Here is a 60,948-nt window from a genome sequence, read left to right on the forward strand (position 1 = left end):
ATAGGAGGGAACTGGAGCAGAATGCTTCCTCTAGGCAGTGCCTTCCAGCAGCAGCCTCTCAGGATGCTGCCCTCCTTCTCAGGATCACCAGAGCAAGCTGTCATACACCCCCTGCCCCAGCACTTACCACAGAGCCCCCCTGCGTGGTCCCAGGCTTTGAAGCAGCCGGAGACACTGGCCGTGCAGAGTGAACACCAGGTGCCCTTCTTATACGGGACGATTGTCTTCCCGTCAACCTCCCAGTTGCCTCTGTGAGAGCAAGCACCAGAGGGCTGGAATGACCTGGCCTTGCTGCCTGCCCCACCGGCCCCTGCCGCTCCTTAAGGTCCAGCCAGGGAGTCAGGGAGCTGGGGGAGACTAAGAGATTTCCTAGGAAAGAAAAGACGCCCAAAGGAATACTGGACAAATTCCCTGAAAGCTGGTAGTGCTTCCAGGAAGGAGCATCTGAGAAGACGCCACATTTCACATGGCCAGAATTGTGGGTGCTGCCCACCTCTGCACCCTCTCCCTATCCCCCTTCTTCCCTCTCCCATCAAGGGTGCAGACAAAGAGGTCTTTTGGGTGGGTGGGTGGGTGGGTGTCACACCCTGGGTGAAAGCATCCCCCCCAACCCCTATAGCACAGCAGTGGTAGGAACTTACCCAGGAGAGTAGGCACAGACAAAGGCTTCCATCTCAGCCTGGCCCCCAGAGCAGCGATGTCGCCCACAGCCCAGCTGGCTTGAGGTGGCCCACACGAGCTGTGGGAGACACAGTGGCTCAGAAATCCTATTGGGCCGCCCCCATTCCCCATCTGGGGGCACAGCACAGGAAATGCTTGCCTGGGGAGGGAGGACATAGCTTGGCCCCAAACGAGGCAGGCAGGCAGCTCCCTTACCTCCCTAGGGTCTCAGGAGCAGCAGCTGTACTAGGCAGAGCTATGAGGGTGGGTGGGAATAGTTTAGGAAGGTTTTCTGGGTGGGAGGGTTGGTGGGGGAAGGGTCAGCAGGTACCTGAAGGGAGGGGAGATTGTGCATGGGTGGTGGAGAACAGCAAAAGAGAGACTTGACATGAAAGGCCTTGTGACAGATTGCAAAAATGGCCACACTTCTCTCTATAGCCTCCTTTTAAATGTGGCTTTGCAGTCATTTGCATCAATAGAAGGACTCTCTTTCCCACATCTTGAATCTGGCTGGCCCTGTGGCTTGCATTGGCCGACAGACTGCAGCAGAGGTGAAATTGAGCCAGTTTTGAACCCAGCAAGTTCTCTGGAGACCCTAGCAATTTCTACTCCCTCTCATAAAACCATACTCAAGCCACCGTATAAACAAGGCTGCTGAAGGTTGAAAGACCTTCTAGGGCAGAGATGAACCATTTAAGGCCACTCTGGAGAGCCAGCTTCCAGCCAACCCAGCAACTGATTGCAGTTGCTAAGCCCAGAAGAACCTCCCAGCTGATCCCAACCCAAATTGCTGACCTGCAGAATTGTAAGATGCTAAATTTGGGGGTAGTGTGTCTTGTAGCAAAAAGTAATGGATACAAGTCTTTAACAGTATTCAAAACTTAGATTTAGTGTTTTAGAATCAGTGACAACTTGAAATAGTCAAAACACAGGAAGAGCTAAGCAAACTCTGGTAGCCACTAAAAATGACGAGTATGAGGCAGGGAGAGATGAACATGTGGTCATATATATGTATCCAATAATTAAAGAATATGCATTCTTTTTAGGAATGCACGGAATGCTTGCAAATATCGGCCCCTCACTAAGCCACAAAGCAAGGTTCATCAAATATCAAAGAACCAGTATCCTACAGGCCACATTCTATAAATTCAATGTAATAAAATCTAGAGTAAGTAATTTAGAAGTAGGTGAAGAAGAAAGCTTAGTTTGGAAATTTAAATATACACTTCAAATTCAAAGACAATGTCATGATAGAAAATAGAAAACACTTAGACCTAAATGACAATGAAAACACTAAATATCAAAACTTATGGGATGCAGCTAACAAAGTTTAGAGGGAAATCTGTAGCTTTAAATGCATATAGCAAAAATGAAAAAAGACTTAAAAATTAATGAGCTAAGAACCCACATCAAGAATACAGAAAGAGGTTATCACTTTGTGAGGGGTCAACTCTCTATTGTATTGTTTTGCACACCTGAAACTAATAAATAAATAAAAAAGAATAACAGTAAAACAAATAAAATAGAAGAAAGAAAATAAAAATAAGAGCAGAAATTAATAAAAAGAAAAAAGAATGAAAACAAACAAAACAACTGATTTGTTAAAATAGACAAACCTCTGGGAAAATTGGTAAAGCATAAAAAAGAGAAGGCACAAATAAATTTGGGAATTTTAAAAGGACATTAACTATAGACACAGTAAATACTTTTAAGATCTCTGTTTAATTCTAGTTTTAAATCTCTGTTAAATAATGAATAATTTTGAAGTTTGACTTTAATTTTTCTCACTGTCACAATCTGTCTGCCATTTTATTGTATAGAATCAAGGAGCTTGTATTATATTTGAAACTAAATGTTAATGAAAAGTGAGCCACTGACTCATTTTTTTTTTCCATTACCAATTTATTTTTTTAGAATCTGAAAGACTAAGAGTTCTAAAAGTCAAGATAATGAATTGGACTATTTTATTTACAACTAACTCATAAACTAAACATTGAAACAAATTTTCGAAAAAGAACAATTATGACTAATAAATTAGAAAACATAAAATGGACAATTTCCTAGAAAATAGAATTTGGCTAAATTCTCTCAAGAAGAAACAGAAAATCTGAAATGATTTCAACCATTTCTAGAAGTTGAATCAGTAGTTAAAAATCCACGCGCACACACACACACACACACACACACACACACACACACACACAAAACAACCAAAAAATAGAACAAGATCCAAATAGCTTTACAGGACAGTTATAGCAAATATTATAGAAACTATTCCAGGAAATAGAAAATGAGGCAAAGCTTCCTAGTCGTCTTATGAGATCAAGATAGCATTGCTATAACCCAGGTAAGGGCAGCATGAGGAGGAAAATCAGAAGACAATTTTACTATCAAATATTTAGCAAACCAAATCCAGCAATGAATTAAAAACGAAACACAATGCGCGCGCACGCACACACACACACACACACACACACATACACACCCCATCACATTTTACAATACGTGCCAAGTAGGCAGATACTCAAATTACTTAATAACCGGCAAAGGTATTTGCCAATCAGAAGAGATGTTGGGCTTGAGCAAGATCCTAGAGACCCACTACTGTGCCTGGCATTCCCTGTTTGGCTCTAGATTATAGGAGAAATCCTAGGAGTCCCAGGGAAGAGGCTAGGCCAGGTGCGTTCTGGGAACTTGGGGTAGTGATTGTTCACAAATAAGTGTGTTAGCATTTGAGTAACTATTATAACATATGGTGCATAGATAAATTACAGCCCTGTAAGTAGGAAGGCAAGGAAGAGTTAACATTTAAAAATATTTAGATAATGGCCGGCCCCGGTGGCTCAGGCAGTTGGAGCGCTCCTAACTCCGAAGGCTGCCAGTTTGATTCCTCGAGTCCCAATTCCTTGAGTCCCTCAAGGGCTGGTGGGCTCCGCCCCCTGCAACTAAAATTGAACAGGGCACCTTGAGCTGAGCTGCCTCCCAGATGGCTCAGTTGTTGGTTGGAGTGTGGGCTCTCAACCACAGGTTGCCGGCCCGCAAGGGATGGTGGGCTCTGCCCCCTACAACTAGCAACCGCAACTGGACCTGGAGCTGAGCTGCACCCTCCACAACTAAGACTAAAAGGACAACAACTTGAAGCTGAACGGCACCCTCCACAACTAAGATTGAAATGACAACAACTTGACTTGGAAAAAAGTCCTGAAAGTAAACACTGTTCCCCAATAAAGTCTTCTTGCCCTTCCCCAATTAAAAAAAAAAAAACTCACTTAAAAAAATATTTAGATGAATGTTGGTATTGGTATTGTGATTGTTTTTCTTTAAAAAGAACCATCTTTTAGAGAGATCTACTTCTTTATGGATAAATACATGTGACGTCTGAAATTTGCTTAAAAATAATATAAGAGGAGAGGGAAATAGGTAAAGATATAAATGAAACAAGATGAGCCATGAAACCATGAGTTGATAATTGTTGAAGCTGGATGATGGTTACATGGGGGTTCATTATATTATTCTGACCACTTTGTATATGTTCAAAATTTTCTATAATAAAACTTAAAATATATGTGACCAGGGAGATGTAGTGTCATATACCAGCTTTGTACACACACACAAAAATTATTCATGTATTTCATCATTTTAATGGTTAAGGAAAAACCATATGATTATTTCAATACTTGCAGAAAAAGCATTTGATAAAATGCAAGACCTATTCATGATTTTTAAAATTGTTAACAAACTTAGATTAGAAAGAAATGTAACATGATAAAGGCTATTTATTAAATTTATAGAAAGAATCAGGAGCCAAGAATAGCCAAGAAGTTTTTGAATAATAATAATAATATGGGGGATTTTCCTGGCAAAACTTTTTATAAAGCTATAATTAAAACATAACGTATGCAGGATGAAAAAAAGACCAACAGAATAACACAGAGAACTCAACAACAGATGATCTGTGAGCTTAGTATATGACTGATGTGGCATTACAAGTCAGTGGGGGAAAGATTCAATATTCAGTAAAAGTTGTCCATGTAGAAAAAGATAAAATTAAATCCAATGTCAGACCATGCACAAAAAATTCCAGGTGGCTTAATGACTTCAATATGAAACAGAAAAACATTTAAACTTTGGATGAACTATAAAGCGAAAAACTGAGAAAATGGGTTACATTAATATTAAAATCTTCTATACATGAAAGGTAATATAAACAAAGGAAAAATACAGGCCATTTGCTAGAAAAGGTATTTGCAACCCTGATGACGAACAATATGTATTAAAAATATAGAAAGGATGCTTACAAATTAAGAAGGAAAAGAGGCAGCACATTATATAAATGGGCAAGGGTTATGAACAGGCAATTAACAGAACATAAATATGCTCGGTCTCCCAGGTAATCAGAGAAATGCAAATTAGAAATAGAGTGAGGTGGCGTTTCATAGCCTTGAGTTGGCCAAAATGAAGGAGCCTGACAATACCGAGTAAGCAGCAACTGGTTTGCAGGTGGGAGTACAGTTGGCATGATCACTTTGGCCATAGCTAGCAAGGTTATAGATGCATGCCCTCTATGACCCAGCAACTCCCCTTCCAAGCGTGTCCTAGTGAAACTCTGGGTACATACGTACAAGAAGATCCCAAACAAGATATGTGCATTGAGGTATGACTTTTAATAGTAAAAAAGTAAAAATAACCTAGATGCCTGTAAATTGTAGCTTGTTCATAGTGAATCACCCATTGATATCTGGATGGATGGAGGTAAATCTTATAAGTGTGGTCTGGAGCGAAAACACAAATGCAAAAGGAGACAAACAGAGCACTTATGTAGGATTTAACAACACACAACCCACCTGCACAGGGAGGAAGGGTATAAAAACACTTACACGTGTAGTAAAGGTATAAAAACATGCTTGGGATTTTGCCTGTGCTTTTCAGCGCTGTCCCCTAGCACCTAAACAATGCCAGGTATATAGGAAAAAAACAAAGGAAACGTGCTTGGGAGTGATCCACCTGCACTTCAGGAAGGTCACCTCTGGGGAGGGACATAGGAGAGGGCAGGAGTAGGGCTATGGTTTAATTGAGATGTTTTTTTAAAGAGATGAGCAACGAATACTGTTAACATTTTCTAAATCTAAGTCGTGAGTAAGAGGGAGTCCATTATTTGATTTATGTTTGAAATATTTCATATTTAAAGCTGAAAAAATTAAAACTATACAAATTGGAACAAAAGCAACCACTGATTTTAGGACAAACTGTAGCCCTTCTGAGCCGACCCTGGCAGCACAGGGGCGTCAGAGCTGGTACCCTAGCCTCACCTGAGTATAGTGGGTGCAGGTGGCGTTGTGGGCACACTCAGCTGCCGCATGGTTGTACCACTGGCCCTCTGCAAACCACAGGCCCACCACGTGGAGGAAGGATGCTGAGCCCGTGGGCAGCAGCTGCACATTCCAGCCCACTTGTGGAGTGGCCCGGCGGGTGGAAGCCAGGCTAGGGGCTGGGGCACCACAGAGGACCGCCCTGGCCTGAGCCTGTCGGGCCAGGCTCTCGCTCCAGTCCTGGGAGTAACACAAACAAACATCAGCAGGGGGCCCTCCATTGCCTGTCTCCCACACATCCCTGGGTGCCCAGTCCTGCAGGGAAAAGACACTGGCCCAGAGGTCCTGCGTGGCTGCCTGACTGCTCTGAGTGGGTTTTACCCACTTCACTGGGCCAGGGAAGATCAGACAGGTTCTGCCCAGAGCTCTCAGATGGACCCCTGACCCAGAGCCCACCTCCACCCAGGACTGTGAGTCTCCATCCTCCTGACTCCTGTGTGGGTACCCTCAGGCCCTGACCATGGCACCACCACTCTGTAAGGGACAGTGTTCCTGAGGGAGAGGTGCCAGCCCAGGAAATAGGATGGGCTTCTGCCGTCGTTTTCCCCGCCTGGCAATGTCAGCCCTAGGCAGTGCCCAAGCCTTGTACACTGGCTCTGTGTTTGCCGTTAGGCACACCTGCCTCTGGCCATTATCATGTCGGCTGCTCCCACTTGGTTTCCCTTCTGCGATGCCAAAAGCCCCAGCAGCCATGCCACTATGTCCTATTCTCCCACCCTGGCTTTGGAATGTGTAGGGCATCTACAGGGAAACAGGATCAGAGAGGGTGTTGGAGGTTTCCTGGGTCTCAATGCTTTGGTCCCAGCAAGCACAGTTCTCTGGAGCACATCTAATCTGCTCTTCCCACCCAGGCACCAGCTGACCTCCCCTTACCACCCCCAATCAACAGTCCCCCTCCTCTGAAATGAAGGGCACAGCAGTCGGGATAATGGTGTGTCACCCCATCTCCTGCCCTAGCCACTTCATTCTCGTTGTGTGAGCTCCAGCATTCCCCTAATCTCCACTACACTCAACTGTCCTCATCTGTAAAATGGGGACAATAAGGTGTTTATAGGCTAAAATTCTTGTGAGGATTAAATCGATAGGATTAAATGGATGCAGGGAGGAGAGTGCTCTGCTCAGGGCCTGACTCACAGTAGGGTGCGGGGTCGCAGTGATTTTGCTGCTAATGAGGGCTGAAGCTGAGAGCAGCTAGTCTGCTTGCAGCCCCACAAACCCCCAGGGCCTCAGCCTCCACTGGGTAAAAGCCTTCGAGGCCCACAGGGGTGCTTAGGGCCAAAGCCAGAGGTGAGGGAGACTGATTGGGGACTCCACTTGCACCTTTTATGAAATGCTGTTTTCTATGACTTTGCCAAAAGGGGCCATGAAAAGTGTAGAAACTGCTGACCAGTTGGTCAGGAGTACCCCCACACCAGGTGCTAGGCTTGGAGTGTGGGAAGTGGGGAGTGGGAGCCAGGACCTGGGCCTGGAGGAAGGGCAGAGCAAATACAGAGCAGGGGAGGGGGAAGAAGTGACCCCCTCCTGTCTGCCCGCCCCACCCCCACCTCCTGGGAAACTGACCCGGGAGCTCTCAAGGTCACTACTGCTCAGCCAGCCTAGGAGGAGTTTGTGGGAGGCAGCCATGGGGAACTCTGCCGGCTCCCATCCTGTGCTGCCGTCACTCCCTGGCCTGTTAACATGGGCTGTGGCAGCTGGGGTCCCACACTATGGGGGTGGCGTTTCTGGACCTCAGGAAGACACCTCCAACCTTGCAGCCCAATCAGGGGTGATGCCCCCGTTCAAGTGAATGAACGGGAACTTGGAGGGGTGGAACTTGGAGGGGCCCCTCCTAGTTCCCCCGGATAAACCCATGAAGAAGAACTGGGTCCTGGTCCCACACAACCCCCCCCACCCCCCCACCCCCCCGCAGAAGGATGCTTCTCCCTCCTGGTCCCCAGCCCCTCCATCCTGCTGGGACTCCTTTGTGAAGCTCCTCTTTCCTTCCCAGTTTCTTCCATGCCTCCTGGTCTCCAGGGCAACGGCATGGGCTGTGAGGAAAGACCAAAGGACTGCCTGCCCTTCTGGGGAGCAGAAAGCTGCAGAGCCGCCAGCAACCAGACCCAGTCCCAGCTGTGAGTAAGTTGACTGGCTGCCCCTTCTGCCCAGCCCAGGTGGAAGGGCCTCTGGTACTAGCATGGCCTCCTGAGCCCTCTTCAGGGCTGTCCTCCAGCTGCCCCTCCCGTGAGCCCAGGCTGGGGGCACTCACCATTCTCTGCATGTTGGCTGCAGGAGGCTTCACCCTGCTCCGCAGGCGGTTGTGCAGGGAGAGGAGCAGGAAACTCTCCTTCCTGCTCAGAGCTGGAAGACAAGGTCAGGCCCACCTGGGCAGAGGGACCTGGGCCTGTGCCCTGGGTGATGGGGTGGGGGTCACCATGGCAAGATGAGAATGCGACCCTGACCTTAGGAAATGAGACCTAAGTGGGCTGGAACTGGGCAAGACCCTAGGGTGGTCCAGGAGGATGGTGGGTGTGTGGGAGCAGAGAGACGGGGGAGACTAAGAGAGGTGGAGAAGAGTGGGGGGTGAGAGAGAGACTGAGGTGTAAAGGAGCCCTTGGGCTTAGAGCTGGAGGTGGGTGTCATGGCAGGGAATGGGGGCTGGGTTGGGTGTGAGGAGGAGGCCAGCCGGGCTTTCAGAAGCCCCCTGGCTGGGGCTCCTCTCAGCTACTGAGTCTCTCCTAGGGCCCCAGCTACAGGTTCCTGGTTCCTAGTATTCCTCCTTAACCCCCAAGCCTGGTCCGCTCCCCTTCATTCTTCTTCCTCCCCTGCCCAGCCTCCCCCATCCATCTCTGCCCTGGACTGTCCAAGGGTTACTCTTTAAACCACACCAGCATGCCCAGGGCTCAGGCCTCAAACTCACTCCAGAAGCCCCTTAGACCCTCTCTGCAGAGCTCATAACTCCTCCATCAGTTTCCTCACCCAGGGCCCCTTACCTCCGGGCATTGGAGCCTGCTCTTCCTGTAGCTGGAGCGGCTGCATCTCTGCCCAGGCCATGCCAAGGACAGCCAGGAGCACGGGCAGGAGGCCAGGCCTTTGGCCCCCCAGCCCAGAGGAGGGCTCCAGCCGGAGCATGGGCCTGTTGGGCGATCCAGAAGCAGCCTCGGGCAGCCGTCTAGCTCACTTCCCAGGCTGGATGAAGCTATTCACAATGTCAAGGAGTCAGGCTGGGCTGGCAGACAAAAGGGGGAGGCTGGTGAGTAATTGGTGTGTCCAAACAGCCTCCCATCTGGGCTGGCATGAAAAGAGACAGACAACTCCAATCCCAGCCACCCCTTCGACAACCGAGCTACCTACCGACCAAGTGGTGTGCACTGACCCCGTGGCCCCTGCTAATCATTGCAGGATTATTAGAGCCCTTCAGGAGCCCTTGGAGACCCTGCTGATTGGCCCGCAGACATTCCAGGGCTGTGGATTAACGAATGATGGCTATGCCCTGGCTGGAACTGTGTCTTTCAGGCCCATCAGCGGCTTCCACTCCCAGCCTCAGGCCTGAGCAGGAGGCTAGAGCCTCAGCTGTGTGCCCTGCGGGCGGGCTGGAACTGGGCAAGACCCCAGGGGAGTTCTTTAATTTCTTGGGAAGCTGGTCCCAACCCCCAGCCATGAATTAAACATGGGCAGGTGGTAACTGCACACCAGACAGGTGCCACCAGTGGATGGGGGTGCTAGGGTGGTGGGCTCCTAGGGGAGTGAGCTGGGGCTGTACCTGTGGTAGGAAACTGGTGCTGTAGGACAGTCTGCCTGGGCAGTGTGGGGGGCTGAGCCCCAGCCCTGGTAGCCCCCACCTTCAGCCACGTGACTGTGGACCAGGAAAGGGCCAGGCAAGCGGGAGGAGAGCACGTGATGCCTTGGCTGACTTGAGTCCTGCTGGGAACAAGTTGGCCTCTAGAGAAACTGGCGGTGTAGATGGGGGGCAATGAATTGTCATGATGCTCAGGGCCCGGCCATAGCCTGCACAATCCCACTAGAATAAGTTGAAGGAGATCTGTACCACAGCTCACATTTCTTAGAAAATAAAAGGCTATCCTGCAGGCCACAGCCAAATGCCTACATACCTCTCAGGGCAGATCAAATGTTATTCAGCTATGCCAAAGAACAGCCTTGCAAGCCAATTCCTTCCTCCTAGAGTCTGTGCGACTGCTGACCCCTAGGCTGGCATTTTGTCAGAGCCAGGTGTCAGCTCCCTGGGAGCTCTGCTGAGATGCAAGTGGGCTTTGTTTTCTGGGGGAAACACTGATAGAACATGGATATCATCTAGGACACTGGGGAGTGGAGACTGGGTCAGACATAACCCCTAAGCCGGCCTGGGGTTGCCAGTCTCCCCATAATACCCAGGGACTCAGGAGTTTCTTCTACCTCAAACGTATGACCAGACAACCTCAAACTTATCCCGTCTGCATCCCAGCAATGCTTAATAATAGTGAGCTTTTTCTGTAGAGCTTACAAAGCACGTTCACATATGTGAGTGCATTTAATTGTTGCAACAACCCTGTACAGTAGCAGATGTAGTACCCATTTTGTAGATGAGGAAGCGTGGCTCAGTGTGCCTAAGGGACTTACCCAAGCTCACCCAGTGAGCACATTGTTCATGCCAGCTAATCCAGGGTCTTCACATTCCCAGACACTGGTGCCTAACTGCGTTAAGTCGCATCATAGCCTTTTGAGTCCAATTTCCACAGCCCAGCTCTATTCTGTTAACAAAAGACCCATTTCCTGCTTCTGGGCTTCGAAGATAAACATGGCTAGTTTTTCCATATAGCACAGTGCCAGGTACTTGGGATAGGTGAGAGGAAAATACATTTGGGGGTTTGGGGTAGAACAACTTTTGAGGGGCCCTGGCTCACTGTAAGAGGAGATCAGAACAAGCCCAGCTTCAGGAGCCAGAAGAAGAGCAGCTGAGTAGATAAATCACAAACCAGATATCTGAGGGCTTAGGTTCTCACCCAAATGCTCTGTATTGTCCCTAGGACTGTAACTTCCATCCCTGGGCCTCAGTGTAAAGCAGGGATGACAACCTATGCTGGACTCCTTCACCAGGGCATTGCACCTTGGTTTACATGGTATTTCCTCCTGGTCCAGACGTTTTATGGGACCCTGCTGAGTGGTCGGAGTTGGTTTTGAGAATGGGTATCCCCTTTCTTGCAAGGCAAATTTCCCCAATAAGCGAACTCTATTCTGATTTCTGTCAGAATATTAGTTAGATATTAGTTTTATTTGTTTCAAATTTCATATAAATAGATTCATAGACTATGCACACTTTGGGGCCTGGATTCCTTTGCTTCACATAATGTTTGTGAGATTCATGCATGTTGTCTATATCAGTAGGTTATTTTTGTTGTTCCTGTTTTTCACTGCTGGTAATATTTCATTATATGTTCATTCTCCTATTGATGGACATTTGGGTTGTTTTAAGCTTTTGTGTATTATCAACAAAGTTGCTATAACCATGATTGTACAATTTAAAATTTTCTTTTAGGGTGGCCAGATGGCTCAGTTGGTTAGAGTGAGAGCTCTTAACAACAAGGTTACTGGTTTGATTCCTACATGGGATAGTGGGCTGTGCCCCTTGCAACTAAAGATTGAAAAATGTGATTGGACTTGGAGCTGAGCTGTGCCCTCCACAACTAGATTGAGGGACCATGACTTGGAGCTGATGGTGGGCCCTGGAGAAACACACTGTTCCCCAATATTCCCCAATAAAAAACAAACAAAACAATTTAAAAAACAAACACAAGCAAACATAGGAAACACGAACCAACTCATTTTATGAGTCCAGCAGTACACTGATACCAAAACCAAAGCTACTCTAAGTATTTAGGGTGAAATATACTGATGTCTACAATATGCTTTGAAATATACCAAAACCAAGATAGATTAATGAATGGATATAAGGATGAATAGATGAATAAAGATGTGATAAAGATGTTCAGTAAAATGGTAGAATCTAGCATTAGGTATTTGGGTGTTCACTGTAAAATTCTTGTAAGTTGGCAGTATATTGGAAATCTTTAAAAACAGGAAAAAGGAAATATGATTATAATGCATGACATGGCTCAACTGAGAATAGTTTTTATAAACTCAAACAATGTAAATAATAATGATTTAATCCAAAAAGTAAAATAAAAAGCAAGTTAAAAAAAGAGGGGGCAAGAGGGGGAAATGATATGTGTGGTGTGAGAACAAAACCATCTTCCAAGTCAGAAGAGAATGCGTGAACACTTGAATGCTGGCATTCAGCCCAGGCCAGGTCAGCTCCAAAGTCATGCTCTTGGCCAACTGTGACAAACCCTTTCCTCTCAGACTCTGAGGGGCTTCATCCAAATATGCCCCAGATCCAAGTGTCTGAGGGTCCCTAACTCCACAGAGCCTTTACACTTGGTACCATAGTGGGAGGGAAAGGGCACATCCCTCTTTTCAAGGTTGCACCAAAGGAGCCTCTTCTTAGACTGTTCTGTGCCACAGGGGCCACGCTGAGTTATCACCTCTCAAGGATAAATTTTATTGGTCTAATGTAGGTTTCTATTTAATCCTTTCATAGTGCACTCCTTATGAGGGGCCCTGTGCACCCAGTAACCTCAATTCATGTGCAACAGCGCCACCTATTGGTCAGTTAATATGACCAAAGGCAGTAAATGAATCACATCTGATCACCGAGATCACTACAGCATTAGCCCTATTTCACAGACGGGCAAATAGAGGTTTGCTCTCCATTTTCTCCAATTCATTTGATACCCTAAAAATAAAAAGGCCTTTCAAACTGAGAGGCCACAAGCGCTTATTTGATAACAATAAGAATTTGGGACACACTCATTCAGGCAGAACCTCAAATAGTGTTCCAATTAGGAGACAAAGGCAATGGGTGTTTATGAGAAGGGGAAGGGGAACAATTACATCAATAGAAGAAAGACATTTCTATTGGTGCAGATAACAACAGTGATGTTAACTCTAAACAATGTTTTAAATTTTCCAGTAGTTGTAATAATTGCTTTCTTATTATCTTTGCAAATAGTTCTTTGGGAAAACAGCGTTGCTTCAGGACCAGCGCAAAGGTTATTTCACCCAGTTTTAACATTCCAAAAGTTTGAGACATAAGACATGCAAGGCCGTTACTCTAGCATGGCAGGATGTCAAATTCAATGACAGCGATAGTAACTTCAGAAGGAGGTACGGAGGCTTTCTCTCTCCAGCCAGGCCACCCTGCATAATGCCTGTACATGCTTTATCTCAGTTTCAAAATTCTGTTTTACACTTGGCAGCACAGCAATAAACAGGTTTATGTAGCATGTTTGTCTTTTGTGATGGCAAATACATACACCGAGTTACACAAGTATTAAGAATATTTCACAAGCAGACCGGCAAGAGTAATTCAAATGTCTGTTTATTCATTGACAAAACTAGTAACATGAACAGAAAATCTGAATTGAAATCTGCCTTGATAGAAACACAGTGCACAATATTAATTCCGTGTTCATGGCGGGCAGAAAGGCTTTAGGCTGTGTCCCTAAAGCCAGCAGGGGTCTTGAGAAAAGATCCCATTTACCTCAGTGCCTGAACATCTTCAGAACCACATGCTAACTCAATACAGAAAAAGGCAGGGGCTGAACCGAACTGCATATTTACAAATGCAGATAATGAGTTACAATTACTGTGGCTCTACGATACACCTCAAGGGTTGGTCAGAGTAAAGTGGGAACTGTGCTGCTAGAAGCCCTTCATTGAAACGAGCTGTGGGAGCTTTCTACCCCACACCCATTTGTTCTGGGGAAGAAGGTATACGGTGTGATGGAACCCTCACACTGAAATGGAGTTACTTTTTCGTCCTTCCTCTCTCCACCCACCATGTGACATTCTGGAGTGTAAGGCACGAAACCTGGCGTGGAGAAAAGAGGTGCTCTGAGCTCCAGTGTGCAAAGGAATTCCTGGCTTACATCTTTTGAAACAGATGCTAAAAATATCTTGCCCACCTCTTGTAATTACTGTCCTTGAGAGACAGAAAAAGGAGATGGCAGAAGAAGGTTTGCAATAGGATAAAAATAGCTGCATCTAAATATCAGGAGAAAAATGGGCCATGAAAACTGTGTAATTTTTCAAAGGATGCTCTGAGAAATCTAGAATCTCACAAGGAATAACAGACATTTTATGGAAAAAAAAGTCAAATGCATAAGTATACTAAATCCTCTTAAAATAGTGCATTCGTCATTATGAGAACATACAAAGTACAAGTCAACATTGACAATGAAAGAAGCTTTAGTACTTAGCATTTTAAAGTGGATGCCAAAAATAGTGATGAGTGAGGAAGCAGGTAGAAATCTATACAGCTTGTTCATTACCTACTGTGTGTAAACAGAATGTAATTAATGTATTAAATATCACTTTATTTCATCCACCATCTCATACACACAACTAGGTTTCTCCCAAATTCATGCCTGGTAACGGTATGAGGCAGTTGGCTCATCAAAAAAATGTTGTGAAGGGAGACGCTCAGTGCCTCAGGTGTTTGGAGCTCCGTGCTCCTAACACCAAAGGCCGCTGGTTCGATTCCCACATAGGCCAGTGGGCTCTCAACCACAAGGTTGCTGGCTTGACTCACATAAGGGATTGTGGGCTGTGCCCCCTGCAACTAACAATGACAACTGGACCTGGAGATGAGCTGCTCCCTCCACAACTAAGATTGAAAGAACAACTTGACTTGGAAAAAATCCTGGAAGTACACACTGTTCCCCAATAAAGTCCTGTTCCCCTTCCCCGATAAAATCTTTAAAAAGAAACAGTGAAGTTTTTCTCCTGAAATTGCCACATCTGGGAAATAGCCGCATCAGGAAAAGTTTCCCCAAGAATATACCGCAGATGCATTTGTCTAGTCTTTCTTGTTTGGCAGGAAGGTGACCCCAGGCTTTAAGCCTTTAGCTAAAATATTACAGCATTTATCTAGGACAGAAACCCAGAATGGCTTGAACTTTCATGAAGCACAGTGGCAGGAGGCAGCGTTTTTGTTCTCAGGCAGCCAGACCTCATGGTCGGCTGCTCTGTGGAGTTAATTGGTGACTGTGTGGTATATAAAGTATGGCCTGGCATGGTGACAGGGATCCCTGGCGTTATACTGCCACTCCCTAAAGGCAGAAGGCCATTCTTTTGCACTGCTGAATGCCATCACCTAACAGAGAGCCCGGCCCCAAGAGGCCAGCAATGAAAAGAGATTGGCTTGTGGGGTGAGATGGGCTTCAATCCAAAGAATGGGAACAGGAGAGTGTGGCCCAACACGCAGGGGCGGCTGTACCATTAGATGGCTTTCCATTCAAAGAAAGATTTAGTGGACGCTGTGCCAGTGTCCTAAGTGCTGCGAATACAGCCCTACATTAGACTGAGGTTCGGCAGTGAGAGGGCAGGGCTCCAACCAGTGGGGAAGGCAATCAACAGGCAAACAGTCTGCATGGTGTGCGCTCTCTACAGGAAAGGAGACAGGGCGATGTGATGGAAAGGGAGCGGTGGATGTGCACGTGTCAGGTGAGGGATGAATGATTCCTCTTCCCCTGGTCCAGAAAAGCTAGAAAGGTGCAGAGTACGATCCGGTCGGGAACTCAGGTCCTCTAACCCCGCCTCCCAGGTGGAGGCAGGAGGAGAGCAGACCTGGGTCCAATCCGCTCTGCTAGAGCCTCGCCCACGAGGATCCCAGCGGTTTCCAAGAGACAAAGCGACTGTCAGTCCAAGAAGCCTTTTAACGCTCTGGACTAGAGTAGGTTTGGGCTGCGGACACAGGGGCCAGCCCTGGAGACGCGCCTCGTGGGTAGAGACGACCCCCGCGCCGCCCACATTTCGGCGGGGATGCCGCCCATCTCGGAAGACCCGTGTGCACTTGCAGAAATTAGCAGGGTCCGAAGGCCCGGGTTCGGGCCGAGCCTCCAAATCGCCCCCACCCTGGCGCAGGCAAAGGAGGGACAAAGCGGGAAGCCCCAAACAAGCCTCACGTGCAGGGGCGGGGCTGCAGCGTGACGTCACGGCGCGCGCCTGCGCGACGGGGACCAGCGGCCGACGTACGCTCGCTCGGTGGCCGTAAAGCGCGGAAGGTCGCGGTCCCCGCTTCCCCGGAAGTCTGTGCTCTGTCCGCCCCGCCCCCTGCCATTCCCTGGGGGCCCCCCTTCCGGCCCCCGGCAACCCTGGCAACTGTTGTGGCGGCTGCCGGGCTTGTACCCGCCGGTGCGGAGCGCGCAGCCGTGGGGGCCCATGAGGTAAGGCGACAGCTGCGGGGCGCTCTGGCCTGCGGTCCGCGCGGGCCTTAGCGCCTCGGACCCGCAGCTTGCCCTCTTTGCACTGCGGTGTCGCTCAGGGCTGGGCCCGGCAGTCCGTGGTTCCCGTCGGTTCTGCCTGGTTCCCGCGGGAGGGCGCGTCCTGGCGCCGGGACTCCGGCCGCCCGGGCCGAGCGGTCCGCTTGGTCTCCCTCGGCCCCTGCGGCTGTGCCCTGTCCGGCGGAGGTTGTCCGGGCCTCGGGACTCCTCGTGCCGGGCTGCCGCGCGCCGCGCCGGGTCTTCCAGGCGTCCGCCGCTCGGCTCGGACGCCCAGGCGGCCGGTGACCTCGCTGCTGGCTCCCACGTCGGCTGGCACTGCCCCGCGGTACGGTGAGGCTGGGCTAGCCCGGTCCTCTGCAGGTGCACTTGTTTTCCCGCGTTGAAACGTGCTTTTCCAACGAGTCAGGTTGCTGCAGAGTGAAGTGTCCTGGACAGCTGTAGGCTGGGGCAGCGAGCTTCCTCCTTACTGTTTGTCCCGGTGGGTCTGATGTGAACGACACTCAGATTTGATTCAGGAATCTTCAAGTCCGTTTTGGACTCGCGTGTAAGCGTGACATGCGGCGATGCTTTTGTGTGTGTTGGGGGGGCGGGGGAGTCAGGCCCAAGGGCACACTTTTCCAGTGCTAGGGATTTGCAATAATTTTTTAACTTGCCTGATCACCTGGTGCGCTTGTTGAAAAATACAGCAGGATCAGAATCTCCAGAAAGGGAGCCTGGAATGTTGCATTTCAAGGGATGTGTCCCAGGAGGGTCTTACGCCCCGGCAGGTGCGGGAAGTGTTCTCTTAATCCATCTGTACTCGCCTGACTTCCTCGGGTCCAGCAGCCCTTTGCACACAACGCTGTACGATGCAGAGGAACAACTGGCAGTGTGTTAGCGCTGCCCTGGCGGTGGTGGTGTGAGCAGATCTGAGCATAACCCGCCGAGTACTGAGCTTGTTCAGCAGAACTTACTCTTCTTAGGTAGCAGAAAATATCATACAATCGTCTTACTTTTTAGAAATATAATTTATTTTGAACCACGTTATGTGTGGTCTTTGTTTTTGAAATCTTCAGTTTCTTCTCTACTGGCTTGGTTTTGCTGCCGAAGCTACTAGAATAGACCCTGGTTCTTTCCTTCAGTGTTTGTCTCCACTTTGAATCTTTTTGTTTGTTTGGGTTTTTTCCCCCTCATTCTTCACTGCCTGTTTGAAGGTCATGATGAACCAAGGTCAAAAATCCTCTTGGTTCTTCACACCGCAGGCATTTAACATTGTTTATTCCATCTTGAAATTCACCTCTTGAAATTCACTATGTTTCTTCTGTCACCTTTGCAATTCCCTTCTGCTAGGGGATGTACCTTGTGGTTCTGTCCTCAAAGTTACCCTGTGTGTACTCATCTGGTTTACTTTTAGTTAAAAAATTTTTCAGCGGCCGTTATGGAAGGCAGTGTGGAGGTTCCTCAAGAAATTACGAATAGAATTACCATATGACCCAGCAATCGCTCTGCTGGGTATCTACCCAAAAAATCTGAAAGCATTCCTCTATAGAGACACGTGTACTCCAATGTTCATTGCAGCTTTGTTTACGGTGGCCAAGACATGGAAACAACCAAAATGTCCTTCGATAGATGAATGGATAAAGAAGTTGTGGTACATATACACAATGGAATACTATTCGGCGTTAAGGAAAGATGATATAGGAGCATTTGTGACAACATGGATGGGTCTTGAGAGTATAATGCTAAGTGAAATAAGTCAGACAGACAAAGCAGAGCACCCTATGATTTCACTGATATGTGGTATATAAACCAAAAAGAACAAGACAAACAAATGAGAAAGAAAAACTCATAGACACAGACAATAGTTTAGTGGTTACCAGAGGGTAAAGGGGTGGGGGGGGGGAGATGAGGGTAAGGGGGATCAAATATATGGTGATGGAAGGAGAACTGACTCTGGGTGGTGAACACACAATGGGATTTATAGACGATGTAATACAGAATTGTACACCTGAAATCTATGTAAATTTACTAACAATTGTCACCCCAATAAATTTAAAAAAAAATTTTTTTTTTTCAGTTACAGTTGACATTATCGTATTAGTTTCAGGTGCACAACAGAGTGATTATAGACATTTATATAACTTATGAATAAGTCTAGTACCCATCTGACACAATACATAGTTATTATAATATTATTGACTACATCCCCATGCTGTACTTTACATCTCTGTGACTGTTTTTGTTTGTTTTTATATTTTTTATTGGGGAACAGTGTGTTTCTCCAGGGCCCATGAGCTCCAAGTTGTTGTCCTTCAATCTAGTTGTGGAGGGCGCAGCTCAGCTCCAAGTCCAGTCACCGTTTTCAATCTTTAGTTGCAGTGGTCGAAGCCCACCATCCCATGCGGGAATTGAACTGGCAACCTTGTTGTTGAGAGCTCCTGCTCTAACCAACTGAGCCATGTGGCCACCCCTCTGCAGCTTATTGTCTTCAATCTGGTTGTGGATGGTGCAGCTCCCTGGCCCATGTGGGAATCAAACCAGCAACCCTGTTGTTCAGAGCCTGCGCTCTAACCAACTGAGCCATGTGGCTGCCCCTCTGTCAGTTTTCATAACTGGATATTTGTACATGCTTCTTAATCTCTTCACCTTTTTCGTCTATTCCCCCCAAACTTCTCATCTGGCAACCGTCAGTTCTCTGTATATGAGTGTCTGTTTTGTTCATTTATTTTGATTTTTGATACCACATATAAATGAAATCGTGGTATTTGTGTTCTCTGTCTGACTTATGTTAATTAGCATAATATCCTCAAGGTCCATCCATGTTGTCACAAATGGCAAGATTTCATTCTTTTTTATGGCTGAGTGATATTCTATTGTATCTATGTACCACATCCTCTTTACCCATTTGTGTCTCAGTGGACACTTAGGTGGCTTCCATATACTGGCTATTAGAAACAATGTTGTAGTGAGCACAGGGGAGCATATGTCTTTTTGAGTTAGTGTTTTGGATTTTGGAGGAACCCCCATACTGTTTTCCATAGTGGCTGCACCAATTTACAATCCCATCAACAGTGCACGAGAGTTTTCTCCACATCCTCGCCAATACTTGTTGTTTGTTGATTAATTGATGGTAGCCATTCTGACAGGTATGAGGTGATATCTTATTGTGGTTTTAATTTGCATTTCCGCCATGTTGAGCATTTTTTCACGTGTCTGTTGGCCATCTCTGTGTCCTCTTTGGAGAAAAGTCTGTTTGGGTTTCTGCCAATTTTTTGAGATTGTTTCAATTTTTTTGGTGTTAAGTTCTGTGAGTTCCTTATATATGTTGCATATTAACCCCTTATCAGATGTATCATTAGCAAATGTCTTCTCCCATTCACTAGGTTATTTTTTAGTGTGGTTGATGGTTCCTTTGCTGTGCAAAAACTTTTTAGTTTTATGTAGTCCCATTTGTTTACTCTTGTTTCACTTGTCTGAAGAAACATCCAAAAACACATTACTAAGAGCGATGTCAGTGTGTTGACTGCCTATGTTTTCTTCTAGGAATTTTATGGTTTCGGGCATTACATTCAAATTTTTAATCCATTTTGCGCTTATTTTTGTATATGGTGTAAGAAAGTGATCCACATTCATTCTTTCTCATGTGGCTGCTCAGTTTTCCCAATACCATTTATTGAAGAGACTGTCTTTACCCCACTGTGTAGTCTTGCCTCCTTTGTCATGGATTAATTAGCCATACAGGGTTTATTTCTGTGCTTTCTATTTTGTTCCATTGGACTATGTGTCTGTTTTAATACCAGTAGCATGCTCTTTTGATTAATACAGCCTTGGACAGTTTCATATCACATATGATACCTCCAACTTTGTTCTTCTTTCTCAAGATTGCTATGGCTATTCGGGGTCTTTTGTGGTTCCATGTAAATTTTAGGATTCCTTGTTCCAGTTCTGTGAAAAATGCCTTTGGTATTTTAATAGGTATTCCATTGAGTTTATAGATTACTTTGGGTAGTGTGGACACTTTAACAATGTTAATTCTTACTGTCTATGAACGTGGTATATGCTTCCATATATTTCTATCTTCTTCAGTTTCTTTCTTCATTGTCTAACCATTTTCTGAGTACAAGTCTTTTACTTCCTTGGTTAAATTTATTCCTAGGAATCTTAATATTTTGATGTAATTGTAAATAGGATTGTTTTCTTAATTTTTCTTTCTGATAGTTCATTATTCGTGTATAAAATTGCAGCTGATTTCTGAATATTTTGTATCCTGCTTTAATGAATTCATTTATTCTAATAGTTTTTTTGGTGGAATTTTTAGTATTCTCTATAAATTGTATCATGTCATCTGCAAATAATGACAGTTTTACTTCTTCCTTTCCAGTTTGGATGCCTTTTATTGCTTGTCTGATTGCTTTAGCTAGAAATTCCAACAGTGTTGATTATGTGGACACCCTTGTCTTGTTCCTGATTTTAAAGGAAAAGCTTTCAGCTTTTCACCCTTGAGTATGATGTAAGCTGTGGGTTTGTCATATACAGCCTTTATGATGTTGAGATATGTTCCCTCTATCCCCACTCTGCTGAGAGTTTATATCATAAATGGATGTTGGATTGTGTCAAATGCTTTTCTGCATCTGTTGATATGATCATATGATTTTAATCCTTCATTTTGTTTATGTATTACATTAACTGATTTGTGGACATAGAACCAGCCTTCCGTCCCAGAAATAAATCCCACTTGATCATGGTGTAGAATCTTTTTAATGTATTGCTGAATTCGACTTGCTAAAATTTTGTTCATGAAATTTTCATCTATGTTTATCAGGGATATTGGCCTTTAATTTTCTTTTTCTGTGGTGTCTTTGTCTGGTTTTGGCATCAGGGTAATGCTGGCAGGAACTATGTCAGGAGGAACAGTATGCACAAATCCTGGAGGTGAAAGAGACAATTCATGCCTGACATGTTCAAGGAATTACAAGTAGTTCAGTGTGGCTTCATTAGAGTGTGAGAGAAGAGAAATGAGCCCAGAGATAAGAAATGAGCCAGATAGTGAAGGATCTTGCAGATCATATTAAGGAGTATGACTTTTTCCTGAAGGCATCAGAAGGTCATTGAAAGCTTTTTAAGCTGGCACTTGAAATAGGATCATTTTAAAAGACTTGCTCAGACGGCTGTGTAAAGAGTGGGGGGTGTGAGGAAAGGGGTGTGCAGAGTGGAGGCTGGAGCTCTGTCAGGAAGCTTCTGCAGTCATCTGAGTGGGAAGGGATGGGGGCTGGTCCTCAGGTAATGGCAGTGAGGACGGAGGGGTCTATAGGCCTAATGGGAATTTCGAGTGTAGAATTGTTAGGCCTTGGTGATTGAGAGATGAGAGAAAGGGAGAAATCCAGGATCATACCCGGGATTCTAGCATATGGTGTCACTTGGGGGACACTGGGTTTCTCATCTAACTTTCAACTCGGGGGTTTTTTGGTATAGAGACTTAAAGATTATATAGTGACAGGCAAACAGACGACAAGGACCACTCTGTCCCTTGTGTGGACTGGCAGGCCCCGAGTTCTTGTATTCCCAGTCAGACACTGGACTCCTCCTCAAATAGAGCCGTGGTGACCCTTTCCTTCGTCCACCCTGGGGATGTGGTGCTCTCCTGTCAGGCGGGCATTGACACAAATCCCTGCATTGGTTCTCTCGGTGGTGTTTCATTGCATTCTACAGCCTAGCAAAGGATTAGGGTATTTCATTGTCTCAGGTACGTGGATTCACTTTCCAGAACACTGAGCTGCTTCTACTCTTAAGGCGAATTGGTCCCTTCCATCCACTGTACAGTCTTAAGGTGTCCTAAGAATACTTTGTGTCGTGGGAAGTTCATTTATGATTGAGGGGTATTTGGGCTTGGTAATTGAGCCAGGCATTTTGTTAAGAGGCCTCATTGGCTCCACATGAGCTCCTTTTACTGGCTGGTGAATCTGTCTTCCTCTGACCTGAAAGGAAGTTTAATGGTTTAAAAAGTACAGTGCTGCTGCCCATCCAAATAATTAAACTAAAACAGGCTGAAACTTGGCTTCCCATACCCAGCACTGTAGCAAAGAGCAACACAAGCCACTTGAAATTAAACCGTTTCAAGCGGCTGAACTTGCTCATTTGTCTCTCTGTTCCTCTTCCACCCACAAATCCATCTGTCCATCTGTAGTGGGCATACGAGCTGGGTCTGTCCAACGAGGAGCCGATTAGTATCCCGTTACATGCCTGCGAACACTTCTACCTTCTGACTCGCCCCTTGGAGACCCCTCTGCAGAGCAACACACCAAGTGAGGAACTGCACTTTGTTTGTAATCTTGTTTCCTTGCCACTGTTCTGTCCTTTGAAAAGGAAGGCTTTCTGCTAAGGACAGACTGTTCCCGGGAGTCTTTTCTAGGGCATGTTACAGGGAGGTGGACCCAATTCTAACTGTTCTAACCCAGTTCATCCTTTCTTGTGAAAGGATGGCCACAACGGCTGTTTCACTGAAGCAATTATTTGTGTTTGTGTTGCTTTGCAAGCTATTTTAGTCCCAAGCAGAGGTCTAAATTGAGAATATTTAGCATGTAACCTGGAATCTTTGACTCGAACGCTATACATTATAGAAATGTCATAAATAAGCTTTAAACTCAGGGTATTCAGTGACCCCGAGTGCGGTAGGAGAGGATTTGGTAGCACTTTGCAGGAGGTCGTAATCCCTGGAATGGGCTCGGCAATCCCGCCTTTTCTTAGGCTCTCTGTGGCTCAGTGGCAGTTAACGTAGTTTGGTTGTGAGGCCTAGTCAAAGCTTCTAGGTAACTGATGGGTTAGGGACGATCCAAGAAACAGTCTGCCCTGTAAGGCTGTGAGGAGGAGCCTGTCCTGTGACCTGGAAAGGTGTGCTCATGGGATGCTGTTTCGTTAATAAAGCCAGCAGTGGGTGTTTCCCTTTGCTTTTTTCTGTCCACTTAGAAAGCTGGCGTACCTCGAAACCCCGTTTTTCTCTTCTACTCTCCATCCCTTGTCATTTCTCTTCTCAGCTATTGTGGATGCTGATGGAAGAATTTATATTCGGAACTGGCAGGGTGGCATCTTGTCTGGAGGCTTTGAGAAGACCCCAAAACCAATTTTCACGGAGGGCAAGAACCAGCTGGAGATTCAGAACCTGCAGGAAGACTGGGATCACTTTGGTGAGTGAACTAGATAACAACAACGATGCCCTTATTTGTCTAAGCTGTTGTTGCCTTTTCCAAAGCATTTTCAAGAATAGCAGCTTATTGGATCTTTGTAACAGCCGCATGTGGAGGTTCCAGAGGGCCGGCTACAGAGTTTGCCTGGTCTCAGGACATGTTACTGGGTGGCTCATTCTGGGGATTAGGTCTTGGTTAACGGCCTTTTGGCTTAATACTTGTTCACCTAAAATCACTGCTGAAAATTAGGCCGGGAGGAAACCTCTTCCTAGCGTTTCATACAGGACTGTAGAAATGTTTAGAAAGGAGTCTTGTTTTGTTAGTATGGTCTTTCACTCAATTTTGAAATAATTTTAATTTTATTTATTGAATAGTTAATATATACCAGAGGGTAAGGGGGTGGGGGGTGGGAGATGAGGGTAAGGGGGATCAAGTATATGGTGATGGAAGGAGAACTGACTCTGGGTGGTGAACGCACAATGGGATTTATAGATGATGTAATACAGAATTGTACACCTGAAATCTATGTAATTTCACTAACAATTGTCACCCCAATAAATTTTAAAAAATAGTTAATACAGTCACACGCTTCCAAATTCAAAAGATATGGGAAGGTCTGTAATGACGAGTTTCGTTTCCACCCTTAATGGACTTTTTAAAAATAAACGTTTTGTTACGGGAAGTTTCACACTTTTCCAAGTGGAGAAAATAGCATAACGAAAGCCCATGTGCCCGGCAGGCAGCTTCAGTCTGGCGTCCTGTTACCACTGCGCCCGGATTCCTCCCAGGTGAAGGATTTCCTTTACCGCAGGCTGAGCGCCTGTCTTCTGCAGCTGTTCCAGCCTAGGAGACCTGCCCTCCCACTGCATCGCTCTGGGGTGTCATGTAAGGGCTTTTGCCCGAGTGCTGACCCCTTCCCGATTCGGATCTGCAGCCACGTGTGTTTGCTCTTCCCTAGCTCCTTTCCTTCCTAAGGAGTGTCTTCTTTCTCATCTTCATGCCAAGCGCTCCATAGGCATGCCCATAATTCCACCAGCGTTTCCGCTTTCTCTTAAATAGCCCAGCTGGCTCTTCTTAGGAAACCTCCTCCAAGAGATTTTATGAAAAGAGAGGGAATGGAAAAGTGTAAGGAGTTGAAAGTGTTTTAATTCCCTGAAGCTGAGAACTCCGTCTGGGTTCGTTTCTATTGCTCAGAGCCCCTGTTGAGTTCCCTCCTGCGCAGGATGCCAGAATTGGAGACTCTGGAGATCATGAAGTTGGTGAATTGCCCCGAGACCTTCACACCAGACATGAGGTGCATCATGGGCGAGTCTCCTCTGGTTCAGGGCTACTTCGTCCTGGCAGGAATGAACTCTGCTGGCCTTTCGTTTGGTGGAGGAGCTGGAAAGTAAGTCTTTCTCACTCAGACTCAGCTTGCTGGGCTTCTTCCTTTCTAGAGTTACTTATTAATATGGTATGTAGTACCCTTAGTCGGTAAAGAAGTTACAAGGACATGTAATTTGAGAGCGTCCCCTTCAAAGTAATCACCGTGGGAGGCTCTCCCTATATTCCTGAAAAGTCATTGTGGGGCCGGCCCAGTGCCCAGGCAGTTAAAAGCTCCATGCTCCTAACTGCCGGTTTGATTCCCACATGGGCCAGTGGGCTCTCAACCTCAAGGTTGCCAGTTCAACTCTTCGAGTCCTGCAAGGGATGATGGGCAGCGCCCCCTGCAACTAAGATTGAACATGGCACCTTGAGCTGAGCTGCCGCTCAGCTTCCCACTGGCTCAGTTGGTTGGAGCGCATCCTCTCAACCATAAGGTTGCCAGTTCTATTCCTCGACTCCCTCAAGGGATGGTGGGCTGCGCCCCCTGCAACTAGCAACGGCAACTGAACCTGGAGCTGAGCTGTGCCCTGCACAATTAAGACTGAAAGGACAACAACTTGACTTGGAAAAAAGGCCTGGAAGTACACACTGTTCCCCAATAAAGTCTGACTCCCCTTCCCCAATAAAAATATATATTTTTAAAAAAAGTCATTGTGCAAGATGGTTTTGGAACCTCTCTTTTAGAGTTAGGCACTGATCCTGTAGGATGAATGGATATTCTGTGTATTCTTTCAGTTGTAACAAGTATCAGTCAATGATGAAATTGGGAAAAAAAGGAGTAGGTTTAGAAGCAAGGTGAAATTGTTATAGACACATAACTGTAGGTTCCCAGATGTAGTTGCTCAAAAACAATTGGATAAAACAGAGTAAAGCCCAGTGAGTAAATTTGTGAATGGAAACGCAGTGTAGTAAAATATCATTGACTGCTTCTCTCAGATAATGTTCCTCTCTCCCCACAGGTGTGACCCAGAATGCACATACTCCCATTTCCCTCACTGACCTGGGCTCACAGGTACGTCAGTGGTAAGTCAAGCCCCAGGTTCTTACAGTGAAGTCCGTTGTAAGGCAGGATGTCAAATTCAATGATAGCGATAGTAACTTCAGAAGGAGGTACGGAGGCTTTCTCTCTCCAGCCAGGCCACCCTGCATAATGCCTCTACATGCTTTATCTCAGTTTCAAAACTCTGTTTTACACTTGGCAGCACAGCAATAAACAGGTTTATGTAGCATGTTTGTCTTTTGTGATGGCAAGTACATACACCGAGTTACACAAGTATTAAGAATATTTCACAAGCAGACCGGCAAGAGTAATTCAAATGTCTGTTTATTCATTGACAAAACTAGTAACATGAACAGAAAATCTGAATTGAAATCTGCCTTGATAGAAACACAATGCACAATATTAATACCGTGTTCATGGCGGGCAGAAAGGCTTTAGGCTGTGTCCCTAAAGCCAGCAGGGGTCTTGAGAAAAGATCCCATTTACCTCAGTGCCTGAACATCTTCAGAACCACATGCTAACTCAATACAGAAAAAGGCAGGGGCTGAACAGAACTGCACATTTACAAATGCAGATAATGAGTTACAATTACTGTGGCTCTACGATACACCCCAAGGGTTGGCCAGAGTAAAGTGGGAACTGTGCTGCTAGAAGCCCTTCATTGAAACGAGCTGTGGGAGCTTTCTACCCCACACCCATTTGTTCCGGGGAAGAAGAAGGTATACGGGGTGATGGAACCCTCACACTGAAATGGAGTTACTTTTTCGTCCTTCCTCTCTCCACCCACCATGTGACATTCTGGAGTGTAAGGCACGAAACCTGGCGTGGAGAAAAGAGGTGCTCTGAGCTCCAGTGTGCAAAGGAATTCCTGGCTTACATCTTTTGAAACAGATGCTAAAAATATCTTCCCCACCTCTTGTAATTACTGTCCTTGAGAGACAGAAAAAGGAGATGGCAGAAGGTTTGCAAAGGATAAAAATATCATGAGAAAAACAGCCCATGAGAAATGTGTAACTCTCCAAGGAGTGCCGACACTCTGCTGAGAGAAGTCAAGACTGATACAAGGAACAACTCTGGTGTTTAATGGACAAAGGCAAAGATATATAAAAATACTCGGTCCTCTTGAAAAATAGTGCATTTGTAGTGCTGCGGGACTGCAAATGTGAGCCCCCTCTTGCCAGTGAAGGAGCCTTACAGCTGAGCACCTTAGTGTGGAGGCGGAGGGGGAGGCGCCGACAGGCAGACAACCCTCAGTCGTTCACAGCGCACTGCTGGCCAACATGGCCAATGCCAAACATCTTATACTTCATCTACCATGTCTTCCTCTCAGCTGTGCTGCTCCTGAGTCCATGAGTCTGCAAATGACGTGTGTGAGTGAAAATGCTTGACTCACATGACAATTTCCCCTAACTCATGTTGATAAAATGCTGCTTTTATCCAAGTTTATGAGGTATGGGGGCGGGATGAGGGGTGCAAAAAGTAAATGAACAAAAGGTTATTTTTCAGTATTAAGCACTGTTGACCAAAAAGTCCCTCTTAGATACTAAAGAGGATCCTTGCCGAGTACTGGTCACGAAGCAACAAAGAAATGTAAACATGAAGCTGCAGCTTACCCTGACAGCCAGCCAGTGCGACTGTTCTTCTAGGGCCAGAGCCAAGACCGCAGGTCAGAGAATATTCCCTTTCGTCCGCCTCAGGTTCTGAAAGGATGGTGATGGACGTGTCCAGAAGCCAGAGCCCCAAATCCAGGCGGTGAGCATCTCTTCGGTGAAACAAAACCACTTTACAAAGCTGCTGTCATTCCTGCCACATAGGTGGGGGGCGGGGGGCAGAGTAACACTGCAAAGGCAGGTAGGTAATGGAGGAGACTGAAGCACGTTTTACATTTTAGTCACTTTCTTGAACACAACAGCCCAAGAGAAGGGAAGCAGGTAAAATGCTTGTTCTGTACAAGGAGATAGAATCCAGGGACCTCATGCTTCCTCCTGATGGGAATCAAAGTGACTGTGCTCTCCTCGTGCAGAAATGGGATCTTTGGGCCAAAGTGAAACTGGGTTAATCACTGGGCCGAATGGTGCTTGGGTCCTTAGCCTGAATGGCATCTCACATTTGGGGGTACAGGGACTCCCCAGAAGAACTCTATAGATATGTAGTGTTCACTTGTCTGCTGGAGCATGTCTGGCCCATGCAGTGAATGTGCATAAAACACTGTCCAAGCAGGTTGTTTTTGTCCCTGTTTGCTCGTCACACTTTCTGGGTTAGAGCCTCTGACTTCAGTGACATTACTGTGGACGGGAAATCTTTCCGATGCAAGCTGCAGTGGCAGTCTGTTGAGCATGGCAGTGCCAGGAAACAGGACTTACACGTGGTGTGAGTGACAGGGCTCAGGCGGTATCTGCAGGGAGGATGAGGCCCCCAGGAGGCCTGCAGCCCTGGCCTTCATCTCTTTGAGGCTAACGTATTCGGACTTTTTGCTTCTAGGGTCAAGATGCTTCAGTCAAATGTGCTGACATGACAGAAGTGTGCAGAGCCCCTCTCCCAAGAGAACACAAGTGGTGACGACAGATCATTTCAGAGAGAAAGGTACCAACCACCTAAATAAAACTAAAGTCCAGCCATCCAGTTCGAAGAGCCCAGAAGTAGGGAGAGGTGAGTTGTCACACAAGGCAAACATGTGACCCCCCTGACCAAGGGACGGAAATGACACACAGATGTTTTGTGAATTTTGGTAGAGGTAGAGTCACCCCTTCAGATTTAAGACCAAACAGAAAACTACTAGATTTCACACTACCTATATCTGAATGAGCCAAGAGACTTCAGGATGGATTTTAAGGTGCCAAAAGATAAGTATGTGTGCTTCAGGGCACCCAATAAACAAGTGAAGCCTCAGAAGAGTACCAGCTTGCCAGTCTTGGGTATGATCTCTACCTGTGGACAAGGTGACATTTATAACTCTACAGTAGTTTCTTTTGGATTCGATCCCAAGTAGATTTTCAGGTACACAGAGGACTTTGGAATCATGCGGAACACGGATACCCTTAACTGTAAATCCTGTTTCCTTCTGACACCTGCCTTGGCCAAGGGCCTGCTCTCTGCTCCCCTGAGCCCTTCATGGGCCTGGGCACCCGTCTCCTTCCTCGTCTGCCTGAGAGCAAGTGCTGTCAGCTAGTTAAGTGTACGTCTGCACCAAAATAGCAAGGCCCCCAAGCAGTTCTAGTCACTTGCTCCCTTAATAAATTAAAACCTCCTAAAAAGGTGGACACTGAAGTCAGTAATCAAGGAGGTGTGGTCTGGCTGGGGAAATAGCAAGAAATGTCTGGAAAAAACAAGCCAGTCAGATTTAGTGGGTAAACGGAGATGCCAGACCAGGCAGACACCTGAGAATTTTTAAGCTGCTCCAATAAAGTGAGAGGATCTTTAATATATTTATAGATCTATCAGAGCGACTGCTTCTAAGATACCAAGACAAAGGCTATAGTTTAAGTAGTTAAAACCTCTAACAGCAGGTTAGGGCAGCTTATGTCAAGGAAAAAGTAAATGCTAAGTTGGCAAACACAGCCTGGGATATCTGAATTTCTCCCTTGGAAAACAGAGACACTACTTAATTGTGCAGAGCCCTCAGGGGGCACCCCAAGGTTTCTATTCCAGAGGATATGGAGAGATGGCTCAATAGGGAAAGAAAGGATGGAAAGCAGTCTGTTAGGCTCACATAACATACACCCTCCACACTGAATTCTCTGGGTCTGTCTGTTCTGTGCCAGAAGCAGCCGCATGGGTCACTCGCTCAGGACGGCATGCCCTACCCTACCGCCCCCTTTTCTGAAGGGGGAGAGATGTTTGCTGAGCTAGTGGGCCTCCTGCTCAAGGGATAGGTGAGGCTGAACTGACGAGGAAAATCAAGATGGGATGATGGAATTTTGACTAGCTGGAAGAAAAGCAGCACTGTTTTAACAGAAAACCCTGCATTGTTTGGTGGTGGTACTTTCTCAGGTCAGACCCTTTCAGTTGGGAAAAGCAACACAAAAGGCAACATGGTTTACTCAGCTAAACCAACAAAACCCCTCATTATAGAGATTAAAAAGAGATGAAGAATAGAAGCAGGTGGCCCTGGCCCTATGGTCTGATAACTGGGACCCGGCTTGGCAGGGAGGCTGGGGGTGGTGCCAGGTTAACGATTTATCTCTGTTACAGACAATATCCACGTGATGCCTCCCATCAGTGAGGTAGATGGTCATCGTTTTGCTAGAGGTATCAGGGTGCCAACCACGGCGCAGGAGAATGGGCTGCCTGGCTGAAAGGCACAGACTGTTCCAGCGCCGCAGCAAACATACAGCAACCCATCGAAATCACGGGTTTCTCCGAGAAGACTGAGCCCCATGGAGACCGGCTCTTGCCGCTGAGGCCCGCACACCACCAGCTTCCCTTACCTCGAGACCAGCATTTGTAATCAGACTGTCACCATAAGCCACTTCCACAAGAGGAGCATGTTTCTGTCACCATGGGAATCAGAGTGGTGGAAGGACAAGATGAACAGCCAGCCCAGAGTGAGTATCAACAGAAGGGGAACTGCAAAGGGAACGAGGAGAAGATGGAAGGACAAGAGAGGTTGCAAAGCAAAAAGTTTAAAAGAAGGCAAAGTTTAAAATTACATCCAGGAGACACGCGATGGGAGGCAACGGTTAGGGACGGGCTCAGCAAGAGAGAAGCTCTTAGAGAATCAGATGGGGAGGAAGGGACTGCCTGGCATTACTTCCCATGCAAGTCACTTAGCTCCACGTCATCCTTTCGGCGCTTATGGGTGTAGAGGGAGGTGACCGGGTAGAGCTTGGCCTTGGCTTGGAACCGGTGTCCTGCGATGTCAATCTCATACTCTCCCCGGTTGATGAAATCTGGGGTCACCACTTGCTCTTCCCCAGTGTCCTCAGAGAAATTGTGCACGAAGCCCAGGCAAACGTGGCGCTCCATGGTGTAGCTATAGGCACTGCTGGTGGTCTTGCCAACGTACTGCCCGTTTCGGTAAATGGGCTCTCCCCACCACGGCCAGAGGTCCAGGTCTGTGTCGTGGTCGTCCAGGATGAACATAGTGAGGCGTTTATACACCCCGTTCTGCTTCTGCTGCAGCAGGGCATCTCGACCAATGAAATCCATCCCCTAGGAAAGAAAGGCAACACTCAGACGGTGTCTCTACTCTCTGGCTCTCAGCACTATGAGCAGCACAATGGAAGGGTCCCCTGGTGTCACTACAGGGAGTGCAACGCTTTTCCCCCGCAGCCCTGCAGGCTTTGGGGAAAGTGACAGCTTCAGAGACTAGCAACACAGGTACTCATTTTTCTTTTTCGTTCTATAAACACAGATTTTCATCACAAGACCACACAAAACAAAAATATTTGGAACGAAAAATTACTACTCAAAAGTATTTGCTAGAATTTTTAGAAAAACAATGTTTCTATATAATCCCTTTATATATGCGTATGTACAAAACAAGCAGGATGAAGTAAACTCAACAGTCATTATCTGAATACATACATTATGGTTTCTATTTTCTTTATTTTTCCATATTTTCCAAAATGAGTAGTTATTACTTCTGTAATTGCTGAAGAATACTGTAAATTTACTGTACTGATACTAAGTGAAAAAAGCAAGGAGCAATATAGCAAGTGTGTGATATCCAACCATCTAGGTTAAAAAAACCTGGCAAGGGAACTATACAGTCATCTGTTTGCAACACACTGAAGCTCGCTAAAGGGGGCAGTGAGATGGGTGGGTTCAGAGATGGAAAAAAGACTTCACTGAACAACCTCTGGAACTACGAATTTTTAAAAAAAAATCATGTTCATATATTACTTTGAAAAGAAACAAAAAATTAGGCCATTGAGTGTAAGGTGACTAATTTGTACAAATAATCGTGGAATGCTAGTGTATCACCATAATCAGTTCAGAAAACCTCCCCAGAAAGCACTCAGTCTGAAAGAGAGAAGAATGCTCCAAATGGGTGTTGTGTCATGTTAAGATGTTTTATCCCATAGATACTTTTCATTCTGAGGACATCCTAATCGTCACCGTTCACCGGACGCTAGCGCTCTCAGTATGTTTACACCTTTGCTACCACATCGGCTCTTTCCTGTTCTAATGCAGAATTCCTGCTTGGGAAGTGGAGTGACGGACACATACCTTCTCTAATTTCACCCGAGATTCGCGTCCACATTCCAGGGGCGTGGTGAGGGTATTTAAATCCTGACCCCAAAAAGCAAAAAACTTCTCAATTCGGAGACTACGAAGAGCATAATAGCCAGCATTCCGGATTCCGAACTTCTGCCCAACACTCATCACTTCATTGTATACATGCAGGGCATACTAGGAGAGACAAAAGCTCGGTAAGCAGCAGACCTTCAAATTTCAACGCGGGCTGTGTCTGGAGTGCCTGACGGCTGCCACTATTAACCTGGATGGGTTTGCATGAAATTCTCAGGATGTCTCAGCCTCAACAAACCAAAGTGCTGCAGCCCAGGAGGAATGAACGGGTGTCACCCTAATCCAGACTTCGGCACCATGAGAGCAGCATCCATCTCCAAATGTTCAGGAGAGTGACCTAAGTCCTGATATGGCAATGACTGAATAATCACTCAGAAAAGCACTCTTACCACCCAGTAAATGACCAATCTCAGAACTGCTTCTTAAATAGCCCACTCATCCTCTACCAGCTTTGTTCTCACTCTGGCTTTGTTCTCTTGCCCCAAAGCCCCAACCGTGTCCTGCCCTTATGCGCTGGCCCGTGCTATGAAACATGTTACACGTCATTCCAGATGTGTGTGTAGAACATCTGATTTTTCACACAGATTATAACACATCTTACAAGACCCAGAACGAGTCACAGAAGAGCCAGAAAGCAGCGCTGTCCTACTGACGTCCCACGACATCTGGCCTCTCACATTGTTCTTTTCTTGGTTCCAAAAACATGCATCAAATAAATGAACAGAAAGTTTTCCAAATTGAAAGCAAAAGATGCAGTCCCTATCTAAACATAGGGACTAAAGCCTATGTTAAGTCTAAAGCCTGGCAACAAACTACACTGTTTGCTTTAAAAACTGAATAACAAAAAACAGAAATAAGTCAGAGAAAGACAAAATACTGTATTATCTCTCTTATAAGTGGAATCAAAAAAGAAAAACAACAAACTTGTAAAAAAGATTTGTGATTACCAGAGTAGGAGGTGGGGAAGATTGGAGGAAAGTGGTCAAAAGATACAAACTTCCAGTTATATAAGTAAGTACTAACAATGTAATGTACAACATAACTATAGCTAACACTACTGTATGATACATACGAAAGTTAAGAGAGTAAATAAATCCTGAGTTCTCATCACAAGGCAAAAAAAAAATTTGCTTTTTGTTTTTGTATCTATATGAGGTAGACGCTAACAAACTAATGGCAGTAATCATTTCACAATGTAAGTCAATCCATTATTTTGTATACTTTAAACTTATGCAGTGATGTATGTCAATTATATCTCAATAAAACGAAAAAACAAGCAGAAAAAGTGCTGGTGTTATTTGAGCTTCGTTGGTATTATAATTCTTTATCCTGGTAATGTATGTTGCTCTATAAATTACACTACTACAGCTGATCAGGCATCTACTGAACAGACCACTGTGGTCAAGAAAACTTTAAATGTGGAAAAGGAGAATCAAAGCTATTGAATATAACACTGCCTGTGTTGTGTGTGTGAAACATCTGGATTAGCAAAGATGGGGACAGTAGACCAATGGAGACTGGCTGGGAAAGGAGACTGGTAAGAGCCAGTATCTCTGGTAGGTTTGGTACTTTTCTGTCTCAAGCTGAATACTCTGTACTTGAGGTAGGCAAAGGAGGAAAAACTTAAAGCAGGTGACTAGTCTTAGGCCAGAAGAGAAGAGCAAAGGGAAAAGTGGGTCCCTAACATTTACTAATTTTCTCACTAAATGCTGGGGATTTAATGTGAACAAAACAAAAATCTGCTGTCTGCCACTATGTTTTGGAAGACATCTCAGAGACATCTCTTGAGGACAAAAGGCAGCTTGAAAAGAACCCAGGCATGGCACAGATTACCTCTTGGACTCATGGAAAATAAGAAGGCAGAAACCAGGGCTTCCGAGTAATGAAGCTGCTGGAGCCACAAAACCTCCCTTCAGGATGGAGTTTGGCCAATCAATGACATGGTCACCCAGGTGATAACACCTGCATGACCGTATGGCCCTCCAGAATTTGTCTGTACAGGCAAAACACATCAGCTACAGTTGTATCAACTCTTAAATCGCGAATGCTCCATCTTAATACTGTTACAATACTTCCATGTGGAAAGGCAGATAGAGTTTCATGGGCTGATAAATATGTGCTTTATTCAATAATTAAAAACCTAAGACCATAAGTAACGTGACCAATGCCTACGATCGCTGCTACCTGTCGCAACTAGGCAGAGAAACTAGGAATAACAATGTTAAGAAAAATTTACTATTTGTATATGGTAAGGTTGAACCCTGGAAACTCCAGAGAATCAACTAAAAATACAATAAAATAATTTAGTAAGGAATTAGGTTAAAGAATTAATATACAGTAAAAAGCTTTCATAAATCACAGTCACCTGAAGATAATGGAACAAAGACACCCTTCCCATTCATAACAGCAACAACAAAATATTCAAATAAACTTAAGAAATGTAGAACATCTATATGAAGAAAACTTCAACAGACCTCTGAAGGTCACAACAAAAACTTGAATAAAAAATGCATACTTTGTGAGATTAGACACATTAAAAGAATGTCAATTTTCCCTAATTTATAAATATAACACAATCCCCAAAATAGGGTGTTGTTTTAACTACATGATTATAGAGTTTACAAGGGAAAATAAGGAAACAGGAATTGTTTTTCTTTCCTAGTTTTCCAAGCTATGAGGAAGCTAACACTTCCAAATGTTAAAATATATAATATGTAATAATTGTGATCCTAGACTATGAATAGATAGGCCAACAGAACAGAGTAAAACAGTCAAGAAATAAATCCAAATACATATAGGAATTTAGTATCTGATAAAGGTAGAATCTCAAACCAATTGATTATCCATGTGGAAAAAATAATTTGATCCATATCTCAAAGTACACCAAGAGGAACTGTGAAAGGATGGAGCATTTAAATACTAAACAAACAAACAACCCCATAAACCTACAAACAGCAACAACACAAACTATAAAAGCATCAGAAGAAAACTGGAAAAATTTTATACCCCTGGAGTGGGGAAGCCCCCTTCTATGTAACAAACTCTAGAAGCCACAAAAGTGATCAATTCAACTACATAAAATTTTTTAAAAATTTCTGCAACATAAGAAACATTTTCCATAATAAAAAGTAAAATTTAAAAATCCTTCTACATGGCAAAAAAAAACAACAAATCAAAAGACAAATGGCAAACTGGAAAAAAATTTACAACTCAATAGCAAGGACTGTTCAGAGACTGTTCAGAGAATGTCTACAAATTGGCAAAAAGACCCAATTACTCAATGCAAAAACGGACAAAGGATATGACCAGAACATTCATTCATGCAACATGTATTAAGTATTTACTGTGTGCCAAGTTCTTCTCTAGGTGCTGGGGACATAAAAGTTAAAACAGACTAATATCCCCGCCCTCAGGGAACTTATACATTTAAACGGGTAATCTGTTGAACAAAATAAAGAAACTGTTTTATTAGACAGGTGGTAGGCACTATGGAGGAAAACACAGGGAAGGAGGATAGGCAGAACTGGGGGTGGGGCTCAACAAGAAAGGGACGTGTGAACAAGACCTGAAGCACCCATGGCTGTGAACTTGGGAGCATCCATCTGGGAGGACACGTCAAGGGGAGCGGAAGAGCAAGTGTAAAGCCCAAGGCAGAAGCAGTCTAGCATGTTCAAAGACTAGCAAGGGGTGCGAGAGGCAGAGAAGACATTCGGATGTGATCAGAAGAGAAAGAGTGGAGATCGGGTAGGCAGAACTGCAGACCCTGTACATGGGATTTCACTTGGAGGGCGATGGGTTTTGAAAGTAGCTCAGTCTCAAACACAAGGGAAATTAAAACTGCACTGACAAACTATTTTGAACCTCTCAGACTAAAGTCTGACAACTCCCTGTGTTGCTACGTGCAGTAAGGAAAAAGACACTTGCACACTGCAGTTTTTATCGTTGCAAAGGACTAGGAACATCATAAATGTCTATTAGTACCAGACTGGTTCAATAAATTGTGAATCAACTGTATGAGGGGATAGTACACCACTATTAAAAAGGAAAGGAAAAAAGAAAGAGGAAACTCTTTAGGTACTCACAGAGAAACACCTCTAAATTGTTAAAAAAAAAAATCAAGATGAATAGCAATATGCTTCTCTTCGTGTTTCTAAAAATGGAGTTAAGAATACGTCTGAACTGCTTCCATATGCACAAAAATGTCTGGCATGACATGAAAAACTAACATGGATGGTGGTTGGTAGGAACTGGTTGGGTGGCACTGAATACTTTGGGATTTATGTTTAAATCATGTGAATGTGTTACCTATCCAAAAAAAGTCAATAACTTAGTTTAAAATGTGAAAATCTGTTGAAGGCCCAATCAGATGTGCTGAGCAGGTATGGGACAGCCCGCACCCCTCACACACGTCTGTGCTGCTCACCTCTATGGGGATGTACAGCATGAAGCCCGGCTCTCCTGTGTGAGTCATGCTCATCACCCGGATCCCGTTGGCATAGCCCACACTCATCTCCTGTGGAAACAAAGGGAGACAGTCAGCAACTCCTCAAGGGAAGTGGGCACTCAGTGTTTGTTAAAGGAATGGATGCCCGAGGAAAACCCCTCTCATTAGCTCTGCACCCTTTGACCCTAAAGGAAAGACACGTGAATGAAACAATTTCATCCTCAAAATGGTCTGTTTCCAGGTTTTGAGGTGCTTAGGGACGCAGCACAGCCTTCACAATATCTCCTCTCATGAATATCCATTTCAGGCCTGCTAGCCAAGCTACTGGTGGGAAGTAGAGGCGGTCTTTGACAAGCGTGAAATATTTCTTTTTGCAAAGTCCTGCTGAAGATTTGTTTTAGTCAAGGGCGTCGGGAGCAATGAAGACCAGACAACTGACTTCTCTGGAGGACTCGGCAGGGAAGTCCTGGGCTCCTGCCCACAAAAGATGCCTGAGCCCCACAGAACGCGGTTCACCTGCTACTCTGGGGTCAGAGACCAGGCTTCTAAAGTTCAAAACACGTTCAGAGCAGCTCAGTTAACTAATGGGCTCTGATTCAATCGCTGTGCCTATAAAGGGCTAGGTCCCAGGAGGCACTAAAGCACAGGTTCCACAGGAAGCCCAACACCACGTGGTCCTCTCTAGACACATATATGGATCACTCCTTCGGGAAGCACGGAAAGTGCTGTGAAGGAGCCTGCTAATGGCCCAGTGACTTTTCTGTGGCCCTCACTCTGCTGTGGAGAAAAAGGAAAACTACAATCAGTTGGTAGATCCCAGCTTTGGTTTGAATATCAGTAACGGTCCCCAAGCTGCTTGTCACAGGTTGACCAAATGTCTATTAGGATCTCTAACCGACCTCTTGCTAGAGAGTATTCAGTTACCATCTCTTTTGTTCAGTTACAGTTTGTTTTACTCAGCTAGCGTTGCCAACATAAGAAAGAAAATTATGTAGGTTGTTTAGAGATTTATCTAAACCATTTCTTAACCTGAAGATACCACATCCACAGTGGTTCCTCTGTGTATGGAAAAAGAGGAAATGCTGCCTGGACAGAAGGGACTCTGACTGACATTTTGGGGCATCAGTGTCATAATCCTATAACTTACAATTTTAATCTGCTATACAAAATAAATATATAGAACTGATATTCAAAGAAGTTAAATCCACTTCAAAGATATCCTAATGCTTATTAAATAAGGAGACCTTGAAGGGTGAAAAATAAAGAAATGAATTTATTTTGTCATTTGTCTGCTTAATAAAAATCGGAACATGCTGTGTGTGTTAACGCCATCATAAGAACATGTAATTGCCATCTCCATAAAAGAAACATTCCCTGCCCACCTAAAAACTAGAACTTTACTCTCACCCACCTTGCAAAAGAGACTTGGGAAGTGGTCTGAAGTCATAGGGGCATAGGACAACTCGGACAGCACATCCACAGCTCGAGGACCAATCAGATTGAGGGCTAAATGGAAAAGAACAAGAGATGTCTGGCCACTTCAGGTGAACAGCTGAACCAGTGGGAAAGGTCTGTTGTGGACTTGCTCACCTATGGCCAGGCCTGGGTGGCAAGACCACTGAAGCATCCCTTTGCTTAGGGATGGACAGAACACCCCAATTCTGGAAAACACTCCTCTCTCGACAGGCCTGCTCAGTGCAGCTACTGACTGCTGTCATCAGAGAGCCTGGAGACTATGTTTCCTTTCCTTGGGCACACAGGAAGGCAACATTCATCGGCCTCCTTCGTAGTTACACAGGATCAAGAGACCAAGTCCTGGCTCATGGACAGAGCCCACTTCCAGAGCCAGTCATAATCCCCCTGCACAATTCCTATTCCCTTTTCCCCAGTGTAGCTACCTGATGGGAAAAGCCCAAATCAGGACCAGGAGGAAAGCCCTGAGGGAGAGCTGCCCAGCCACCCTGGATTCTGTCATGTTTGTGACAGCAGTATGTGCTAATGACACATCAACTACCCTCCTATGGGCTGGACAACAACTTTGATTCAACAAGATTCTGTACTTTGCCAATCTGGTAGCAAGAAGTTCATCGTATTTGCTGCTATGATGAATTGAGAACGAGGGCCTGGTGGGGCGAGGGGCAGGAATCAGTTAAGTGCTGGAGAGGGGTAAGACCTGGAATGGAGGCAAAAGAAGAGCGCTACTCCCCTGACAGAACTGCTGAGATAATCAGGAAATTTAACTATCCTTAAAAATTACTCAAGGGGCTGGCCGGGTGGCCAGGTGGTTGGAGCTCCATGCTCCTAACTCCGAAGGCTGCCGGTTTGATTCCCACATGGGCCAGTGGGCTCTCAACCAAAAAAAAAAAAAAATTACTCATTTAAAAAAAGGGGGGCGGGTGAATCTTGAAGAAAATAAATACTTGGGTAATAAATATAAAAATATTTTTTTAAATGATTTACTCATTCATTCAACAAGTATCTGTGCTCCTACCTGCTGGCTGTAGGGGACATAGCAGTGAACAAAACAAACTGAAGCACTAACTTGTTCCATGCTTCACTGAAAACACAAGGACATATTCGAGATCAATTTTCTATGACCAGAGAGCCTCTCCCACGCTTCTAATTCTGATACTCATTTTTGAATATCAAATATAACAAATGGAGAAGACATCTGCACTGGCTGGCCTTTCTGGTTCAGCTGACCCCAGAGGTCACCTTACCAGTGTATTTCCAGGTGACATCCTCCAGAAGCAGGTTAGAGTCTTTCGGCATGTGTTTCTTAAGCCAGGCCCAACAGTGGACCTGCTGGTCGGTTGGAGAAATCATGAAGAAACTGGAAGTAAGACGCAAAAGTAATCAAAACCAGGCAGTAGAAAAAGGATCCAGAAGCAATTCTCAGCTAGTTTCAAAGCAATGAGTAGAATATTGGCAAATGAGCTCTTAGCGTTCAGGGAGGGCCAGTAGCACATAATTCTAGGATACACCACATAAGGACAAACAGAAGATTCTGACTTCCTGGTACTGCCAAGAAATTACACAGACCTACGAACGTAAGAGAAGGTGTCTTCTCCCAGTAGAGTAATTTTTCCACATCGAATTTTACACCGTCTGGTGGGTTTTAGTCTTTTTTTCTGGTGATTTCTTCTTGCACTGGGCTGCTAATGAGCTGGCCATAAGTGAACGAAATGGTTTTGTCCTTGGTATAATTATGGTTTTCTGGAAAAGTGAGCTGGGTGCTGTGCTGCCACAGTACTCTTAAGGAAGCAGTGTGCTGGAGGAAGCAGAGTGGGACGGTGCTGACCTCACCTGCGCTTGTTCAGGCGTGCTATGCTGCAGTCATTTTCATACCCTCCACCCTCGTTGAGCATGCCAGTATGCACAATGTGGCCCACGGGCACGTCCAGGTCATTGGAGAAGAGGTACTGTAGAATCTCTAATGCCTGGTCTCCGGTGGACTGTAGGGTTAAGGAACACAAGAGCATTTGGCTAGGTAACACGGCCTGATGAGCAGTACGACTTGCTGAGAAAATTCAATCAGCTAGCACTCGTGCAACAATTTTTGCAGATTTATGCCACTGCAAGAAGCTCCAGAAAAAGCTAGCTATTGATTCTAATGATAAGTGGGCCTCTGCAAGCAGATTAAAAACCAGAAACAGAGCTAAAAATTCAGAGAAATGTTGTAATAAAGATGACATTAAAATATACCAGATTTCTTAATCAGTTTTGAAGAGACATGAAAAAAGGCATTCAACAAATACGCAAAGTTTCTTAGTCTGTTTTACTGGTTCCCAAATACTTACAGTTATTTCAAACTTCGTGAAAGAAGACATGTCAATGACACACACAGCTTCCTTACAGCACTTCACTTCCGACTCCACAATATCAAACCAGTCTGGCTTGTAGAAAGTCTTGCTCTGCTCCAACGCCAGGAGATCTGCGGAACAGAAAACACAAGAGAGGAAAAGAGGATTTCTACAGAGGAGTCTCCCTGTATAGTTCAATGCAGTATAAGAGACTTTTAGTATTCATTCTTCCAGGAACACATTCTAGCTACATACATTGAAAAATAAGTTTTATTCTCAGGGCAAAAAAAAAAAAAAAAAAAAAATGAGAATGTGCCTTTTTACCCTTGTCTGGTGGCACAAAGTACTTTGGCCTCTCAAATCCATGTTTCTCCATCCACCTGGCTCCCTGTGCATCCAGCCGGTCATAGAGAGGAGATGTGCGTAACTGCCTCCCTGTCTGGAAGTCCCACCGGGGAACCTTCAGATCATACAGCAGAGCTAGAACAGATAATAACAGTCTATGAAAGCCCAAGCCACAGAGCTGAGTACCCAATACCCACTAGACTCTGGAGCTGCTCCTATTCAAAAGAACATCCTTTCCAGGCTTAGGTAGCCTAATTTGCCAAACGGTACCCAGTATAACAGGCATGCTCCAAAAGAAAGAATAATATTGCAAGAGCTGCTTTCATCCTTCCATAGTTATATAGCTATGAGTCACATAACGGCTCTAGGTCTCTGTTCACAATTATTGTTCCAAATTAGTAGGTAGAAATAGGAGAAAGTGCAGAGTTCTAAACTTTGCTAAGCTCCATAGCAGAGATGAAGTTATATTTAAGGCGATCACAAGAAGTTAGTTACAAAGTGAAAAAATGGCACTTGATTCTTTAAAGTGCCTGTGTTGTTGGGATCTCGGACCTGTATAGACATTTCCTCTCTAATATTTAGCCCATTTCTGAAGTGAAAGGGCACACAGCATACCTTGATTTAATTGGCTCTGAAATCTGACAAGTTGCATAGTACTATCCCAGTGACATTATTCACGTAACAAAGCTAGAGTCAGAATTCAATTCTCCTAATGTGCAATCTGCAACAGCAATGAGTAAAAGTAGCCATGTGCAATCTGCAACAGCAATGAGTAAAAGTAGCCAGAAAGAGTGTGATGATCTCTAGTCCCTTCCAAAGAGAAGACCTGACCTGACACCATTCTAGACAAGAGGTCATTGTAGTGAGCGAGGCTGGAAAACTAAAGAGAAGGAAGCCACACTGGTTTCCTTATACTGTGACAAGTTGTCAGTCTTTGGTATTTTAGGTTCTACTTCCCCTTTCCCATTTGCTGTCATGTCTGCAATTTCTATTTTATGAAAATCAGAGAAGGCCACCAAACATGTCATATCATCAAGGAGAAATTCGAGGTCAGTTATGATTTGTACAGGTTCTAGAGTAACTATGGATGGGGAAATCTAGACTAAATGGTAGTTCAACATTTTAACCAAAATATTTGCTAAAAATAAAGAAGCTTAGCAGTTACACATACTGCTGCCAGGTCCTATATCTCCCACAGATATGAGTTCTCTGTCAGAAGCCAAAAGTGAGCACACAGGTGTTAAAGGTCATTCAAAGGCTCATCGTGAATGGAACCGCCAATGACTAAACCAGCAGTTCATTCTTAAGAACGGTGGTCACAGCCAATGTAGAAACTTTACTCCTGAGCATAAATATGCCCAAAATATTTAGATATATTTTGGCAAAATTTGAGAGTACTTCCTCAGTATAGGAAAAATGCAATTACAACCTCATTTGGTTCAATTCCTGATACAAAAGCTGTCCCAAAGGGTTTACTAGAAAATAAATCAGACACAAGGTAGGGTAACAAATTCCGTTAAAATGAAGAGGCCAATCCTTGGAAGTTGGAGGGAAGCAAGAACAAGAACAAAGAGTAGGAATGTACGTTTGTATTTACATGAGAAGTGGTTTCCTAGCTTGCCAATGTATATAGTGGGTTAATGACAAAAATCACTTGGAGAAGCTTGAAGCTTTGAGAAAAACTTGGCAAATTCTCTGCCTTGGAAAGCAAATCATGATCTCAAAGACCAAGTGGGAAACGAGAACATTCATTCTGACATAGGGTTTTCCAGGCACAGTGGAAAGCAGGCAATGCTGGGAACATAAGCTGCTGGATGGAGTCTGACAGGAATTACCACCTGTAAGTCCTGTTCTACTTTCCTGTCCTGTGAAGTAAACAGTACGATATACGAAGGAAAACATTCCATAAATATCACATGGGCAATGCTCCCAACACAGGCCTGAAAGAGTCAAACATCAGAAGCCCAAGTTGAAGCAGTTACTAAAGAACTGAGGGAAAACCTGCCCATCGGAATGCTAGTAAGACACTGCAAATAGGTACAACTGGGATAAAGCTTCACTTACGCATGACTTCCATGACCCGGTGGCGCAGAAAGGTACGGCTGCTCTGAAGGGCTCCAAAACGTTTCAAATCCAATTCCCAGACGTTTTCTGAGGGATAGCCATACACCATCCATTCAGCGAGGTACCTGTTTAGATAGAAGGAAGATGTTGGGCCTCGGATGTGATACTCTCAGCGTTGCACCACAAATCAAGAACCAACAGAATCAAAGATCCTATCTTGTCAGGGAGTGGTTGAGCAATTCTGACCAATTTCCTTAACTTTTCTGGCAGAAACAGACATGCACTCATCTACTGCTCTCACAAGACCACTAAGAGGATTTTAGCTCTAATAACAAGAATTCCTAGAAACTGTTTAAGACACGGGCACATATCTGAAGAAATAAAACTAAAATATATATACAAATTGTACTCTAATTTATACGTCCAATGGGTTTTGTTTTTGTTTTTGTTTTTCCTGTAGAACAGTCACCTCAGGAGGTTATACAGTTATCCGATCACATTTCTGCTCCAAATGTTTCTGGTAACTCCACTTCCATAACCGTTTTCAGAGCCATTCTACAAGTCACTCAAGAAAAATGCCCTCCTTAATTAAAAACAATTTTTTTTTAACTTTTATTTATTTAGGTGTGTTTTTCTAGGACCCATCAGCTCCAAATCAAGTAGTTGTCTTCAATCTAGTTGTGGAGGGCGCAGCTCACAGTGGCCCATGTGGGGATCGAACCGGCAACCTTGTTATTAAGAGCACCACACTCTAACCAAGTAAAGTTTTCTTAATTGTGGAAATACACATAACATAAATTATCCATCTTAATCCATCTTAAGCCTTTTTAAGTGGAAAGTTCAGTGTCATTAAGTAACTCACATTGCTGTGTGACCACAACCACTATCCATCTCCAGAACTCTTTTTTTGAACTTCCCAAACTGTAACTCTTTGTCCATTAAGCAGTCACTCTCCATTTCCTTCCCAGCCCTGGACAACCACCCTTCTACTGTCTGTCTGCAAGAACTGGACTACTCTTTTAAGTATCGCAAATAAATGGAATCACACAATATTTGTCTTTTCATGACTGGCTTATTTTTTATTACAACCTAATTTTTCAATAAAAACTGGTAATACTCAGCATGATCATCTATCTCACTCACCACACTTGGAAGTTTCCAAATTCAAATAAACAAAAAGGACCCATTTTTGTTACAACTGAAAGTACACAGAACATCCATTCATCCTACAGGATCAATGCCTAACTAAAAGAGGAGTTCCAAAACCATTTTGCACAATGACTTTCAGGAATATAGGGAGAGCCTCCCGCGGTGATTACTTTGAAGGGGACGCTCTCAAATTACATGTCCTTGTAACTTCTTTACCGACTAAGGGTACTACATACCATATCAATAAGTAACTCTAGAAAGGAAGAAGCCCAGCAAGCTGAGTCTGAGTGAGAAAGACTTACTTTCCAGCTCCTCCACCAAACGAAAGGCCAGCAGAGTTCATTCCTGCCAGGACGAAGTAGCCCTGAACCAGAGGAGACTCGCCCATGATGCACCTCATGTCTGGTGTGAAGGTCTCGGGGCAATTCACCAACTTCATGATCTCCAGAGTCTCCAATTCTGGCATCCTGCGCAGGAGGGAACTCAACAGGGGCTCTGAGCAATAGAAACGAACCCAGACGGAGTTCTCAGCTTCAGGGAATTAAAACACTTTCAACTCCTTACACTTTTCCATTCCCTCTCTTTTCATAAAATCTCTTGGAGGAGGTTTCCTAAGAAGAGCCAGCTGGGCTATTTAAGAGAAAGCGGAAACGCTGGTGGAATTATGGGCATGCCTATGGAGCGCTTGGCATGAAGATGAGAAAGAAGACACTCCTTAGGAAGGAAAGGAGCTAGGGAAGAGCAAACACACGTGGCTGCAGATCCGAATCGGGAAGGGGTCAGCACTCGGGCAAAAGCCCTTACATGACACCCCAGAGCGATGCAGTGGGAGGGCAGGTCTCCTAGGCTGGAACAGCTGCAGAAGACAGGCGCTCAGCCTGCGGTAAAGGAAATCCTTCACCTGGGAGGAATCCGGGCGCAGTGGTAACAGGACGCCAGACTGAAGCTGCCTGCCGGGCACATGGGCTTTCGTTATGCTATTTTCTCCACTTGGAAAAGTGTGAAACTTCCCGTAACAAAACGTTTATTTTTAAAAAGTCCATTAAGGGTGGAAACGAAACTCGTCATTACAGACCTTCCCATATCTTTTGAATTTGGAAGCGTGTGACTATATTAACTTTTTTAAAAATTTATTGGGGTGACAATTGTTAGTGAAATTACATAGATTTCAGGTGTACAATTCTGTATTACATCATCTATAAATCCCATTGTGCGTTCACCACCCAGAGTCAGTTCTCCTTCCATCACCATATATTTGATCCCCCTTACCCTCATCTCCCACCCCCCACCCCCTTACCCTCTGGTATATATTAACTATTCAATAAATAAAATTAAAATTATTTCAAAATTGAGTGAAAGACCATACTAACAAAACAAGACTCCTTTCTAAACATTTCTACAGTCCTGTATGAAACGCTAGGAAGAGGTTTCCTCCCAGCCTAATTTTCAGCAGTGATTTTAGGTGAACAAGTATTAAGCCAAAAGGCCGTTAACCAAGACCTAATCCCCAGAATGAGCCACCCAGTAACATGTCCTGAGACCAGGCAAACTCTGTAGCCGGCCCTCTGGAACCTCCACATGCGGCTGTTACAAAGATCCAATAAGCTGCTATTCTTGAAAATGCTTTGGAAAAGGCAACAACAGCTTAGACAAATAAGGGCATCGTTGTTGTTATCTAGTTCACTCACCAAAGTGATCCCAGTCTTCCTGCAGGTTCTGAATCTCCAGCTGGTTCTTGCCCTCCGTGAAAATTGGTTTTGGGGTCTTCTCAAAGCCTCCAGACAAGATGCCACCCTGCCAGTTCCGAATATAAATTCTTCCATCAGCATCCACAATAGCTGAGAAGAGAAATGACAAGGGATGGAGAGTAGAAGAGAAAAACGGGGTTTCGAGGTACGCCAGCTTTCTAAGTGGACAGAAAAAAGCAAAGGGAAACACCCACTGCTGGCTTTATTAACGAAACAGCATCCCATGAGCACACCTTTCCAGGTCACAGGACAGGCTCCTCCTCACAGCCTTACAGGGCAGACTGTTTCTTGGATCGTCCCTAACCCATCAGTTACCTAGAAGCTTTGACTAGGCCTCACAACCAAACTACGTTAACTGCCACTGAGCCACAGAGAGCCTAAGAAAAGGCGGGATTGCCGAGCCCATTCCAGGGATTACGACCTCCTGCAAAGTGCTACCAAATCCTCTCCTACCGCACTCGGGGTCACTGAATACCCTGAGTTTAAAGCTTATTTATGACATTTCTATAATGTATAGCGTTCGAGTCAAAGATTCCAGGTTACATGCTAAATATTCTCAATTTAGACCTCTGCTTGGGACTAAAATAGCTTGCAAAGCAACACAAACACAAATAATTGCTTCAGTGAAACAGCCGTTGTGGCCATCCTTTCACAAGAAAGGATGAACTGGGTTAGAACAGTTAGAATTGGGTCCACCTCCCTGTAACATGCCCTAGAAAAGACTCCCGGGAACAGTCTGTCCTTAGCAGAAAGCCTTCCTTTTCAAAGGACAGAACAGTGGCAAGGAAACAAGATTACAAACAAAGTGCAGTTCCTCACTTGGTGTGTTGCTCTGCAGAGGGGTCTCCAAGGGGCGAGTCAGAAGGTAGAAGTGTTCGCAGGCATGTAACGGGATACTAATCGGCTCCTCGTTGGACAGACCCAGCTCGTATGCCCACTACAGATGGACAGATGGATTTGTGGGTGGAAGAGGAACAGAGAGACAAATGAGCAAGTTCAGCCGCTTGAAACGGTTTAATTTCAAGTGGCTTGTATTGCTCTTTGCTACAGTGCTGGGTATGGGAAGCCAAGTTTCAGCCTGTTTTAGTTTAATTATTTGGATGGGCAGCAGCACTGTACTTTTTAAACCATTAAACTTCCTTTCAGGTCAGAGGAAGACAGATTCACCAGCCAGTAAAAGGAGCTCATGTGGAGCCAATGAGGCCTCTTAACAAAATGCCTGGCTCAATTACCAAGCCCAAATACCCCTCAATCATAAATGAACTTCCCACGACACAAAGTATTCTTAGGACACCTTAAGACTGTACAGTGGATGGAAAGGACCAATTCGCCTTAAGAGTAGAAGCAGCTCAGTGTTCTGGAAAGTGAATCCACGTACCTGAGACAATGAAATACCCTAATCCTTTGCTAGGCTGTAGAATGCAATGAAACACCACCGAGAGAACCAATGCAGGGATTTGTGTCAATGCCCGCCTGACAGGAGAGCACCACGTCCCCAGGGTGGACGAAGGAAAGGGTCACCGCGGCTCTATTTGAGGAAGAGTCCAGTGTCTGACTGGGAATACAAGAACTCGGGGCCTGCCAGTCCACACAAGGGACAGAGTGGTCCTTGTCGTCTGTTTGCCTGTCACTATATAATATTTAAGTCTCTACACCAAAAAACCCCCGAGTTAAAAGTTAGATGAGAAACCCAGTGACCCACTATTGTTGCTAACCTACCTGACCAGCACAGTTGACAAAATACTGGCATTCGATCTGTCCTTTATCGGTCTCCACGCCAGTGACTTGCCCTTTTTTGACCATCACATGAACAACACTGGTCCGGTCATAGATCTGAACCCCTGTCCGAGGTAATGAAAGAGTTGTGCATCCGCCCTCTGCTGGTCCAGAACCAAGGCATCTGCACCCGACCCTCAACCCGCAAGAAACACTGAAAAGGCCTGGTAGATGCTTTAAGAAAACAAACAACTAGGAACCACATGCTGAGACTGTGAATGGGACTTTCCCGAGATGGAAAACGTCAAACTAATTTAAACACCGATTTCAGTGCACAAATTCCAGGAATCATGAAAGGGTTAAGGGGGAAAGAGGTTCAAACAAGGCACCTTCAATCCTAATCTACCCACAACACAACAGTTCGTCCAAAGTGCACAGCACCGTGGACACTGATGTGTCCTCCCCTCTCTCATTCCAACACCAGGACATGATCCAAGCTGTGGGTTAAATCCCCAAGGTGCTTGCTAATCTTGGAGCTTCTCAAATCCAGTGTGGGAGAGGAATCCCTTCAGTTTGAAGAGCACTCATCAGTACTAAAAGCAGTTCCTCAGAACGTTAATAAAACTAACGTGGCCTTGAGGGAAAATATTTATTAACAGACACTGAATTAAAACAAAAATGGTAAGCGCCCGTGCTCAAAACCAGAAGCTGAGCTGGTGTCCCTGCCTGTTACCAGACTCGGTCTCAGACAAGCTCTTCCTTCCTCCCCATACCTGCTTACCGTTCTGGGAGGCAGCACTGGCCAGGGCAAGAGCCACGTCGGCGGAGGACACCACCGCATCCTCCGGGACGTGCATGGCGCCCACCAGGTCGTGCACATTGAGGAGAGGGTGAAGTTCGGCCACTCTCTTGAGGGAGATGATCTCAGAAGGAATGCCTATAACACTGCCACAGAACACAAGGGGACAATGACATTCACTGGCCCTCCGGCAGAGGTCAGTGTAAAGCCAGGACAGGCTTCTAGCCTCATACGTACTTCAGCCTCGAGTTGACGCGCTTCAGGGAGATCAGCCGGTCCTGATTCTGGGCCAGAAAGATTGAGCCCGTCCTTATGTAACCTGTAAGAAAGACCAGCCCCAACTCAGACACACCAGACCAAACGTAGGGTGGCAAGCCCACTAGACTATATGCTGGAGGACCTGGGGTGAGTCCTGGGACTGCCACCATCCTAACATGCACAGCTCAGTTTGATGAGGATCAAATGAGATTTTAATGCACATAAAATCCTTCTTAAAAATAAAGACGCGATTGCCAAAAAAAATCTTGGAGGGAAACATAACCCAGAATCCATCTCTATCCTTCACTCTTTTTAGACTTTCTCCCTCTAGTTTTGGTGGGACTATAACCCTTCTAGTTTTGGAGAAGACCACTCACTACACCAGCTTCCGGGGGGGCTGGACCCTCCCTCTCCTCCCCCAGTACAGCCAGTGGGCATGTGACCTAAGCTCAGCCAATCAGACCCCCCGGAACATTTGGTGTTGAGCAAGTAGGTGAATGGCTGGAGGTCACTCATGTTAGGAGCAGCAGCATCCAGGCTAGAGACGGTTCCTGTTCCAGCTGAGAGACTGCCTGCTGTGAGGTCCCCAGGTCCTGGCCTCCACGTTGCCTCCAGCTGTCAATCTCCTGCCAATTCTACAGGCCCCCAGTGGCCTTCCAGCAAACTCCTTTTTACCCAAGGTAACCAGAGTCTCATTTTCTGTTGTATGCAATCAACATACCTGACACAGCCATGATTACACTTGGGTCAATGACAATCCTCCTACAATGCAATGACTCCTAGTTCTTACCGTGTTTCCCCGAAATAAGACCTAGCCGGACCATCAGCTCTAATGCGTCTTTTGGAGAAAAAATTAATATAAGACCCAGACTTATATTATAAAAACCCGTCTTATATTAAAGTAAGACTAGGTCTTATATTAATTTTTGCTCCAAAAGACGCATTACAGCTGATGGTCCAGCTAGGTCTTATGAAGAAAGAGTTGAATCAATCAAGCATCTTTTCCAAAGGAAGTACAGTGAGAATAATTTATTTTCTCAATTTATTTTGCAATCATCAGATAAATATGCTCTTCGCTGACATGACAAGAATGTCTCAGCTCAGAGCATTGAAATTGCAGAGACCGGCTCTTAAAAGCAGTAGGAGTTTAGACGAGTACAGCTGATCTAGGCCAGTGATTTGTGGACTAATCGCACTCTGGAATTCAAACGAAGGCTTTGGCAGTTATTTTCTACTCACTACCAAAGATTAGATACAGGAGAGTACCACTGTTTATGTTCCTCTGAATCCACTACAGAATTTTTTGTAATTGAGTTGTCACTGACTTGAAAAAAAGGCTCAATATTACTGCACCTGGGTTTCTTCATCTGTTAAAAGAATGACCCTTCCTCATTATGACATCAAATAACATATGGAATACTTTCAAAAGAAACTTTCAGTAGAAACTTTTAGATTACCATTTCAGTCACTTGACAAGAGTTATGTCACATGCAAACTGAAGCACTGCAGACACCAGTCTTCACACACTTGTGGAATGAGGACTCTTGGCGTCTTTCGGTAAGTCTGACTGACAAGTGGTGAACATACATCTCAAGTACATGAACTGTTTGCAGAGGAGACGACAAGCATGCAACATCTTCTCATAAAATCTAGGTATACATATGTCACTTCATCTTTATTTAGTGACTCAGTAGCAGTCCACTGAATGATGTGACCGTGGGAGGGAGGGCATACTGCTACACGAGACTTCTCCATCACAGAGGCCCCGACGTCCCTTTCACGGCACCTCTGGTCAGCGACAATGGGACTGGTTGAGGGTGATCCCCTTACTCTCCCTGGCCTGACTCCTCACTGCCCCACAAGCATCAAGGAGAAGTCAGGCCCAAGAAGGGTTCCAGACGGTGACCTAGAGTGAAAGCTAAGTTAACTTACCTTACAGAAAACGTCAAGAAGCCTGACCTGATTCCTCGGGAATCCAGCCAGCTGAGCGACGGAAGGCTCAGCAAAGTAGAAATGGAAATGTTATAAAACCTTACATTGTGATCAAAATTTCAAATAATTCAAATCTCGCCTTCCAATTTAAAATGTTGTCATTTGTCATTTAATTTCTAAATTGGCTGGCTAGGTAAACCATACACTGTCCTTACACTCTGATCACAAAGCAGAGCCACTTTAGTTGGCAAACAGAAGAAGCTACCATCCTTTGTCATGATTAGTCTTGAATTATGTGTGATTTGAATTATGCAAGGTCTTCAAAAGAGCAACCCTCACATATGCAAGTGTCTGGTATTTCATCGCTGGGCTTCGCTACCCCCTATGATAATTAGTGTACTCACCAAATGGTTTCTATCAGCCATGAGAGCATGCTCGACTCTGGGCTTCTGGCTAATCCATCACCTTACAACAAACTGACAGCCATTCTCTCTACCTTGTGATCGTAGGGACCATAGTGTAGATTAGTCTTCCTCTTCTTGGAACAGTTCCTACTTATTCCAGTGCTAGTTAGCTTACAACTCCCTGTGTCCTTTTCCCCCTAATGACACAGATATGGAGAAATATAGTTATGCTTTAGAGTCAGAAATATCCTTAATAGCAACTGGTGAAGTTCAATGGGTCAAACTATAATTTCACTATCAAGCAGCTAAACTGAAGTGCTTCCTCCTCCTCCTCCTCTTCACTCAGCAGCCAAGTCCTGCACTTACTGTACTCACTGCACTTACTGTATTCCAGTAAGTGAAACAGATAGGAAATGGCTTGGGAAAACTTTCATATTCAAGAATTATGGCTTCTGAAAAGGATCTGGGATACTGACTGAATCCCCATTTAAAAATAGAAAAATTGAAGCCAGCTCAAAAGCTCAACGACTTGCCCACGGGAAGACCCTGCCTGACTAGTGGCAGAGCCCGGACTGCAGGGCAAGTCTGAATTACCAAGCACCAGGTAAACTCATGTGGGACCAAGTACAGTACTGAGTAAGAGAGGCCGGTGGCCTGCTTACCTGTGTGGATCCCTGTTTCCTGCTCTAACTGATGGTAGAGCTTGTTTGAGTAGTCTGCCATCTTCTGCTCTATGGTCAAGTGCCTGGCGGTGCTTAGGATGCCGGCACAGAACCTCGTAGAGCCAGCCGCCAGCCTGCGGGACGAATCCAAAAGGCTATCAGGTAGACTCACATAGCTGTGAATGCACCAAATTCAAGGTTCCTCACTACAGCCTTGTTTGTAGTATCAAAAGATGGAAACAATCTATATGTCCATCGACACACTTATTTCAAATGTTGGAGTTTGCCTGTACAATGGGATACTACGCAGCCATAAAAAAAGGAATGAGAAAGTTTTTATACAACAATCCTAATGAGAAAAGCAAGGTAAGAAACAGTGTTTTAAGGAATGCTATCACTCATATAAAACAGGAAAAAGATTAATGAACACCTACATAAACATATGCATACTGACCAATACACATTTCCTCATATACGTAGAGCATCTGGATGGTACACGAGGAACTTAACTTGCCTCCAGCGAGGGAAACTTGAGGCTGGAGGTCAGGGACAGAGGGACGCTTTCCCTCTACACTGTTCTACAATTTTCCATTCTGAATTGTGCACATGTACTACCTACTCAGAAATAAATATTAAATCTTTAAAATGCTGTCCAATTTGTGGTAGACAATAGAACATAAAACGCCTGAAACAGAAAAAGGACACAGGGAAAAGTGAAGAAAACTCAATAAAGTATGACGTTTAGTTAATAATAATGTATCAATATTGTTTTGTTAATGAAACAGTAACACTAATGTGTTATTATAAGTGAAACTGGGGCTGAAGTAGATGGGAACTCCTACTGTCGTCTCAATTGTTCTGTCCAATCTAAAACTGTTCCAAAATAAGTTACATGAAAAAACGGAATAGAATAGGGCAGAAGGCAGCCAATTTCATTTCGACTCCAAGAGAAAGCTCTTGCCCTAAGGATTTATGTTGCTGAATGACTACAAAAAAGAGAACAAGATGGTAAGATGTGCTGTGCACCTGAAATAAATACATCTCTCAGAGACTTGGTTTGGTTGGAATCTGTCAACTCTCTAAAAACCAGAAAACAAGAGTATTAGGCTTCGCCATACAAAGCAAAGTACAGGATTTTCACCTGTGATTCTTCTCATGCTACTTAGCAACACTGATTCGCTAGTGGTGGGACAAAATTACCCAAAGGAGAGGGAATGAGGGATCCCATACAATGAGTGCGGCATAGCCCCACGTCACATGCAGTTTGGTCCTTACCTGCCCTGCTCCAAAAGGACAATATCCTTCCACCCCATCTTGGAGAGGTGATAGGCCACGGATGTGCCCATGATTCCCCCACCACAGATGACCACCTGTGTCTGGGCAGGCAGGGCGACAGAATGCGCCTCGGCAGCTGACGCACCGCTTCTGGCTGGGGAACAGTTCTGCCATCCTTGGCTGGTTCTTTGTCTTTGGACCACTGACAGCAACCGGTAAAACATCACGTCTGTCAGCTACGGGAGATGTACTCTCACTCAGCTAAGGAGATCCCAAAAGTTCGAACTAGACAGAGAAACCAAACATATTTCATTCCACTGAGCTCAGTGCATAGGATTCATGAGAAAACGCAACAAAACACAATCATCATTCATTCAGCAAATATGTCAGGACCTACTGAGTCCCAGGCACTGTGCTAGGTGTCGATACAGCTGAAGCCAAGAATGAGGAGGTCGCTGCCTTTAGCAACTTACATTTGGGGGAGGGGAAGGAGGACAGCAATACACAAATAAAACAAGTAACAGGAGTAACTAGGAGCATTCTTAATACCAAGATCAGAAAAGAAGGTGACATTTGAAGAAACCTGATGGATGAAATGCAACCAGCTGCATGAGTGTTCCAGACATAGAGACGGGCACATCAAAAGCCTGAGGTGAGACAGGCCTTGATGAGCCCAAGCACAGAAAGGAGGCCCGTGTGTCCCCAGCACAAGGAACAAAGGGGAGACGATCTAAGAAAAAGCCGGAGAGGCATCGGAAAGAATTACACACTGCCTCGGGATGCCATCACCAGAAACGGGGATTTTATTCTACTGCCAAGGAAAATACTAAAGCGGAGAACGAAATGACCTGGTATGTTTTCCTAAGATCAGAATGGCTCCATGGTGGAGAGTGGATTGTAGAATGAGAAGAAGAACAGGGATGGGTTAGGAAGCTACTGCACTAGTCCCAGGGGACATGGTGGTGGCTTAGACAGGGTGTGGCAATGGAGTCAGAGCATGACTGCATTTTCTGGGAAGCAGAAATGGCACAACTCACTTGCCAACAAACTGGATGCTAAGATGGGAACAAGAGAATAGTAAGGATGATGGCTATGTTTCTGGGTTAAGCAATGGGGGCCACTCACTACAGTGTAAGGACAAGAAAGGGGAGGGAAGCTGGGAATGTGTGTGTGTGCGATCCCTATTGAAACCAACGGCATTTTTCACACACACCTGAAGCTTGGGAAGGGGGTTTGGGAGTCCTCAGCAGATACATAATATTTAAAGCACTAATACTTCAGGAACAAGAACTCTGAGGCGCCCCAGACATTATAGGTTGAGAAGAGAAAGAAAAGACTAGAGACGGGACAGGATGCTATGGCAGAATCAGAGTGTACAGATAAAGACAAGTGGCTACAGAGACAAAGAAGGGGTGGTCGTAAGATGGAAAGAAAACCAGACAGAGGTGTCACAGAAGCCTAGACAGGAAAGTGTTTCAAGAGGAGGCAAACTACAGAAGGTGCTGGGGGGGGGGGGCAGGTGGCCAAGTGTCCACCAGGATTTGACAACAGACAGGTCCTTCATGTCCTCAAGAACGTTTTCAGGGGAGTTGTAGGGATAAACCACAGAAGAGAGCAAACTGAAGGTAAGTGAGATGTGAGTGTGTGGACAGCCCCCTACAGTTTGTCCTGGCAGGGAGCAGAAACATGGAGCAGAAACAAGGGAGGGCTTGGGTAGAGCAAAGTTAGCTGTTTGTTTTTAAAGACGGGAGCTGTTGAGAACATTTTGCACTGTGGGATGACCCAGTAAAGGCAAGGAGATAGGTGAGAAGGAGGCAGTAACCAAGTCTGGTCCTGGGGAAGGAAAGAGACCTGGGGTTGCAGTCCTAAGGGAAGGACGGGTGGCCTTCCATAGGTGAGGGGCTGGAGGTTAAGGCACAAGACGTATCTTCTCGAAAGCAGAGGATGACTGATCATGCTAGGCTGATCACTTACACACACGAGTCACATGCTGTAACCAAGCACACGTTTCTGCAGGACAATTAATATCGTAAGTTAGAGCAGGAAGAGTATAGGCCACAGCCAGCGCAGAGATAAAATTTGGACAAAGAGAGACAGGCCAAAAACAAGACAAACAAATGAGAAACAAGAACTCATGGACACAGACAATAGTTTAGCGGTTACCAGAGGGTAAGGGGTGTGGGGGGAGGGAGATGAGGGTAAGGGGGATCAAATATTTGGTGATGGAAGGAGAACTGACTCTGGGTGGCGAACACACAATGGGATTTATTGATGATGTAATACGGAATTGTACACCTGAAATTACGTAATTTCATTAACAATTGTCACCCCAATAAATAAATTAAAAAAAAAAAAAAAGAGAGAGACAGGAAGCACACACAAGTGGGACCCTGTGTGCTTGTGGATGACAGTAAAGGACCTGGCTTGGAGGCTTCAATCTCTGAGTGTTAGTAGCAGGTGCTGAAGTAAGGTGGATTCAGACCATGGAAGACTCTGGATACTTGGTCTGACTTGGTCCGGTATACCGTAATAAATTACGACAGGCTGAATGTGACAAAGGCAAGGTTTGTACAAAATTAATCTAACAGCAAAACAGAGGACTGTTCAAGTTACAAGAAAGGGGAGAAAGACCTGCTGGCGGACTAGTAGTCATTGAAGGATAAGATGTAGAAAAGCAACATCCATTTATGATTAAAAAAAAAATCTCTTAGCAGAGTGTGGACAGAAGGAACATATCTCAATATCATAAAGGCTATATATGAAAAACCCACAGCTTACCTCACACTCAAAAGGTGAAAAGCTGAACACTTTTTCTTTAAGATCAGGAACAAGATAAGGGTGTCCATGTTACCATTTTTAATCAACACTATTGGAATTTCTAGCCAAAGCAAACAGAAAAGAAATAAAAGGTATCCAAATTGGAAAGGAAGACGTAAAACTGCCATTATTGCAGATGACATAATACGATTTGTAGAGAACCCTAAAGATTCCACCAAGAAGCTATTAGAACTAATAAATGAATTCCATAAAGCAGCAGGATACAAAACTAATATTCAGAAATCAATTGCAATTTTATACACCAATAACGAATTATCAAAAAGAGAACTTATGAAAACAATCCATTTATAATTACATCAAAATAATAAAATTCCTAGGAATAAATTTAACCAAGGAGGTAAAAGACCTGTACTCAGAAAGCTATAAGACGATGTAGAAAGAAACTGAAGAAGATACAAATATGTGGAAGCATATACTATGTTCATGGATAGGAAGAATTAGTATCATTTAAGTGTCCATACCACCCAAAGTAATCTATAAAGTCAATGCAATCCTTATTGAAACCAACAGCATTTTTCACACAACTAGAACAAAGAATCCTAAAACTTATAATATGGAACCCCAAAAGACCCCGAATAGCCATAGCAATCTTGAGAAAGAAGAACAAAGTTGGAGTTATCACAATACCTGATATGAAACTGTCCAAGGCTGTATTAATCACAACAGCCTGCTACTGGCATTAAAACAGACACATAACGTAGTCCAATGCAACAAAAAAGAAAAATAAACCCTGTATGATCAATCTATGACAAAGAAGGTAAGAACATAAGTGGGGTAAAGACAGTCTCTAAAATAAATGGTATTGAGGGCTGGCCAGGTGGCTCAGGCGGTTAGAGCTCCATGCTCCTAACTCCTAAGGCTGCCAGATCGATTCCCACATGGGCCAGTGGGCTCTCAACCACAAGGTTGCCGGTTTGACTCCCGCAAGGGATGGTGGGCTCTGCCCCCTGCAACTAGCAACGGCAACTGGACCTGGAGCTGAGCTGCGCCCTCCACAACTAAGACTGAAAGGACAACAACTTGACTTGGAAAAAAGGCCTGGAAGTACACATTGTTCCCCAATAAAGTTCTGTTTCCCTTCCCCAATAAAATCTTTTAAAAAAAAATAAATGGTATTGAGAAAACTGGGCAAACACAAAAGAATGAAACTGGATCATTTTCTATACAAAAATAAACTCAAAATGGATTAAAGACTTCAAGGTAATGCCCGAAAGCATAAAATTCCTATAAGAAAACATAGGCAGTCAACTCTTTGACATTGCTCTTAATATGTTTTTGGATATGTCTCCTCAGGCAAGGGAAATGAAAGAAAAAATAAACAAATGGGACTACATCGAATTAAAGAGTTTTTACACAGCAAAGGAACCATCAACCACACTAAAAAATAACCTACTGAATGGGAGAAGATATTAGCCAATGATACATCTGATAAGGGGTTAATATGCAACACATATAAGGAACCCAAAGAACTTAACACCAAAAAAACCCAAGCAATCTCATTCAAAAATGGGCAGAAACCTGAACAGACATTTCTCCAAAGACATACAGATGGCCAATAGACATATGAAAAAATGCTCAACATCACTAATCATCATGGAAATGAAAATTAAAATGACAATGAAATACCACCTCACACCTGTCAGAATGACTATCATCAATAAATCAACAAACAATGTCTTGGTGAGGATGTGGTGAAAAGACAACTCTGGTGTGTTATTGGTGGGATTGCAAATTGGTGCAGCCATTATGGAAAACAGAACGAAGGTTCCTCAAAAAATTACAAACAGGACTACTGTATGACCAGGAATTCCACTTCTGGGTATTTATTCAAAGAAATCCAAAACACTAATTTGAAAAGATATACGCCCCTCTATGTTCACTGCAGCATTGTTTACAATAGCCAACACATGGAAGCCACCTAAGTACCAATCGATATATGAATGGGTAAAGAGGATGTGGTACATAGATACAATGGAATATCACTCAGCCATAAAAAAGAATGAAATCTTGCCATTTACAACATAGACGGACCTAGAGGATATTATGCTAATTAACACAAGTCAGACAGAGAACACAAATACCACATGATTTCATTTATATGTGGTATCAAAAATCAAAATGAACAAACAAAACGGAAATAAATTCATAGATACAGAGAACAAAGTGACGGTTGCCAGATGGGAGGAAGCTTGGGGAGAATGGGTGAAAAAGGTGAAGAGATTAAGAAGTCAAATTTCCAGTTATGAAAACAGTCACGGGGGCGGCCGGATGGCTCAGTTGGTTAGAGCGTGAGCTCAGACCAACAGCGTTGCCGGTTCTATTCCCACATGTGCCAGTGAGCTGCGCCCTCCACAACTAGATTGAAGACGGTGAGCTGTTGCTCAGATTCCGGAGGGGCAGCCACATGGCTCAGCTGGTTAGAGCACAAGCTTTCAATAACAAGGTGCAACTAAGATTGAAAACAGCAACTGGACTTGGAGCTGAGCTGTGCCCTCCACAACTAGATTGAAGGACAACTACTTGGAGCTGATGGGCCCTGGAAAAACACTCTGTTCCCCAATAAAAAATTAAAAAAAAACCCAAAAAACAACAACACAGTCACAGGGATGTAAAGTACAGCATGGGGAATATAACCAATAATATAACTATGTATGGTGTCAGATGGGTACTAGATTTATTCATAAGTTACATAAATGTCTAATCACTATGTTGTGCACCTGAAACTAATACAATAATGTCAACTGTAATTGAAAAATTTTTTTTAATTAAAAGAGAAATAAAGCCGGATGAGTAAAGACAGGGTAGCTGTGAGGACAGAACGACAACCTACATCCCCTAGCAGGAAAAGGGAACTGCAAAGGTGACAGAAGAAACATAGTAACAAGTGAATTTCAAGATGTTAAATGCCCATTGTTAAGAACCAAGAAGAGGATTTTTGACCTTGTGTTCATCATGACCTTCAAACAGTCAGTGAAGCAAAAGAAAAAAGAAAAAAAAATCAAAGTGGAGGCAAACAATGAAGGAAAGGAAAGAACCAGGGTCCATTCTAGTAGCTTCGGCAGCAAAACCAAGCCAGTAGAGAAGAAACTGAAAATGCCGGGCTGGCCCGGTGACTCAGGCGGTTAGAGCTCCATGCTCCTAACTCCGAAGGCTGCTGGTTCGATTCCCACATGGGCCAGTGGGCTCTCAACCACAAGGTTGCCGGTTCAACTACTGGAGTCCCACAAGGGATGGTGGGCTCTGCCCCCTGCAACTAAAATTGAACACAGCACTTTAGGCTGAGCTGCCTATCGGATGGCTCAGTTGGTTGGAGCGCGTCCTCTCAACCACAAGGTTGCGGGTTCGACTCCAACAACTTGAAGCTGAAAGGCACCATCCACAACTAAGATTGAAAGGACAACAACTTGACTTGGAAAAAAAAGTCCTGGAAGTACACACTGTTCCCCAATAAAGTCCTGTTCCCCTTCCCCAATAAAAAATCTTAAAAAACAAAACAAAAAAACCCTGAAAATGTCAAAGACAAAGACCACACATAACCAAAAGACCACACATAACGTGGTTCAAAATAAATTATATTTCTAAAAAGTAAGACGACTGTACGATATTTTCTGCTACCTAAGAAGAGTAAGTTCTGCTGAACAAGCTCAGTACTCGGCGGGTTATGCTCAGATCTGCTCACACCACCACCACCGCCAGGGCAGCGCTAACACACTGCCAGTTGTTCCTCTGCATCGTACAGCGTTGTGTGCAAAGGGCTGCTGGACCCGAGGAAGACAGGCGAGTACAGATGGATTAAGAGAACACTTCCCGCACCTGCCGGGGCGTAAGACCCACCTGGGACACATCCCTTGAAATGCAACATTCCAGGCTCCCTTTCTGGAGATTCTGATCCTGCTGTATTTTTCAACAAGTGCACCAGGTGATCAGCCAAGTTAAAAAATTATTGCAAATCCCTAGCACTGGAAAAGTGTGCCCTTGGGCCTGACTCCCCCCGCCCCCCCAACACACACAAAAGCATCGCCGCATGTCACGCTTACACGCGAGTCCAAAACGGACTTGAAGATTCCTGAATCAAATCTGAGTGTCGTTCACATCAGACCCACCGGGACAAACAGTAAGGAGGAAGCTCGCTGCCCCAGCCTACAGCTGTCCAGGACACTTCACTCTGCAGCAACCTGACTCGTTGGAAAAGCACGTTTCAACGCGGGAAAACAAGTGCACCTGCAGAGGACCGGGCTAGCCCAGCCTCACCGTACCGCGCGGCAGTGCCAGCCGACGTGGGAGCCAGCAGCGAGGTCACCGGCCGCCTGGGCGTCCGAGCCGAGCGGCGGACGCCTGGAAGACCCGGCGCGGCGCGCGGCAGCCCGGCACGAGGAGTCCCGAGGCCCGGACAACCTCCGCCGGACAGGGCACAGCCGCAGGGGCCGAGGGAGACCAAGCGGACCGCTCGGCCCGGGCGGCCGGAGTCCCGGCGCCAGGACGCGCCCTCCCGCGGGAACCAGGCAGAACCGACGGGAACCACGGACTGCCGGGCCCAGCCCTGAGCGACACCGCAGTGGAAAGAGGGCAAGCTGCGGGTCCGAGGCGCTAAGGCCCGCGCGGACCGCAGGCCAGAGCGCCCCGCAGCTGTCGCCTTACCTCATGGGCCCCCACGGCTGCGCGCTCCGCACCGGCGGGTACAAGCCCGGCAGCCGCCACAACAGTTGCCAGGGTTGCCGGGGGCCGGAAGGGGGGCCCCCAGGGAATGGCAGGGGGCGGGGCAGACAGAGCACAGACTTCCGGGGAAGCGGGGACCGCGACCTTCCGCGCTTTACGGCCACCGAGCGAGCGTACGTCGGCCGCTGGTCCCCGTCGCGCAGGCGCGCGCCGTGACGTCACGCTGCAGCCCCGCCCCTGCACGTGAGGCTTGTTTGGGGCTTCCCGCTTTGTCCCTCCTTTGCCTGCGCCAGGGTGGGGGCGATTTGGAGGCTCGGCCCGAGCCCGGGCCTTCGGACCCTGCTAATTTCTGCAAGTGCACACGGGTCTTCCGAGATGGGCGGCATCCCCGCCGAAATGTGGGCGGCGCGGGGGTCGTCTCTACCCACGAGGCGCGTCTCCAGGGCTGGCCCCTGTGTCCGCAGCCCAAACCTACTCTAGTCCAGAGCGTTAAAAGGCTTCTTGGACTGACAGTCGCTTTGTCTCTTGGAAACCGCTGGGATCCTCGTGGGCGAGGCTCTAGCAGAGCGGACTGGACCCTGGTCTGCTCTCCTGCCTCCACCTGGGAGGCGGGGTTAGAGGACCTGTGTCCCGCAGGGGACCCTGCTCGCTGCACCATTTGTCGTGCAGGGCGTCCGGCGGGGTCTCTGGTCCCGCTCCTCACATAAGAACGCAGGACACGGTGAGGCCAAAC

At 45.3% G+C, this 60,948-nt stretch overlaps 3 protein-coding genes across 9 annotated transcripts in view; 1 reads left to right on the plus strand and 2 right to left on the minus strand.

Moving 5' to 3' along the window:
* LOC308490127 (C-type lectin domain family 18 member A-like) overlaps positions 1-9,865 on the minus strand; it is a 19,928-nt gene extending 10,063 nt beyond the window's left edge. The window contains exons 1-6 of one of the 3 annotated variants that reach the window (XM_081031940.1): positions 9,769-9,865; positions 8,999-9,234; positions 8,275-8,366; positions 5,970-6,209; positions 642-739; positions 128-249 (exon numbers count right to left, since the gene is read on the minus strand). In XM_081031940.1, the coding sequence (XP_080888066.1) occupies positions 128-249; positions 642-739; positions 5,970-6,209; positions 8,275-8,366; positions 8,999-9,137 (691 nt within the window). In that variant the 5' untranslated portion in view covers positions 9,138-9,234; positions 9,769-9,865. The other 2 variants (XM_081031939.1, XR_013992162.1) reach the window with 2 other exon arrangements.
* Positions 9,866-15,884: 6,019 nt separating this feature from the next.
* Positions 15,885-27,551, plus strand: LOC308489836 (pyruvate dehydrogenase phosphatase regulatory subunit, mitochondrial-like; the record flags this gene model as incomplete). Its single annotated transcript, XM_081031477.1, has 7 exons — positions 15,885-15,946; positions 16,301-16,670; positions 22,509-22,626; positions 23,356-23,505; positions 24,700-24,892; positions 25,830-25,882; positions 27,517-27,551. The coding sequence occupies 6 exons, from the start codon at positions 15,885-15,887 to the stop codon at positions 25,867-25,869; spliced, it is 933 nt and encodes a 310-aa protein (XP_080887603.1). The 3' UTR covers positions 25,870-25,882; positions 27,517-27,551.
* Positions 26,177-60,407, minus strand: LOC308490128 (pyruvate dehydrogenase phosphatase regulatory subunit, mitochondrial). Of its 5 annotated transcripts, none has more exons than XM_081031941.1 (18): positions 60,198-60,407; positions 52,722-53,006; positions 51,447-51,580; positions 48,428-48,509; positions 48,173-48,336; positions 47,395-47,516; positions 46,495-46,612; positions 45,616-45,765; positions 44,230-44,422; positions 42,779-42,903; positions 40,694-40,849; positions 40,367-40,500; positions 39,873-40,021; positions 39,287-39,399; positions 37,978-38,072; positions 36,546-36,635; positions 32,042-32,224; positions 26,177-31,021 (listed from the first exon to the last, which is right to left on the minus strand). In XM_081031941.1, the coding sequence occupies exons 2-18, from the start codon at positions 52,943-52,945 to the stop codon at positions 30,617-30,619; spliced, it is 2,637 nt and encodes an 878-aa protein (XP_080888067.1). In that variant the 5' UTR covers positions 52,946-53,006; positions 60,198-60,407; the 3' UTR covers positions 26,177-30,616. The 5 variants fall into 5 exon arrangements, with proteins under 5 accessions (XP_080888067.1, XP_080888068.1, XP_080888069.1 ...); XM_081031942.1 differs by having other exon boundaries at positions 59,597-60,209; XM_081031943.1 differs by lacking the exon at positions 60,198-60,407 and adding an exon at positions 59,663-59,813.
* Positions 60,408-60,948: the final 541 nt, after the last annotated feature.

The sequence above is a fragment of the Rhinolophus hipposideros genome (assembly GCF_964194185.1).
Source record: "Rhinolophus hipposideros genome assembly, chromosome: 21".
NCBI lineage: Eukaryota > Metazoa > Chordata > Mammalia > Chiroptera > Rhinolophidae > Rhinolophus > Rhinolophus hipposideros.

Bases quoted from the DNA above. Each gene is read 5' to 3' on its own strand.
- LOC308490128 (XM_081031941.1), bottom strand. From the start codon at position 52,945: ATGTTTTACCGGTTGCTGTCAGTGGTCCAAAGACAAAGAACCAGCCAA. The intron at 51,581-52,721 runs GTAAGGACCAAA...TTCGTCCCGCAG, and splicing joins GTCCTTTTGGAGCAGGGCAG to GCTGGCGGCTGGCTCTACGA. The intron at 38,073-39,286 runs GTAAGGTGACCT...TTTTCCATTTAG, and splicing joins TGTCACCTGGAAATACACTG to CCCTCAATCTGATTGGTCCT.